We start from the raw sequence: 60,948 nt of genomic DNA on the forward strand, positions 1-60,948 counted from the left end.
TTTAACTTATAAATAAAGTGATTAGCTGCTGACTTAAAATGCTATCTCTAAGATGCAAAGGCCAGCAAAAGAACATGTTGAGGCCCTCACCATCTGTCTGGCAAGACATATGAAAGAATTAGTGAAAAAAAAATGCAGTTCTGAATTAATTACAGTGGAAATGCTTTTAATTACTCTCTACTTAGTGCACCTGGCAGACCAACCAACACATCCTCGCGGAACCAGTCGGCCCACAGCACTCTGCTTCCCTGGAGCATTGCGCTAGGGCCTGTGCTAGTTCCTCACAGCTTACAGGTCTGGGGGTCAGAAGTGCAAAAAATTGTGGAACAAATGTGCATGTAAATGTTCTTATTAAAAGCTTAACATAGGTGTGTTAAATTCCGATATTTCCACTTTCACCAACCTTTTAGAGAACCTAAGCAACCTCTCATCCGTTCTAGTAAAAGGGGTCCTATTAAATTTGATTCAGGGCCTCAGAGACAATATTGATCATTTACAGCTGAAGATATTTGGGAAGAAAGTTTAATCAAATGAGCGGGGCTTAAACTACACTTTGAAAGTGATGTAGGATCCAAATAGGTGATCGGGGGTCAAGGAAGGCACAAAGGCGTGAAACAGACAACGTACGGTGGCCCTCCCTACCCCTCCTTATCCACGGGTTCTGCATCTGAGGATTCAACCAGCGCTGATGGAAAATATTCAGAAAACAATGACGCTGTTGCTGATGTGTCCTGTGGGATTGGACCTATGATGGTTGCATCTGTACTGAACATGTACAGGCATTTGTTTTCTTGTCAACATTCCCTAAACAATACGGTGTAAGAAACATTTTCATAGCATTTACATTGTATTAGGTATTATCAGTAATCTAGAGATGGTGTAAAACATTCAAGAAGATGTGTGGAGGCTATATGCAAATACTATGCTATTTATATAAGGGACTTGAACATCCTGAAATGTTGGTATTTGCAGGGGGTACTGACACCAATCCCCTGAGGATACCAAGGGATGACTGTACTCACACGGTCGGGGGAGTAGGAATGATCATTTCAACCCCTTGATACTCGGAGTATGGATCTCATTCTAGCAGTGTCAGCAATACCGGGAGCTGGTGAGAAATTCGGACTATCAGTCCTCACTCCACACCCTCGGAGTCAGAATCTGCAATTTAACCAAATCCCCAGGTGATTTATTTGCACATCACCTGTGAGAAGGGCTGTTTTAGAGAGCTTGACTCTTCCGAAAATGCCCTGAGGAGTTATGATGCGCACCAAACGGAATGGTAACAGAGTTTATTAAGCACCTTCTCTGCGCCAGGCGAACTACCCAGTGCTTTGCAAACTCTGTCCTATTGGTTCTCAAATGTCCCGGGCGTGTAAAATAGATCTGGTCTTTGTTCTAAATCATCGAAATAACCTCCTCTGCTCTCTGTGAGCCCTTTGGTTGACGTTGGTGTAAAGAATCCATTAGTCTCTTAAAAACCTCAAATAGTCGCTTTCTGGATTTTAATATGTAAAATATTTTGACATAACATTTCTTTGCTCTCTTTGTCTCCTGGATTGCAAACTCACAGCTGGGGCGATCTCAGATGCTTTCATCATTTCGACGTACGAGAAAAGAGAGGCAACTCAGAAGCACTTCGCTTGGGGCAGGGGTAGAATAAAATAAAAAGGGCAAGAAATGCATGCGACGAAGTGGAATTTGGGAACGATGCACCAGATTGGGCCAAATCTTGGAGCATTTGGCGTGCATTCTGGGTACTCCTGCAGTGCTGCGTGCCTTGGCCGTTTATGCAGAGAGGGAGGGCTTTCTCAAGGGGCCACTGAGGCAGTGTTTTCTTGCCTTGCCCAGACTGGAAAAGATGAAGTTCTTGTACCTTCCTGTGCCTCCGTGAGCTCCATGCTCAGCCCGCACTGAACAGAAGGAATAGCAGCAGCAACCCAGATGTTGGGCGCTAGGGAGAGCCATGAACATGTGCTCACTGGTTTGGTTTTCAGGGAACCTTCTGTTCTGACAGATTCAGTGGGTCTCCACCCAGCTGTTCTCTTCAGACAGAGGGTCCCTAAAACTGCCCCAAGTGGACAGGGGAAGGCTGAGTCCTAGCTCTCACTGTCACTGGGCCGAGCCCCAGCACGAAATCGAATTGTGCTGTGGCGCTCAGGGGACAGATGGGTTGGGTTACGCGGGGCATTCCTATCTCTGAGACTTTCACAGAGCACATGTTGTATTCCAGAAGCAGAAATCTGCGCGTGGGAAGAGGTGGGTCAGCCCTGGAGAACAGGAAGTGAGGATCGTGGGTCTCTGAAAAGGGCTGGAAGCTACAAAAGCAGGCTGTGCTGTGCTCGCTTCGGCAGCACAGACACTAAAACTGAAACAGTACGGAGCAGATTAGCATGGCCCTTGTGCAGGGATGACACTCAAATTCGTGAAGCCTTTCATATATATATTTAAAAAATCAGGCTGTGCTTACTTCCCAAGCACGATTCCTCATGCCGGCTCCCAATGCAGCCTTAAAAGTACCTGAAATCCAAGAAAAATTCCTGAGCCAAGGCCGGTGTGGCTCAGTTGGATGAGCATCGGCCCACGCACCGACAGGTTGCTGGTTTGATTCCTGGTCAGGAAACATGCCAGGGTTTTGGGACTCAATCCCAGTACGGGGAGTGGATCAATGTTTCTCTCTCTCTCTCCCTTCTTCTCTCTCTCTAAAATCAATAAAAACATATTTTTTAAAGCCCTGGCCGGTGTTTCTCAGTGGTTAGAGCATTGGCCTGCACACCAATCGGTCATGGGTTCGATTTCCGATCAAGGGCACATACCTGGGTTGCAGGTTTGATCTCTAGTGCAGGAGGCAACCAATCGATGTGTCTCTCACATCAATGTTTCCTTCTTTCTCTTTCTCTCCCCCACCTTCCCTCCCTCCCACTCTCTCTAAATATCAATGGGAAAAAAATGTCCTTGGGTGGGGATTAACAAAAAAACCCCAGTGTGCTTCAGTGGTTAAGCGTCGACCTATGAACCAGGAGGTCACGGTTCAATTCCCAGCCAGGGCACATGTCTGGGTTGCAGGCTCTATACCCAGAGTGGGGCGTGCATCTCTCATCATGATGTTTTTATCTCTCTCTCTTCTCTCTCTCTCTCTCTCTCTCTCCCTCCTCTCTGAAATCAATACAAATATATATTTTTTTAAAAAGAGAAATTTCTGCAAAGCAGAGAATCTTTCCTGCTTTTATTCTCTACCACTGGAGTCTTTGAAGAGAGTGTAGTATGTATCTAAGCAGTGTATTTAAAAACACTTTAAAAGTTCTACAGCTGTATTAACACTTAGCATTGTTTTTACATTATTTCAACATTTACCTAGATGATATCATAGGACAGGCAGACTTTGGAGATACTGCTGGTTTGGTTTCAGACCACCACAATAAAGCAAATATTGCAATAAACTGAGTTCCATGAATTTTATTTATTTTCTTCAATAACTTTTTTTTTGCATTCACTAATTGTTTGGTACAAGAGGCCTAGCTTTAGGCCTATTTTAGTTTTTTTAAAAAAATTTATTGATTGATTTTAGAGAGAAAGAAGAAGGGGGAGAGAGAGAGGAGAGAGAGAGAGAAACATTGATTTGTTGTTCCACTTATTTATGCATTCATTGGTTGCTTCTTGTATGTGCCCTGACCAGGGATCGAACCTGCAACCTTGGGACATCTGGGGGCCACATCCATGGGGTCACATTCCTCACACCCAGCTCTGCCACAAATAACAGCATTACAGAAGTTCATCCCCGTTGCTAACCAATTTAGAAGATCATAAAACTGTAATACAAGTCTAATAGCATCCATCGCATCCCGAGGCTGGAAGACAGGTCACGTATTCACACATGTTTGAAGGACATAGCACCCTTTGCTATTTCTTCACTGCAATATGGATCCTCACAAAGAGGTGAGTCACTTATATTTCCCTCTTTTAAACCTCCTAGAAAAAAAAAGATCTTGAGTGATTTTTCCTGTGCAGTATCACTGGAAAAGCAGAGTCACCTCGTACACCCTGACGAATAGGCAATTGAACTGTGCAAAATTAAACACGTCTCACATGACGGTCATGGGTTCCCTCGGGAGAGCTGAATCACATACACAAAAGCAAACTCCCCTGGGAGAAGAACAGAAACATGGAAAATGAGAGGGAACCTTGTGGTGAGAGACCCAGCAGGAAGCGAGCTTGTAGGTCAGTCACAACCCGAATCCCTACGGTGCTAACAGAGTAGAATAATTGTGGTCCACCACAAAGTGTCTACTTAGCGCCCTCAGTGTGGTCTCTAAGGTGGCCCGTGGTCCTGAGGGGAAGCTGAGGGCCACAGGGATAATGACTCCTCCGAGGTCATGATGCTGACAAACTGGGAGCAGAGCCTTGGCCTTCCGACAGGAAAAACGTACTGTTACTCTCTGCAGATTGCTTTCTCTTCAGCACTGAATGCTATGTTGGTATCCCTACAAACAGAAAACAGCAAAAGCAGAGCTGTACTTTGCTACCTAGCTGCTCCATGTTTGAGGTCACCTGAGCCATGCTGTCAGCATGCTCTGTGCTGACACCTTCTCGGCCACACCTTCTCGGCCACAGCCCGCCTCACCCATGCTATGTAAACCGAGGGAGCCAGGTTTCCCTGCCGATTACGCCTCCTCCACAAGTCCCGGGAGCTGCTTCTAATTAGTGATGGGCAGGCATGGGAATATAAAAGTTCTCAACCGCCCTAGCCGGTTTGGCTCAGTGGATGGAGCGTCGGCCTGCGGACTCAAGGGTCCCAGGTTCGATTCCGGTCAAGGGCATGTACCTTGGTTGCGGGCACATACCCAGTAGGGAGTGTGCAGGAAGCAACTGATCGATGTTTCTCTCCCATTGATGTTTCTAACTTTCTATCTCTCTTCCTTCCTCTCTGTAAAAAATAAATAAAATATATTAAAAAAAAAAAAAGTTCTCAACCTTTTGTTCATTGGACAACTCTGAGATGGACTCTACCTCATCCCCAAGTCTCCTCTGCTTGGTGTCACCCCTTTTCTTGGTCCCCCTTTTATTCCTGCCCCACTTCCTTCTGATTTTTCCTGGGAACACTCCCTAATGACATCGTTTTCAATTGGGTTTTCCGTGTCTCAGAATCTCCTTCCAGGGAATGCAAATGAAAGACCAACTATGAGCCAGGCCAGTGTAGCTCAGTGGTTGAGCATCAACCTATGAACCAGGAGATCATGGTTCGATTCCCTGTCAGGGCACATGCCCTGGTTTTGGGCTCCATCCCCAGTAGGGGCCATGCAGGATGATCAGTGATTCTCATCACTGATGTTTCTATCTCCCTCTCCCTTCCTCTCTCTGAAATAAATAAAATCATATTAAAAAAATAAAAAGAAAAACCAACTCTGAAATAACACCCCCACCACCACCAATAACAAAAACCACCATTTCTTGAGCACGCGCTGCATAGACCTGGGTATCAGATAACCTTGGTTCAAATCCTGGATCCACTACTAAATTTGTGGCTTGATTTGAGAGATGTTATTGAGCCTCTCTTATCTAAGTTTCCTCCTGGGTAAAACATGGAAAAGAATCTCTTTCTCGGGGATATTAAGTGCCTGTGATTATGTGGGTATGGGTTGGGAGCTTGGTACTTAATTAGAGAAGAGGCCAGGTCAGGGCCTTGGTATGCATTGAGGCTGCAGTCAGATTATTTACCCCTGTGTCTATCACTGATACCTGTGACCACAGAGGGTAAAAATTTATTTCCAAACATGACTGATCAGTGAGGCAAGAGGAATGGCATTTTTTTTGTATCTTTCATGGGGCTTGACCATTGAAGGGTTTGCAAGCTCTTGTGGACACAACCAGGTAAGCTCCCAGAAGGGACGACGGGAGCTTTGTAGGGGACACAGTGGGAAGCAGAAGAAGCTAAAGGGAGCAAATGGAGGAGGTACAAGCTGGGGCATCAAGCCTGAAATGGGGAGGGAAAAGGGGGCCTGGTCCAGCGAGGTCCTGGGCAGCAGCTGACGATTCCAGAGGAGGATGGGTTGGGGTGGGAAGGCCTGGGGGCTTAGTAGGAGTAGGTGAAACTGGATGGGGACACAGCACAGGCAAACACCCAGGAAGGGCAGCTCCCAAAGAGATGTAATTCTTTACTGACTGCTAGGGAACTGTCAGAGACGAATGGCTAAAAACCCCACTACACACCCCGTGTGTGTAGGAAGAGCCTGCACTGGCCAGCTGCAATGCCTGGAGTTCCCACAATTCATCAATCCATTGGATGAAGACAAAATTTCTTAACCTGGTCCCAAGGCCAAGGACCTTGAATTCAGGGGTTCATCAACTTGAATGAAGAAAAAGTTATATCTTAATTGTCACCCTCAGCTAACTGGAATTTCAATTATGAGTGCATGGTTTGTTGAAATTAGGCTCTTCCCCAGGATCATGAGTAAAGCGTTTCACGGACCCATGCAGGGAAGATGGAGGTGTGGCAAGAGAATGTGTTTGTGATGCAAAATCAAAGGAGTCCCCCCCCCTGCCATGGAAAGTGTCCAACCCTGTCTTCATCAAGGCCAAGACAAAGGCCAGTGTCCAGAGTTTCTGTTTCATACTAAAGCTTAGTTCTTTGGATCCCATGTGGTCTGTGGGACCTGGTTGCAGCTAGGCCTACATGGTGGTGTGCATGAATGAACAGGTGAGTGCATTACCAGGTGGGAGAGACAGAGAGAGAGAGAGAGAAAGACAGCGTGCTCTTTGTTTCCTGGGATTTTAACCAGGAGCTTTTTTTTCAGAATAACCAATCAACTTCCCAAATTTTCTCTGGCTTCTGATGGGCCCAGACCCCTAGCAAGGATCCCTTTCTCAGTTAGACTGACTGGCCTCTGTGGTCAAGCACCTCCCCCTGTGCCATATTGACTTCTATCGTGCCTGTGCTAACCCCCCGTGTGTTTCCCCCCAATCCTGTAGGGGGGGCTGCTCCCTACATGGGGGAAGGGAGGGTTGTTAACTGTATCTTCCAGGTGAAGCAAACACGCTCAGTGTACCAGCCCATTCGGCTCAACAATGTCTGATTCCCTTTGCTTCCTTCTTATTAATATTTAACCTTGGTAACGAATGTAGTCCACAAACCTTAGAACTATCTAAGACTTTGTCAGCAGAGAAATCATACATAGTTTTGCGTAACATTACAGTTGCTGTGAATATTTCAAAATATCGTATACTCTTTCTGGTTTGAAATTGAGAAAAGCACTAGGCCTGCCTCTAGATCTTGTTTTCTAATCTATACTAATAAAGCCCTAGGTGGCCCTCGTGCGTGATGTCGTCACAACATGGTCGCCACAAGATGGCCACCACAAGATGGTGGGGATAAAACTTAAGTAGGGGGTCTTGCCCAGGTGAGAATGTTGGGGTGGATGTTGCCAAAAGAGAAGACTATTCTGAATTAGCTTGGCCAGTAGTGATAAGCATTTTTATGAGACACTCTCAGTGGGGCAGAGAGAGCTGTCTGTCACTAACTAGTGGGTCTGCTGCAGGAGACCCGTCATGACTGTGGTTCTAGGCAGGACTGTGCCATTCCTTTACAGAACTCTCTGAAGCCCAGCTGGTGTGGCTCAGTGGTTGAGCATCAACCTATGAACCAGGAGGTGATGGTTCGATTCCCAGTCAGGGCAGTGTGGGGTGTGTAGGAGGCAGCCAATCAACAATTCTCTCTCATCATGGATGTTTCAATTTCTCTCTCTCTCCATCTCCCTTCCTCTCTGAATTCAATAAAAATGTATTTTAGAAAAAAAAAAAAAAAGAATGCTGGGATGGAAGAAAATGCAGTAGCTTTCCAGGGAACAACTGGGCTGTTCTCCACATGCTAATTTGTGCCTGAATTCCCAAGAAATGGAGATTGCGATCTTGCAGGTTATAACCCAGCCTCCCACTGGGGCAGTTGGACCTTCCACCCACCAGAAATTTTAAATCGTGTGTCATCCACAACGTATGGTGCCCTATTTTTCAAAGCCCCAGGTCTGGGCTTTCCTTGAACCAGATAAATCTTTTTTAAAGTAGGTCTGTATTCTAACTACACTTCCTATCTCAGTTTTATAAAGAGTGAAATATTTACTTATTAAAAACACTATGTAAATGACAACATCCTAATCTTAGTGTAATTGAATGAAGTGCGTTTTTTGGTGTGTGTGTGTGTGTGTGTGTGTGTGTGTGTGTGTGTGTGTGTGTGAATCCTGATGAGTAAATCCACTGCATGTTTCAAAGAGAGAGTTACATTGCTAATCTCCCAGCCTTGGCTGCTGAGGAAGGGCTGTCAGATTTAGCAGGAGAGCCACATATGCATTTAACATTCCTAAGCAGCAACTGTCTCTTCGGTTGCTTCTCAGTCTGGGAAACAGCAAGAACAGTTCAGCACGATGGGGAAACTGTGTTGCTTATTTTAAAGCGAATGAAAATGTTTGAAGAGCCTCTGCCCACCGAGAAAGAGCCTTCTCTTTGGCCTCCCACATGACTTTGTGTCTCTGATCACATCGGAAAGAACCTTGAGTTTCCTAATGTTATCCGAGTTCTGCATTTGGGCCCCGGAACAAGGAAGTGAAGAGATACGTATGCAAGAGACACACGTAAGAGAAATGTAAAGAACAAGCAAATCACCTGACAATATATGTGATTTGGAACAAAGACATTGTGGATGAAAAAGGGGCCACATCCTAAACGTGACAAGCTCAGGGGAGGCCTGGATGGCCGGCCGGCCTTACAAACTCGGAGCCACATAGGATGTTCTGAACATAAAAATGCCAACTAAAAGCGAGTCATAGTGGGTAGTCACCTCCTATGCCTGTGGCTTCCTTGACAAAGGTCAGTCTTTACCTTAACTTAGCCTGTCTGTCTGTCTGTCTGTCTGTCTGTTTATTTATTTTTGCATCTAGGATAACATACCTTTGGAATCACAGGGTGATCCTCCTTTTCCCAGACCCCCTCAGGGCACAATCTCCCACCAGAGCAGAGACTACAGCACCCCTCATCGATATTTTGTTACCCAAATACCATCTCTGTGCGCAGTAAACATTCATTGCTAACTACCCTAGACCCATTATTGTAAAAGAAGTATTTGTCTCTGTTTTGCTTTTTATTTTAATTATTTTATTTTTTAAGTATATAGTGAGTATGATGTCAAGAACTCCCACTTCCATGATCTCAAATCTCAAAATTTATGAGGTGCGAATATTAATCTCATTTAATAGGTTAGGAACGTGGTATTTTTCCCAGGATCATAAAGCTAGTAAATAATGGAGCCAGAAAAAAGTTGTGTGTGTTTTTTTTTAAGATGCCACAGTAGATTTGGTGGTGTCATATAAACTGGATTTACTATTATAGGATTATTTTGTAAAGTTAAGAGGTCATCTCACATGCTAATATACATTATTAGCTATATTTAGATGGTTTCTAAGTAAATTGCTACTTTGGGGGCTTAATTCATGTCAGGGATTGTTTAGTCATAATCCAATTGTTTAATGATGCTTTAACTTTTAAAAGTGAAAAAGCTTTAAAAGTAAATGTGTGGCCCCGGCTGGCATGGCTCAGGTTTAGCATCGACCTAGGAATCAGGAGGTTGGCATTCGATTGCAGGTCGGGTGCAGGGCGCATGCCCAGGTTGCAGGCTCGATCCCCAGTGTGGGGCGTGCAGGAGGCAGCTGATCAATGATTCTCTCTCATCATTGATGTTTCTGTCTCTCCCTTCCTCTCTGAAATCAACAAAAAAATATTTTTAAAAAAGTAAATATGCGGCATGTGTGTTAACAGGTTGTGATTATTCACATGGTTTTTCAGCTTGTGCTCAGCTTCTGAGGCAGCTTTTTTCCTGGAGGCTCAGGGCTCTGTTTCAGTCTCTGAGGCCAACCTTGAGGGATGAGGGAGCAGAGACAGGGGACCCTCTAGCTCACCATGCCGAGATTCACGATCATCGCCCCGTGCCCAACAGACCAACTACTGTTTTGGTAACTTGGCTACTGCCCAAGGCCCCCAGAGAATCAGTTATGCCAAGAGTATTTTGTCAGATGTTAATTTCTATAATTTCTATTAGATACACTGTGTTCCCCTCCAAAAATAAAGTGATAGTATGATATTAATTGTACTTTCCAAAGTACATCCCGCTCTGTCTGAGGATCCCTACTTTGGAATCCAGGTCCCTTTTGCTGCTGTACAGTTCAGGACGGGAATCCCACTGCTGAACTCCAGGCCAAGAGCCAGGACCCACCCAAAGGCTCAGGGACCTCACTGAATGTCCGCCGGACCCTTCTGTCACTGAGCTATGCTGATGTGACTTATGGTATGTTACCATGCTCCTCATACACCCTCAGGAGCTCAATACCTGAGGGTCTATTCCTGCATCTTTCGAACACCAGGCTTACCAATTGGTCTAGACTTCTCTGTCACCTTGCAGATAGCTCTAACTTGTCCAACTCCCCAACCCTCTGCTTTCTCTCACCTTCACTTCGATGATTGCTTTACCCCCATGGGCCCATAGAGTGTGTTCCATCCCCTTAGGCAAAGTCTGAGTGATATGACCCAATTCTATGCAGATAACAGCTTGACCTCTGACCTCAAATACACTCTACACAATTGATAAAATAAACTATCACCCCATTTAGTTCAGTTCAATGTGTCTTTATCAAACAGGAACCTGTTTCAGGCCTGCAAGGAGCAGTTATGTGGGGAGTGGGTAAGGGAAGGGGGGTATTGTTAAAAATGTGAAGAATTGGGGATTTTATTCTGCTTGTAAGCTATCAAGTCAATCTGACATATTTTAATGGATACCGTATAAGAGACAATAAGCCTTTGGGACAGAGAGAAAGGATTTTATTATTCATGGCATGAGCATAGTAATCTGCATGAGCATAATCATGTTTACGTCAGCTCCCCTGGCCTCTGAGTCCTATAGGGTTGTGTGGACAGACCCAGCCGGACACCTGGATACATGGTGGTTTGCATTACAGGAGAGAAACCCTAAGCTGAGGGAACCAAATCTTTCAGACTAGATGGTATAAAAGCTCACCTAGACAAATACACCATACTAATATAAGGTAAAAGAATTGTGGAAACTGAGTATAGGGTTTATGGGAACTCTATTAACTTTACAACCTTTCTGTAAACCTAAAACTATTCTAAAATAAGTGTTTGTTTTAATAAATGCTTACCTAACCCTTGCTCTGGAGGGAAATACTATCTCTGTCTCCCAACGCTGTTATATAGACATCCTTGAAAAGCGAGTCCGGAACAATGGCAGAAATGCAAGAAACCCTATGAGGCATCGTTTCCCAGTTTCTACACTGTCTTGGCTTCAGGTGAATTTTCCCATAAACAAGCCACTCCACTGGCCACTGTGATTCACCTAACTGACAGGCTGGGACCACATCTGTTCAATTGTCTCATATAGATTTTGTTGAGGCCACTATGATCAGGCGTCCCAGCAGCCAGAGGCCATCCTGCAGCCATGGCCTCAGCTAAGTCTTCTGGGGTCTCAGACTCAATCCATAAACACATCCTAGAAACCATCACAGTCTAACTTAAGAAAAGTCCCAGGACTCTCTCCTGAAGTTTCTGTACTGATCTTTCCCCTGGGCCCAAGCCATGCATGTAGGCTCAGCAGGATGTACAGTATCAGCAATAATAGAATCCATATTATAGATGGCCTTGGCCCCTGAGGAAGGAGTGTGAAACAATTCTACCATGTTATAATATTTCTCTGGCCGATAAGTTGAGGCTGACGTGAATGCCTTCCAGGGTCGAGTTGGTGTCATCACTTCAACTAAACTCAGGGACAATTTTTGCGCTGCCTTTTCTAGTTGACCTCCATTGTAGCAACAACCGGTTGCTGATGGTGCATAAATGCTGCATAATCAAAGGAAGCTTCATTTTGGAGAAATCCCCAGAGTCATTCGAGGGCTATGTTCTTTACTAGTTGTGTTTCCTTAAATTCTTGAAAGTATCTTATGATCACTCCCTAAGGTTCAAGATACCATGCTTTTAAAAGCAAGTCAAGATAATGCCTGGCTTCCATGCAAGCAATGTCGTTTTGGGGGTGCACATGGTAACCGTGAAAAGAAAGTATTATTTACAACTGTCGGGGCCCCCAAGTCAGGACTACACCATTCAGTGGGCACAGGTTAACAAAACCACCAACATGGCCTCTCCGCCAGCTGTTACATCTTATGGTTTTCAGGCAGCTTTTGAACAACTGAGTTCAGTCCTTGTTTATGGAGGAGTTGCCCGAGGGCGGTCAGACTGCTGTTTGTCCACGTCACCCGGCGGGTGGCATTTATCCACCCCATGGAATGGCTGAGCAATGGCTATAGGAATGGGGCTGGGGAAGACGTGCAGAGGTGTTGACAGGTATTTTGTGGGGGAGGGTTAGGAGCTGGGGCCATCCCTTGCTATTCAGATAGACATCCTTGTAAGGTTAAAGGGAATGGCAATCAAACTGCAAATCATACTCAGAGCCATCTGGCAGGGGATGGTGGACCCAACAGTGAGTTAAACAGAAGGTGCTTGCAACAGTTTAGGAGAATCACTCTAAGATGTTTTCCTTCCTGAAAAAAGCCTCCAGGGATGATTCTGGAAGACAAAGACACTGAAGGTCCTTCCTCCCCGACTCTTGCTGAGGTCTAAGGTGTTCCTTTCCCAGGTGAGGGTTGTTCTCCTTTTACCCTCACAAAATCAGTCTGTCCCATTCCAGTAGCTATACCTTCACATTTCCCCCGTCATTCCCTACTCTCACCCAGACCTTTCATCTAGAAGAGTTATACATGAGGGACAAGGCATTTTTATAAATTACAGAGACTTATGTCTCCACTTCGGCCCACATGGGCCACTGTAGGGAGACTTGGCAAGTAATGTACGCAACCAAGTGGTCATTATCCGTGTGGTCCCTGTAATTATTGTTTGACAGAGGGTGGGACCTTCTGCCTACCCAGGACAAATACCAATACGAGTCATTACAAGGGGCAAACCTGAGGCTGGTTGCCGAAATGGTGAGGAAGTGCCTCTGTCTGAAGGAGAGACTTGAGTAGCATAGCAACCATGGCCCCATTTGGAGTCTTTGAGACAAGATGGCCTGCAACAACTCCCCCAGTTCTTCTGTATTCACAGGCAATAAAGCAGAGGGCAATTTATTGTTCAGCAGACCATACCATTTAGCCTACAGCTGATTCCAAGGGACCATACTGAAACGGAATTTTTGGACTGGAACCCGGATTCTTTGTTCGCCGGAGTCGAAGAATGAATCCACGGACAGAGGGTAGTATAGCAAAGGTGGAGATTTATTGAAGAACAAGTACAGACTCCCACGTCGGGAGGGGGAAAAGGGTCCCCCTGAGTTCCTTTTCCCTATGGCAGCGGTCAGCAAACTGCGGCTCTTTGGCCCCTTGAGTGTGGCTCTTCCACAGAAAACCATGTGCGATTGAAACTTCGTGGCCCATGCGCAGAAGTCGGTTTTCGGCTCTCAAAAGAAATTTCAATCGTTGTACTGTTGATATTTGGCTCTGTTGACTAATGAGTTTGCCGACCACTGCCCTATGGCTTATAAAGGCTGCAGATCCTGGTGCCTTGATATCCCCTCATATTGGTCACTATTCCCTTAGCCTGGTTACTAGAGTAACTCCTGAACTCAAAGGTCAAACACCACGTGGGACATGTGATGCCCTCCTCCCTCATTGTTCTCTTCTTTCTGGCTTTCTTCCTTCTTTATTTTGTAAATATAGACCTTTTTTGGCTACTTCCAGCTCCCTTGTCTTAATGTAAATGCAACTGTTGCTGCTCCCTGCACCTGGCTTCCTTGTGTGATGGAGATGTACCTTCTCCCAATCTGCAGCCCTGTGTTTTTCCATGGACCCCAATTCTAAAAATTCCCTAAGCCTCCCTATATTCCCCTAAAATTCCTGTTTCAATACAATTTGGCGCACTATCAATTTCTATGGACTTCCTGAAAATTCCATTATTGGCCCATGAGATCCTCATCCTTTCTCTTCCAGAAAGTCCTGTCTTTGATGTATTCCATCACTGTCACCCACACTTTCGAGAACTGAGGAAGGGCTAAGATTTTACCCTATAAATTAGCCTGGCATGTCACAGTGTCATGGATACTGACAGCTGACACAAGATCAGAGACGGGATTTTTACACACAGCACAGCAAGCAGTATGAGCACAGGCATATTTGTGTCAGTTCCCCGTGCCCCTAATTCCCACAATGGGACACAGATGGGCCCAGATGGATGATTGGTTATCAACAGGTTATCAACACAGTCATTACAGGAGAGTAACTCTGAGCTTAGAGAACCCAAATCTTTTACACTATACAGTAAGTGTGGCTATTCAGTTCTTCAGAGGGAATGTTATTTCTCTTTCAATGCTGTTTGCTATACAAACATCCTTGAAAAGATAGTTTGGAAAGAAGGGAGTTAGTATCTCTACTCACAAGATATACAGAAATGTGAAAGATCCATGAGTAATTATTTTCCTACAGTAGTCACATAAATAAAAAGATTCAATTGAAGTAGAGTAACCTCCATCTTGGGTAAAAACTGCTGTTTAAAATTTTAACCCTGATATTCTGGCTTCTGTAAACATTTGCTTGCTTAAATAATAGGGAAAAATAAGACTACTCCCATTCCAGAGAGGCCATAAACTATGTTCCAGACAGAGTTGTCAGTCCTGGCGCCAGGCCAGGCCTTGAGATATGGTCTCACGGCCTGTCCCAGCACACAGGAGTTTTTCTCAGAAGGTCCGGAAGTCTCATTCCAAATTTGGAAAACAAAGAGCTGAAAAACATATAAATAAGGGAGACTTCCACCAGATTGGGCCCCAGAATTTGAGAAGCAAGATTTCCTCTGGGCCTGCTAGTGCTAGCGAAATGAACAGGACTCCAAATAAATGTGGCTTATTGATTAAGGCGTCTTCTGATTTACAATATAACACAATAAAATAGTAATATTCAAAGGGTGCTTAAAATGGGTGTTCATTATTTTTGTTGATAATTTTTAAACACATTTTCCCTTCAGTAAATCAATTTTTTTGGAACGATGTTTGTAAATTGAGAAATTAGGTGTAACAATAAAATAGGAGATGAAAGAGATGTTTATAATTATTAAATACTAGGGCTTTTTTTTGCATGTTTTTTAGTTTTTTTGGTTAACTGGTTCATTATAACTATATTGAATAGTTATAATTGAATGCTAACTTACTGTGCTATTTTAGGACATTTGTGTAAATAAGATGAAAATTAAATAGATTTTGTTCATGGGCAACCACTTAGCACAGGACAGTAGTTGTTCAAACCCTTTCCCACGGTGTCATTTGAAATTGCATTGAGCAAATTTGACTAGTAATAAAGGTAGCAAGATCTTGAAATGAAGGTCGGAGGACAGAACTACTTTTAAAAAATACTTTTCTATGTCTATGAACATTTGCTGCTCCCCAGGTTTCATAACACTTCCAAGAAGATAATGACAAAGACGACAATTTCTATTAGTTTAGGGCCCAAGAATACAAGGGAACAGAAGAAAAGAACGGACAGGTTTAATTACCCAGATAACCTCTTCCCTTCCCCGCTGTCATAAAATGTTTGAAAATCTCGCCTGCGCTTTAGTTGTGAAATCTCTGGGGTTATCGAATGCTTACTCTGTACTATGTGCAATGCACATGTAAGACTCTGAGGAAAAGGCGGACTCTGTAAGGTCAGGAAGAATGTAAGTGAAGTGAGCTACATGCCATGAGCGCATGAGCCTTCAGGGTATGAAAGGAGGGTGCCTAAGAGACAGTGCAAGAAGAGGCTTTATGCTCCAGACGCAGCGGTTCTCAACCAGTGGGTCACGACCCCTTTTTGGGGGTCTTTCACAGGAGTCGCCTAAGACCATCGGAAAACACAGATATTTACATAACGATTCATAACAGGAGCAACATTACAGTTACGAAGTAGCAACGACAATAATTTTATGGTTGGGGGTGGGGTCCCCACCACATGAGGAACTGTATTAAAGGGTCGCGGCATTAGGGAGGTTGGGAACCACTGCTCCAGAGGTTGAGTAAGGGCACGGGAGTCAAGACAGCCTGGGGTCAGAACTCCGATCTGACACTTACCCCCTCCCCCGCCCCCGGGTCCGGTTACATAATCACCCGTGTCTCAGTTTGCTCGCATGTAGATGGGGTGCATCAGGATACCGGTCTCAAAGGGCTGCCCGCCCCGCAAAGGCTCTGCTTCCTCGCGCCCGTGCCTTTGACCCCCCCACCTTCCCTGGCTTCCCATTCTGAAGTGGTTTCAACTAGTTATGTCTACCACGCACCATACACGCGCATGAACTAGATGACATTGACTAGGCGACAGGCTCAAGGAGCGAATGGCTCCGGCACAGAATCCTAAAAATAAATAAATGAAAAAAAGAGCTCAATTCCTAGTGCACAGTAAACGCGCGGTGAACCTTTAGGGACTTGACGTCTGGTGGCCTGGAAGGAAAAGGTGAATCAGCCGAAATGAACTCGGAAGGCTGTGACTCCGAACCCGGGGCTGTCTGGACCCACCCCCGAGCGGAGAAGGCTGTGTCGAGGCTGGAGACAGGCACCGGCCCGCAGAAACCTGGAGGAGCGGGTTAGCGTTAGGAACGGTGGCGGGGACCCTCCCAGGGGGCGATCGGGACTCCGCCCGCACCCGGCGGAGCGGGAGACTCCACCCACCGCGGAGCAGCAGGGCCGCCCGCCCGCCCCGCTCCCGGCTCCCCCAGCCCTCCCAGCCCCGCCCCCTCCGGAGGCCCGGCAGGCGCTGCGGCTGCGCAGTAGAGCGCGCGGAGGCGGAGCGGCGCGCGCGCCGCGGTCAGCTGACCGCTCCGGCTGGCACGTGACTCGCTCCTGGGGCGCTGGGGTCCTGGAAGCCGTGAGGCCCGAGCTTAGGTCCGGGAGGGATGGAGCGCTGAGCCCTTAACGTCTGCCAGGCTTGTCCGCCTCCGCACCTGTTCCTGCCGCCACTTCCTCGTTGGACACCTGCCTGGGTCAGTGAGCGATGGCCGCCCGGGGTGGGCGTCCCGGCCAGGCCGGAGCTGGCGTTGCGGTCGCCGGCTGGGATGGATGGGGGCGGGCGCGGGGCCCGGGGCTGTGGCGTGGGAGCTGGCTTGGGTGGGCTGTGACTGGTTTCTCCGCACTGGTTCTTCGTAATCTTGGGCCCAGGTTCTGCCTCTTAAGAAGAGGAAGGAAGGGAAAAGAAAGGACGCTAGGGGGGTAACTCAATGGCAGAGGCAAAAAGGAGAAACACTGCGGGTCTGGGATATTTTTCCTTGGCGGAGGGAGGGGGTGTCACAGTGTATCCACGCCCCCTTGATGGAGGGGGGTGAGTGGCCCAGATGAGGACCCTGGGTGGTGTGTGTGAGGTCACAGCGAGCGAAAGAGCCTTCGCTGGGTGTAGGGGCGTGATGGTGTGTGTGTGTGTGTGTGTGTGTGTGTGTGTGTGTCAGTTTGAAGGGGTTGGGAGCCCCTCCCTTGTATGCAGGGGCCCCTCACCGAGGACTCGGGGTTCTTGTAGGCATGGGAAGAACAAGAATCCAGAGAATGCTAACCATTTATTAGAATGGGGGAAGGGTAGGCAAGAGACTCCCTTACTTATTCATTCAACTAATACATATTCAACTGTATACCAGGCAAGAGACCCTGGAAAGGAACTCGAGGGGAGAGTCACATAAGCCAATTTCAATCACCTTAGATACAGAGGCGTTCGGGGAAGCTCATGCTCTCTTCCGAGGAAAAATGGGGTATGTCCAGGGAAAAACACGTCAGTGAGCGCTCAGCACTTAGTGCTCTGGGAGTGGAGGAGTGGGGTGTGAGCAGGGCAGCCTGAGGAGTTCGCACCCGTGATGGGGAGATAAGTCACAGACATGACACGATGAAGTACTCTGAGATGATATGTAATTAGAAAAAGGAATGCTGAGTGCTTTGGAATTGTGGAGCAGGGACAGATGTATGAATGAACCGGCACTACCACGAAATATCCTGGAGAAAAGATAACTGGAGTTAGGTCTTGGCAAGCCCATGGAATTTGAACAGGTGGAGAGAAATGGGGAGAACTCTCTAGGCAGGGAAAGCCACAGGGTTTGAAGGCCTGAGGATGGGGGGAAAGGTGCTTCTAGCAGCGTCAAAAGTCCGGTTTGGTGGATTTGAATTGCGGAGAAGTGGGAAGTAAAGTTGGGGTCAGGTAATGAAGACTTTTCAATGATTTCTTTACGTATTCATTCAACTGATACATATTCAGCTGTATACCAGGCGCTGTGTTGGTCCTAGGATTTAGAAAACGCACAGGGTCTCTCATAGGGCTTACAGTCAAGCAGAGGGCATGCTTTTAATAAGTAACCATGTAAGTCTGAAATTTGCTTTGAAGGGATAACAGAGAGTGTGATGTGTAAGAGTTTATAAAGGACATAGCCTTTATAGAAGGTTCAAAGAAGGCATTTTGGAGGCTGTGACTTTTGAACTGACGTCCGAAAAGGATGTTAAGGTGTAAGTGGAAACATTCCAGGCTGAGGGAACAGCACATGTTAATGCCCTGAGGCGTGAGGAAGAAGAAAGCTTTTGAGAAGTTGTAGGAGGACTAGCATGGCTGAATCTGGAGGGAGCCGTGGAAGGCAGGCAGGTGGGGGAAGCCTGGGGTCGGGCCCAGCAAGGCTTTTATTCCTAAAAGCAGAGGGAAGCCAGCGAAGATCATAGGCAGTGAAGTGAGTCGACATGGGTTTGAAAAGAAAATTTTGTTGAGAATGTGGAGGAAGCAAAAGTGAATGAAGAGAGATCATCTCAGAAGGACATTGGAATTTCACCAAGAGATGGCAAAGCAGTTGAAACTTTCCCGCAGGAAGTGAAAAGCCTCTTGAAAGACTGGAAGGCAGGACACCTTCTCTCTTCCAAAAGGCAATTAAGGAGAATGCTATATAAACTTTTAGAGGGGCTAGAGATTCGGGGAAGGGAAAGAATGATTCTGTTTGCATCTTTCACTGAGGGTTATAACTACCCCTAAGCAGCCTTGAAGTACACGGGGGAGAGGGGGGGGGTTGGTGCCGGACGTGCTGGATCGTTTTGTGGTCGACTCCTTTGGCTTTCCAAATTGATCCTTTGGTAATGTTATCTTCCAGAATATCTCCTATGGAACAGTAGTTAGTCACGGGGAGGACTCGGTTACCTTTCCTGTTTATTCTCACAGGTCTTTGAGGGAAGTAGATGAAAATGCTATTCATTGTATAAATAGGAACCTATCTTGAACTTTGGAACTAAGAAACAGATGAAGTGATCTGTCCAAGTCTAGCGTAACTTCCACAGTAGCTGGTGTATTGTTCCTGCTGATTACCTACACGGTACTTAACCACAATACCATCTAGAGAGAAGGGTGAGTTTCTTGAACTGCACTGTTAATCTTTGGTTCAGAACTTTGGGTGAACTTTTTCTGGTAGGATAGCTACAAGGGATTGGCAGCTGGTTAAAAACTGTGTTCTGTAAGCTTGAGTAAAGCTATTCAGTTTACAGTTCAGTTGGAGGTGATAACGAACAGCCAGCTGAAAGTGCTCAGGTTGTCAATCAGGGTTATTTTGTCAATAAGCAAGTCTCAGATTGTGCTGAAGACAGCCTCAGGGGTTGTCTCAGAGTTCCTGGATCTTTTTCTCTTTTGGTTTGTCTTGCAGGGACTAGCCTAGATAAAATCTAAAGAAACAGTTCTTGGGGTCTGACTAAAGTAAATGCTGAGAGCTAGGTGGTTAGAGTAATTCTGCTTTTAAAACTGTGCCTGAAATGCTCATTTTTGTTTTTTGGCATATTAGGAGCCTCATATACATTCATTTTTATAACTAAAAAGAAACTTCTGGCTTCAGGAATCTCATTCTTTGATCCCCCCCCCCCCCCCAACTTGTGAAATAATCCATTGGCCAAAGAGCAAAACTGGAATACCAGAGTAAACTTTTTGCAAAAGGCTCTTCTTATAGTCCACCAGCCCCTAAACAGTCAGTCTTTTGAACTTAAGTCTGTTTAGGGGTAACTACGGTTTTATAACTAGGTTATCTCCTAGTTAAATTTTGTTCTTGTCTATATTCTGATCTGTCTGCAATAGTAAATCTCTTTCACCCTTTGGATGTGGATTTTTATACAATTTTAATTATAAACTAATTAATATTAAATTCCCATTTCAATGATGCTTTTAAGACATAGTAGAAACCATTAGCATAATGCCCTTGGAAAGATAGCTCAGGCAATGAATCAGGGCAATCTAAAATTTCCTATTGACTTTGGAACTAGAAATTTTAAACTATATTCTTGATAATGAAGCAAAATGATTTTCTAGTGGCAAATCTACTTCTTATGCTATATCATTGTGCAAATCTGCTGAAAGGAGGCAGGTGGGCAGTGGAGGAGAGGTGCTTTGGTTCCATCAGAGAATATAAAATGGAACATTAGCTGTGTATTTAAAATGAGATGCATGTGTATCCTTTATAATCCTACTAGCGTTCCCGTTGCAGGAAAAATCCTGCAATAGGATTTCCTGCTGCACTCTACCCCGCCTCCGCTCCGCCCTTGTCGCCCGCCCCGCCTTCTCCGCCAGCCCTCCTGCTTTTCCCTTTGCCCCCGGCCCTGACTTCGCTCCTCCCTTCTCCTCCGCCCCCCCACCCCCCCCCCGCTTGCTTGCTTCTTCGAAGCTTTACTCCCTTCTGCAGCTCTTGGCTTCTTTCAATGCTGTCTTGATATGCAAATTAGCCACCATCTTTGCTGGGTAATTTGCATACTCGTCCTGATTGGTTGGTGGGCGTGGCTTAGTTGTAGCGAAGGTGCGGTCAATTTGCATATTTGTCTATTATTAGATTAGATATAATAAAAGCCTAATATGCTAAGTGTCTGGTCGACCAGTTGGCCATTCAACCAATCAAAGCGTAATATGCTAATGATATGCTAAGGCTGCTCAACCACTCGCTATGATGTGCACTGACCACCAGGGGGCAGACGCTACAACCGGTAGGTTAGCTGCTGCTGGGGTCCGGCCGATCAGGACTGAATCAGATGCGCTGGACATGCCCTGGAGCCCTCCCGCAGTCCCTCTCCGGCTGGCCAACCTCCCATGTCCCTCCCCGGTCCCGATCATGCACCGGTGGAGTCCCTCAGCCTGGCCTGCGCCATCTCGCAATCTGGGACCCCTTGGGGGATGTTGGAGAGCCGGTTTTGGCCCAATCCCGCAGGCCAGGCCAAGCATTTTATTATGTCAATAATTTTATTATTGACATAATGAAGTGCTTATTATACAGTAGAGTACATATTCAATAAGTGATTGCCATTACCAGTAAAAAAGGGTAATGGCAGTATAGTACATATTCAATAAGTGATTGCCATTAACAGTAAAAAAGGGAAGTAACATGTGGGAGCCATGAGTGTAGACTCAGGGAACCCCCTGGCATGGAAGGCATTGTTTGCTCCCTGGGTCACTGCTGAGTTGCCAGAGGCAAAGAGGAAGTCTCTGGGAACTCAGAAGGTTCCGATGATGACTTCAGTAATAGGTGTACAGTGCCCTCCTTTGCCATGCCTACCAATTTATCCGGCCTTCCCAGAAATTATAATTCGTGCACCAGGCCTCTAGTTTGAAAATAAAATGCCAGATAGCCCTGAACAGTGGTTAGAGACCAGTCTGCTAAACAAAGGATCTCGGGTTTGATTCAGGTCAAGGACATGTGACTGGGTTGCAGGTTCAGTCCCGGGCCCCAGTTGGGATGGCTGTGGGAGGCAATCAATCAACCAATCAATGTGCCTCTCTCACATTGATGTGTCTCTCTCTCTCTCTCTCTCTCTCTCTCTCTCTCTCTCTCTCTCTCTCCCTGTTTCCTTCTCCCTCTCCCCCTCCCCTTTCTCCCTTCCCCCTTCCTTTCACTCTCTAAAAATCAATGGAAAAAATATCCTCTGGTGAGGATTAACAACAGCAAAAATGCCAGGTAAAAGCAAAAATGGTGATATGTAAAATGAGACTGATGTACCTTTAAGGTATTTTAAGGAAACTATCAATGAATATGAAGTTACTTGTAAATTAAGCTCAGTAACAGGTGGATTAACTTTACCATGAAAGATTTTTATTTTTATGAATCAGCCTATAGTTTAGTGTTTTTCTGTGGGTGCTATTGGCATTTGGACAGGCCCTTATTTAGCCCTTATCCACTCAATGCTGATAGTGACCCTCACATTGGGAAAACCTAAAACGATCCCATATATTTACTTCTAAACTCCTGGAGGAGAGAGGTACCATTTGGTTGCAAAACCCTATATGTGGTGCCATCATTTATTTGTTGGACAGATACCTGAGTGCTTGTTAGTGACAAGAAGTCTCCTAGATGTTGAGGATATAGAAGTTAAGAGTAGTATTTTAATAAACTAGCATGTAAAATGTATGTAGTTGCTAGCAGTGTGACCTTGGGCAAGTAATTTCATTTACTGTTCTCCTTTGCAAATGGGGATGGTGATAACATCTGTGGAAGAATTAAGCACAAAATTGCTTGACATAATGAAGTGCTTATTATACAGTAGAGTACATATTCAATAAGTGATTGCCATTACCAGTAAAAAAGGGAAGTAACATGTGGGAGCCATGAGTGTAGACTCAGGGAACCCCCTGGCATGGAAGGCATTGTTTGCTCCCTGGGTCACTGCTGAGTTGCCCGAGGCAGAGAGGAAGTCTCTGGGAACTCAGAAGGTTCCGATGATGACTTCAGTAATAGGTGTACAGTGCCCTCCTTTGCCATGCCTACCAATTTATCCGGCCTTCCCAGAAATTACAAGGAATTTTCTGCCATTTAAAATTGCCTGTATTCTGTCCTCCATAAATTAAATAAAATTGTGCATTTCTTGAGTAAAAAAAAGAGTTTAACCAGATTTTGTTTTGCCCTGTACACCATTTCATATATCATATTGCTTTCACTTTTTTAAAGTTTGTAAGCGTCCACAGACAGCATGCAAGAAGGCGGTTGATATATTTAAAATTTCTAAGCCCCAGAGCACAAAAATCATTTCTGTATTACAGGCCTAACAGCAGTGTGTGATTCTTAGTAATGGTGATAGGACTTTTAGCCATCTTATTAAATAATATTTCCTGTAACATTCACTAATCACTATATAACCACAGAAATGGCTGTTTTAGTACAGTGGTTCTGAAACCAGACCGACCATCTGAATTACCTGAAAATAGATTAAAAAAAAAAAGAGTTTTAAATCTCAACCAGTATAGATTCATGGTATAAAGGAACAGAAAAAGATCCTGGATGTCATAATCCAATCCTCTCGTACAAATGAAATTTATGCGGACAGTGATACAAAGAACTGAGATTAGATTCTGAGTCTTCATAGTCTCAGTGCAGTTCTCTGGCCTTTACAGTGTGTTCCCTGAAGTTCGCTGTGGGTTTTCTCTGGCTGTAGTTCCCGGTGAGAAAGGGAGGCTGTTACCAGCTTTGATCTCATGCTTCAGACATAGATAGCTACTGCTCACCAGCTTTGCCCTTCTCTTTGGTGTGATCACCGGAGTTCTTTGTTGCCATGCCATTTAATGAGTGGTCTCTAAACTTTTCAGTGTTTTCAAATGTGAGGTTAGAATACTTTTTAAAAAGTATTTTGTTTTTGTTTTTTTGTGTGTGTGTTTACATGTAATTTATTTAAAAATTAAGAAATAGAAATATACAGAAAGATTGTAAACATTTATAATCCACTTCCAGGAGGTAATATTTAACAGTCTTTAAAAAGTAATTTAATATTTATACCTATACCTATCCTTGTTTCCTTAAAGTTGGAAAAATTGGGCTAAAATGTGTGCACATAATTTGGCTCTCGATAAATATTGACAAACTACCTTTCAGAAATTGTCCTCCCTTTTTTTAAAAAAAATATTTTTATTGATTTCAAAGAGGAAGAGAGAAGGAGAGATAGAAACATTGATGATGAGAGAGAATCATTGATCTGCTGCCTCCTGCACACTCCCTACCACCTACTGGGGATCCAGCACAACCCGAGCATGTGCCCTTGACCGGAATCAAACTAGGACCCTTCAGCCCACCGGCCGATGCTCTATCCACTGAGCCAAACCAGCTAGGGCTGTCTGTCCTCCCTTTTTAATCACAACATTTTTTGGGGGGGTCTCATGTGACAAAATTTTAGATTAAGAATATATTAATGATGGCAGATTATATCTTTATTAACACTTTTAAATGAATTTATATTTTATCAATCATAATACCATGCCATACATTTGCACATTAATGACACATATGTGCATGTGCGGGACATTTGTTCAGGCTGCATCTGTTCTTCTTATATTTAATGAAAAACATTTTTCCTCCTTATTACCAAAGCAGTACATGTTCATTGGTGTGCTTCGTTCTTCACAAACACAGTATTGCTATAGTCTTTCAGCCTAGACTTGTTACATTTTTCATGTCCTGTTGTTGTTACTCCTGTTTTTTGTTAAATGTTAAAACATGGGGCTGAGAGAGGCTGGGAGGTTGTGGCCGAATCCTTACATAGAAACAAACAGAGCAAAACCCAAAACTCAAGAACAATTCATACAACAAAACTAGATAAGACTTTAATGTTTGACTATGATGAAATAACTGGTAACATATTTTCTTTCCATGAACAACTAGAAAACAACAAATATGTGAAAAACCCACTTCCAGATGTTGGGTAACAGGTAGTATAGGAACTGAGAGGAAACAGATGAAGCGAGCTCTGTAATCCCTCCATCTTTCTGCTTGGAGTCACTCTCTTGACCCTGGTTTAGGACGGGGAAACCAAGCAAAGCATGTTGTCATGCTGAGTTGAGGAGACTGGAGTTGGGGGAGGCTTGTCTGGCTGGAATTTGCAGGTCAGATTGGCAGAGAGGAGGGAGGTAGACAGAAACCTGTATAGGTATCTCTGCACAAGGCCCAGCAAAAACCCCTAGAGCGCTGTAAGCTGAATAATTTCCAGGGCTCCTGGGGCTGAGCGGCATTGGGATACTTTCTTGAATACCTGGGGCATTCAGTAGGATCCCCAGAAGCTCAGCTCTTGGTAGTAGAGCTAGAGTAGTCCTAGAGTGCCACCTTAGACACATTGAACAAAGTTTAAAACAAGTTTTGAATGGGTCATGCTGATTCTCAAGTGACTTGTCTACTTGTCAGAACAAAATACAACATTCTTTAAAAAGAAAGACAACAAGCCCTGGCCAGTGTGGCTCAGTGGTAGGAGCATCATCCATACACTGAAAGGTTGTGGGTTCAATTCCCGGTCAAACTTACCTGGGTTGTGGGTTTGACCTCATCAATGTTTCTCTCTCCCTCTCCCTCTCCCTGCCTTTCCCCCCTTGCCTTCTTTCTTAAAAAAAAAAAAAAAAAAAGACAAAATCCAGTGATCAACACTAATAACATTATAAATTAGTGATTTAACAGAAAACATGAACATAGTGAGGAAAGAAATGGAAAGTTTAAAAATATGGAACTTACAAGTGGCCCGGTGCATGAAATTCGTGCACATTAAAAGGGAATTAGAGGAAATATTTTAATACTGCTATTTGCCCTTTCTCTATAATAGAAGTGTCAGAGGTGAAAGAAAATTAGTAAAACGTATATGAAAATCTCCCTCCTGTCAGAGTCTGGGGTGCGCCCCGGGACCCAGAGTCAAGTCCCTGCCCACCCGTGTGCACCTCAAAATCGTGTGAGACCCAGACCTGGCCGGCCCCACCCCCGTCAAGCCCCGCAGGGTTGGGGGCACAGCCTCAGGTCCCCCGGCCCGGTGCCAGGGTCGGGGGCATGGCCTCAGGTCCCTCGGCCCAGCGCCTGGTGTGGGGCACAGCCTCAGGTCCCCCAGCCCTGGCGTGATGATCATTTGCATATTAGCTCTTTATTATATAGGATGGCCAGTGTGCGTCATGGCAGCTCCTGCGTTGAGCGTCTGATCCCTGGTGGTCAGTGTGCATCATAGCTACTGGTGAGACGGATGGACACTTAGCCTTTTATATATATTGATAAAGCTGAAAAATACATCTACTAAAGTGGGAAAAATTCACTTCATGAGGTGAATAGCAGATTATTCTAAAGAAAAGGTCAGCAAACGAAAAGATACAGCAAGAATGTCCAAACCGAAGCACAGAGAACAAAACAGCTAAAACATGAATAGAAGCTCATTGACCTATGGGACAATAGCAGGTAGTTTAACATGTAATTTCTATCTCAATAGAAGTGAAAGGGAAGCAGAAAAAATTTTGAAGAAAATAATGGATGAAATATTTCCAAATTTGATGAAAACTATAAACACAGACTCAAGAAGCTCAATGAAGTCCAAGCAAGATAAATCCTTGTGACCTTGGGGTAGGCACATTTTTCTTATGCTCAAAAAGTATATTCAGGGTTGGGCAAAGTAGGTTTACAGTTGTTCATATGGAGAACAATACAATAATACATAATAATACAATAATAAACTGTTTCAGGTACTCACAACTGTAAACTTCCTTTTGCCCCACTCTGTATTATAAAATAAAATATTGATATATTAGACATCAGAATTGAAAACTTCACAGAACTCAGTGTTGGTGAGCATATGGAACAACTAGAACTTGTATAGCTTGCTAATGGAATATAAAATGTTATAACTATTTTGGAAAACAGTTTGGCAGCTTCTTATAAAGTTAAATATATGCTAATCAGTCAACTCAGAAATTCCATTTTAAGATGTTTATCCGAAAGAAATGAAAAAATATTTTTACAAAAAACTTTGTAGAGGAATGTTCATAGCACCCTTGTTGTTAATGGCCCCAAACCAGTAACAATCCGAATTTCCATCAACAGATGAATAGATAAGCAAACTAGTACATTTATGTAATGGAATACTAAGCAATAAACAGAATGAACTGCTGATACACTCAGCATGGACAAAAGTCAGACATGCTGAGCAAAAGAAGCCAGGGACAAAAGAGTACATAACATACGCTTCTACGAATTTGCAATGAAATTCTAGATCAGGCAGACAGAAGTCACCTATAGTGTGACACAAAGCGGATTAGCATCTGCCCAGGGCTGGCATGGGGTAGGGACTGATTGGGACTGGGTATGAGGGAAGGCTTTGGGATAACAGAAATGTTCTTAAATTTGGTTTTAGTGCTGGTTATACAGATGTATGTGTTTGTCAATAACTCATGTAACTACTCTTATAATGAGTATATTTTATTGTATATAAATTATATTTCAGTAAAGTTGATTTTTGACACTTTTAAGTGAAGATACAATTATAAGCCAGGTACTTTATATTATCTCATTTAACCCTTACAATTATTTATTCATTCAAGAATATTCAACATAAACTATTTGAGGTTCTACATACCAGCTTTCTGTGCCAGGTACTGCAGATACAGTTGTGAACAAAATCTATCCGTGTTTCCACTTACCCTAATGGGCAGTTTATTTGAAAGAGAGACATTAATAAATGGTGTCCTTCGGGAAGGTGCTATGAGAGCATATAATATATTTATCTTTAGCATAATGTTCTTGTGACATATGACATGAATACATATTATGTGGTCTGTGCCTTGGTTTCTTCATTTGCAACTACTACCCATCTGATAGGGTTGTTTTAAAAATACTAAGTGACTTACTACATGTAAAGTGTTTTGACTGGTGCTAGTAGACAGGAAGTGCCCAGTAAGTATTGGCTGCTTTCTTGATGACATTTGACAGTTCTAGTTGTCGCCTAGACTGACTCAGGAAACACTGGAGTATGACCAGGTTTGGGGGCGAGATTATGAGTTTGATGGGAAATGTTGGGTTTTAGGTGCTTTTGAGACACCCCAGTGAAGGCATCCTGTAAGCAGTTGTGGAGACTTGCTAGGTACAGCTCTAGAAGCAGTGGAGGGGCCTGGGCTGGAGATACAAATTTGGGAGGATGTTCAGCATCTAGACTGAAATTGCCTTGAGTGTAGAGAGAAAAACTGTGTACGCACACATCCATACATACATATAACAGAGGGACTTAGACCTAGATCTGAGTCTTGAGGAACTCCCAACATTCAATTGGTATACCTTTTTAATAATTTCCTCTTTAGTTTAAATATGATTGGCCTGCATTTGTTCCTGTCTTCCAAAATACAAGCTGAAACAAAAGGAAATAATTAGGAATAAAAACAGAAGTCCAGGTGCTTGGTGAGATGATAACCAGTGGACACCAACAGTTTTCACTCTGTTTACATGCAGCTGAGAGAAGGGAAATGTATTTAGCAACAAGGATTTCATTTTCTGACCAAAAAAAGCTTATACATTCATCTGCAATGAAAACTTGTGTTTGGAACTGAGCTTAAATTGTTCTTAAATTTCAAGAAGAGTTTTTCTATGTGACTTGCATAGATGACAGGATAAAAGACAGAGAAAACAGGGATTTTGCAAAAGACTTATTGATGCTGTCCTCAGGGGCAGGTCTTACATTTGTCCTTAGGTATTTAAGTAGCTTGTCTTTCCCACCAGGCTCTTTTTATAGTTTGCTTTGACTAGGAGATAGAAGGACTAAAGCCAGGGCTTTGCCTCCTCGTCTCCAAACAGGCTCTAGAGAAAGCTTCAGTTAAAAAATGGAACTAGAGAACATTCTGTAATTTTCCTAAACATTTTTGGATTCCAGTTTCGTTTAGAATCATCGTGATAATCATTTTATTTGATCCTGATGAAAGCTCAGTTGAAGTAGGATAGAGCAGGTATTTATAGATGAGAAAATGGGATCCTTTTTCTAATTTCTTTTTTAAAAATTTTAAATATTTTTATTGATTTCATAGAGGAAGGGAGAGGGAGAGAGGAATATCAATTGAGAATAAATGAACCAGGAGGTTCTAATTTCTTAAAGTCCTCTGGAAACCTGTTGGATGAAAAAGATTTTCTAGAACTCTTAATGGTATGATAGTGACATCTCTAGTAGTAGCTCATATTATTACAGTCTTTTAAGAAGCTGCAATTTACATAATTTAACAGTATCATCAGGAAGAACTTAACAATTGACTTTATCACTTGCCATTTTTGGGGAGAAAGGGGGTATAAAAATATGTGATCAACTATACTTTGTTTAACAGAATCACTTGTATAAATAATTACAATAAAACCTCAATTTTCCAAAACTACTATCACTTAGAAGATCTGGATTATTAAATTTAAAGATGTATTGAATTCAACTGAGAATTAAAAAGGTCAAGGTAGTCCTATAATTGGTGTTGGGGCTAAAAAAGCTAGATTGGTTAAGTGCAAGAATATTAGATCCAGGAGACCAGAGATAAGGTGATAACCAAGGCCAAAGAGGACAAAGGAAAGTGAAAAGGTAGCAAGTATCGGAGCAGCTGATGTGAGGTGGCCTGGGTGTTGCAGCAGAGAAAAAGGAGATGACAGGAAAGCAGGTGATAGACCCATACCATTTCACTAGGAATTTACATTTTAAGTTAAATTAAAAAAAAATTTTTAGAGGAAGGGAATAGAGAGAAAAAAAGAAACATTGATCAGCATGCCCCCTACTGGAGATCGATCCCACAACCCAGGCATGTGCCCTGACCAGAAATCGAACTGGCAACCTTTTGGTGCATGGGATGATGCCCAACCCACTGACCAACACTGGCCAGGGTTCGAAAATACTTCCTAAAAAAAATCCTGAAACATCAGAAAGGTTTGTGTTCAATATATTACACTTGGTTATAAGAGTGTATAAACATTTTAGATAGCATATCTGCTAGGGTTAAAACCGAAAAGTTGCCCGGCCGACGTGGCTCAGTGGTTGAGCGTCGACCTGTGAACCAGGAGGTCACGGTTTGATTCCTGGTCAGGGCAATGCCCAGGTTGCAGGCTCGATCCTCAGTGGGGGACGTGTAGGAGGCAGCTGATCAGTGATTCTCTCTCATCATTGATGTTTCTCTCTGTCCCTCCCCCCCCCCCTTCCTCTCTGAAATCGATAAAAAAAAAATACTAAAAACAAACAAACAAAAACCAGAAAAGTTAAAATCAAAGAAAAGTTGTGCTTGGAGGATTAATTTGGTAACTAGATTATTCTCTGGCTATTCCATTTGAAATTTCACGAAACTTGTATTTTTTATAAATTTGCTAAGTATTGTTCTATTTAATTTATCATAAATTCTTAAAACATTTTAAATATTTAATTTTGAAATATTTCAAGTATACAGGAAAAGTTGAAATATTTTAGATTAATAGACATCCATGTACCCACTACCCAGTTTTAACAGGTATTACATTTTGTCGTATTTACTCCAAATATTTTTAAAAGAAATAATGTCTTATATAAACAACTAAAGAAGCCCCTTTTATGCATGCTTTTGTGCTTTCTGTAAGCATATAGTTATGAACAATGTATACCATTGTGTGGGAATTTATGTTGGTAATTGCTTTAGAGAACAGTTTGGCAATACCCAATAGAATTGACATTGGTCTTTGTCAATTATCTCATGATACATAACAAACCACCCCAAAATTTAGTGCCTGACACAGTGATTTCTTATTTCTCCTGGTTCTGTGGGTTGTCCCTGTGGTTCTTCGTCTTGTTTCATCTGTGCTCATTGATGGGCCTGCATTCAGCTGGGACACTGGCTGGGCTGAAAGCTTCAGGATGGCCTCCCGTGTTGGCCAGTTTGTGCTGGTTGTCAGCCACAGTGTTGTTCCTCTGCCATGTGGCCTCTTGTCTCACAGTGGGCCAGACTGGCCTCCTTCCATGGCGGTCTGAGGGCAGCCACCCAGTAAACATAAGTTGAAGTTTCAAGGTCTCTCGTGGCCTGGGCCCTGAACTTTATACAATAGTGTGGCTTCCATGTGTTTTGTTGGTCAAAGCAAGCCTTCATTTTTGAGAAAATTCTACCACATTATCATACTCTTCAATTCAGCTGTTTTACTCCTCTCTGTCCTGGAGAAACTCACAGAAACAGAGACATGCAGTACAAAGTTGTGCACTGCAGACTTGTTTATCACAGCCAAAAAGTAAAACAATAGAACTATCTTTCAGAGGAAAATGGATAATAAATTTTAGTTTGCTTATAAAATACCATATAGCATTTAAAATTAATGAACTACATCTATATGAATCACCATGAATAATTCTAAAAATAGGGTAAGTGAAAAAGTCAGGTTGGAAAAGAATATGGGTTGACTTATTATATCCTATATAATAAAAGGGTAACATGCAAATAAACTGAACAGTGGAACGACCGGTTGCTATGACATGCACTGACCACCAGGGGGGCAGACGCTCAACGCAGGAGCTGTCCCCTGGTGGTCAGTGCGTTCCCACATGGGGAGCACCGCTCAGCCAGAAGCCAGCTCAAGGCTGGCAAGTACAGTGGAGGTGGAGGGACATCCCAGCAGGGCTCCCAGACTGCGAGAGGGCACAGGCCGGGCTGAGGGACCCCCTGCTCCCCCCCCCCCCGGCCACACACACACACACACACACACACACACACACACACACACCCATGCATGAATCTCGTGCACTGGGCCTCTAGTGTTTACATAATAGCTTTGAAGTTTAACATTTGAAGTTTCTCATGTAGGCTAGTGAGGATTTTGGTTTTGCTTTTGTTTTAAATCGCAGCTTATCTCTGGATGGCCTCCTTAGAACTGGTGCTTTGAGTGGCTCCCATCCTTGGGCAGCCAGTGAAGTTGTACCGTTTTCTGGCCAGACCAAGTGCTTTGTCTGGTCTAGCCATCACTCACAGGTCTGAGTTTAGTTTGTTGGCCATTCGATTGTAGCCCTTTATGCAGCTTTATCAGTATTGCTGGAAAAGACATCTTAGAGTACAATTCTTGACTGTCTAAACTTATACCAGTTTACCTTCTCTGAGTTTCTTACCTGTAAGTGGGTAGGGTGATATGTATTTCATAGAGGTGTTGGGATGACTGGGATAATAATGCATAAAAACTTTAGACCAGTACTTAGTATAATGCAGATGCTCTACAAACTGAAGTTAAAAAAAAACAAAACACCCAAACATAGAGAATGGCATCTATGTTAAGTTAAGTTCACTTTCAATTGTATAATGACTAGGTAGGGTTACTTTAATTGCAGTGGGCTTCTGAAATTATGAAAGTTCATTATGATGAACTATAATTTACATTTTAAAGGTAATTTAAATTTATCAAGTTCTTTATAAAGTTCACTATCTGAGTTTGTTATCAAGACAACTTTGTAAGATAGTTATCTTCTATCTGAGATAGCCTCCAAGTTTCAGGACACGTTAAACCAGCAGTGGTAGTAGAAAGCTAATAGTGGTTCTAATGAAGGCATATTAAAGTAGAAATAATGATACTATTATATTTTAATTTTTATGAGTTCCTTTTGGTTTGTGTGCTTTATTACTTAGATTCTGAAAAAATTTGGCTCTGTACTTTTCATGTTTGTGTGTGTGTGTATGAGAGAGAGGGGGAGAGGGAGCTAGGGAAAGGGGGAGGAAGAAAGACTGTAGAAGAGGGTTGGTTGTGTCTTAATGGGACTGGAACTGCTGAAAAAGGAGATCCACCGCCTCTTTCTCACTCAGATCCAATAGTGTTGTATCCTCCACCCCTACCCTAAGGTCATATTTTTAAATGCAGGGCTGATTGTCAAGATTTTCTTTTTTCTTTTGCAAATGTATAAATGTTTTATGGCAGCTAAGTATATGCCAGGGATTTGAGGAGAATTCCTTAGGTTGAATATGGATTAAAATGAACCCCAATTTGGCTAACCATGTAGGATTTGCTAAGCCAGGTGTGACAAATATATTTGGTGGCTACTGTTGAAATGCATTGATTCAATTTATGTATATTAAACTAATTTTTTTGAATCCTCATCTGAGGATATGTTTTTATTGTTTTGCGAGAGAGGGAAAAGGAGAGGGAGAGAGAGAAACATCAACGTGAGAAACATGGATGAGTTGCCTCCCGTACGTCCGCCAACTGGGGATGGAACTTGCAATCTGGGTATGTGCCCCGACTGGGAATCCAACCCACCACCTTTCAGTGCACAGGACAACGCTCCAACCAAATGAGCCACACTGGCTAGGGTGGCATGTTTTTTTATTTTATTTCATGCTTTAAAAGTTTAAGAGAAACTTAAAAATATTTGACTCTCTGACTTTTGTGGAATGTAACTATTGGTGATTGGTATTTTGGGTAGTCTATCTTCTTAAATAATTCCCCTTTTAGGATGTTTTGTAATTTTTAAAAAAAGTAGATACTTAATGTATTAGGTCTTTATTATCTCTTTTATATTATCACTAGAGGCCTGATGCACGAAGATTCATGCAAGAATGGGCCTTCCTTCCCCTGGCTGCCAGCACCGCCTTTGCTCTGGCTGGAGCCGCCTTTGCACTCTGCCCTGGAGTCACCTTTCTGCCTTCCCACGCTGCCCAGAGGCCCTGAGTGGCTGGGGTGGTGCAGAACGCCTGCGTCTTCACCATGGTGACGATGCAAGCGTCCTGCACCGGCCACTCGGCGCCTGTGTATGCAAATTAACCCGCCATCTTTGTTGGGTTAATTTGCATACTCCTGATTGTCTGGTGGGCGTCGTGAAGGTACGGTCAATTAGCATGTTTCTCTTTTATTAGTGTAGATAAATAACATCACCTTTTACCATTTATATGGATTTACTTCCAAGTAAGTAATTTTGACTTTGGGATCATATGTCAGTGGTAGATTAGTTTTGAAATAGGTTATATGTATCACTTATCCTGTGACTCTGAAATACTTTAGAAGCAAACAATACTAAATTTTTTTTTTTGTTTTACTTTGTATTTCAGAGTCTCTGTTGATTTTGGAAGAAGTACCTGGTAACAAACATGACTGAGTTCTGGCTTATTTCGGCTCCTGGGGAGAAAACATGTCAACAAACATGGGAAAAATTGCATGCAGCAACTACAAAGAACAATAATCTTGCTGTTAGTTCAAAGTTCAACATTCCTGACTTAAAGGTAAAACTGCACTCTGCAGCACAGTGTATGAGTTCATCATGAAAGGGAGGGCAGTGTGTCTCTGCTTCCCTTTTGGTAGCAATGAGATATCCAGGTTCCTTCTCTAGCCATGGCATAATTTAAAACCTGTTCTTGTTCTTTCCAATCTTCAGATTTTAGATAATAAGTAAATTGAGATTTTAGAAGTGAGCTACCTAAACAAAATAACGTTTTTTTCTAAACTTTTATGCTTTTCTAAACTGTAATTTAAATTGTAATGAGAAATTTTATGAAAAGATTTGATATATATTTTGGGAGTTATGAATTCCTTCAAAACACTGGACATTTCTTCCAAAACATGCTCATTTACACACACACAGTTTTGCATATAAATTCAGTTACAGACCCTCTAATGCAGTCACGGACCTGTGCTTAAGAGCTGCTATTGTAAACCATGGCTTCAGTCGATCCACCGTCACTGGGCAGGACAAGCAGAGGCACAGGCCTGCCTTTGCAGAATTGTCATGTCTTAAACAGTGGTTATACCCCTGCATTAGAGGATTATCTTGTACATGTAATAGTTTTGAAATGTCTGGCAAACATTTTTTAACCACACTTGCACATTATGAAAGAAAAAAAGGAGAACTTAAGTTTGTGGGCCCTTCAAATTAAGATGTTGTACCATCTTGTAAAAAAAAAAAAAAGAGAAAGAGAGAGAAACCTAAGTAATAAAATGCTGTATTGCCCCTCTAGGTTGGCACACTGGATGTCTTGGTTGGTTTGTCGGATGAACTGGCTAAACTGGATGCATTTGTAGAAGGGTAATGTACTTATATGCACCACACGTGGATACTGTGCTTATTGGAATGGTTTTAGAAATGTTGACTCTTTTTTCAACTTTTAAAAATTTGCAATCGACTTTATGATGATACTAGAGACCTGGTGCACGGATTTGTGCTCTGGTGGGGTCCCTCAGCCTGACCTGCGCCCTCTCGCAATCCAGTACCCTTCGTGGGATGTCAGACTGCTGGTTTCGGCCCGATCCCTGCAGGCCAGGCTGAGGGACCCCACCAGTGCACCCTCTAGTATGCATGTAAGATTTTTGGTTAATCTCTTCCCACTCTTCCCTCTTCCCCCTTCCCTCTGAGATTCATCAGTCTGTTCCATGTTTCCATGCCTGTGCATTGAGCATCTGCCCCCTGGTGGTCAGTGCATGTCATAGCGAATGGTCGAATGGCCGCTTAGACTTTTTATATATATAATTTCCATACAATAACATACACCTGTTCGAAGTGTGATGTTATCATTTTTATTGCGATATACTTTACATATCATGCAATTCACCTATTTAAAATGTACAATGCATTGATTCTTAGTATATTCACAGAGTTGTGCAGCCATCACCATAATCAACCTTACTATATTTTTATCAACCATGAACATATGCACATTTTTGAATGTTCATAGCAATGGTTCTGTTTAAAAGAAACTTGTTAATTTATAGGGGAATAATAGTTTGTCTCCTCTGAAGGAATTCAGTGATGGGCAACCTTTTGAGCTTGGTGTGTCAAACTTCGCCAAAAAACTGAGCATAACTCAGGTAGTGTGTCACTTTGAGGAAAAAGCATTATTTCGCAAATGTTTCATCCTCAGGAGCAGCAAATGTTTCATCCTCGGCATGCGGCCGCGTGTCATCAGAAATGGCTACGCGTGTCAGTGCTGACACGCGTGTCATAGGTTCGCCATCACTGGAATAGGTGAATTTTGGAGACACAGCCAAGTGTATGTACAAATTTCAGGTTAAACATGTTGAAGATTTCTGGCATATTTTTTTCTGAAATTTTTCCACTTCCTTAGGTTGAGGTCATTCAAATTTAGCCCTTCTGTCAATTTTTCTGGCCCTCATTATTGGTTCTTGTGCAGGACTTTCTGAATTTGTCTTCCAGTTTACCCTCCCTGCCATTGAGCACACAGTCATCAGATTGTCCGAGCCCTGTTCTGACCGTGTTATCCCTCTCTCTGAAGTCTGACATCAGCGGCTATCTGTCTGCAGTCTGGCCCAGCCTACCTTCCCAGCATAACATCCCCTTGTCCTCAGCATGACATTCCAGGCAGTCTGGACTGCTCATCATTCTCTGATTGCCTGTTGCTTTTCTACCTCTCCTGGTCTTGACTCATGTGATGCCCTGTGGCAAGAGTATACTTTCTTCCTGTCTGATCACCCTTTCAAAACCATTCCTTTCCTTCGTTACCCAGTTCAGGAGCCATGTGCTTCTTGATTACAGTAGCTGGGAGTGATCCCTTTTTCCTTTATGCTTCTCTGTCTATAGCTTGGTAATCTTAGCTGGCACTTACCACAGATTGCTTTGCATTTAGTCATTTGTGTATTTTGGTAGCTCTCCAGTTCAACTTTAAGCAGTGTGAAGTTAGTGATTTTGTCTTGTATACTTTTGAATTTCCTCCAGGGCCTATCGGCACAACTGGATAAGGGAAAGAACACCAGACTGCAGAGTCAAGACACCACATTTCTAGTCACAAATCCGCCGCTAACTGGTTTTGTGATTAAGTCAACTTATTCTCTTTGTAATTCGATGTCTTTACTTATAAAATGAAGAAATTGACAGGGTGATATCTAGGTGCCTCAGAAGTTTTGGCACTAAGGTTTCTTGTATACGATTGCTTCTTGCAAATGTTGCTGAATCATTACTGTTGCTTGTATTCTGTTTCATCCTAAGTGAAAGCATATAATTGGTGAATGCTCACTAGCTCTCTGCCTCCTCCTTTATTCTTGGTCCTTGCAAATCCATTGCCCAATTTTTCAGTTTATAATATATGGCTATTTACAGACTGTTTCTCACTACTTTTTCAGATTAATAAATATGTTTCATGTAGTCTCTTTGAAACTCTATGGTTATTCAGTTGAGTTTTGCATAAAACAAAATTTTGGTCCGTTTTATCCTTAAAACATTATTTAAAGAAGTTAGGACCCACTTGTTTTATAGTATATAGATATGTGTAATGGGAACATATATAGTCAGTTTTATGTCTTTTTGTAATGTGTTCATTGTATGGCATGGAATTTGGGTCTTTCTCCTGAAAATTATTGATTTTCTTTTTTCTCCCAAGGGTGGTTAAGAAAGTGGCCCAATATATGGCTGACGTATTGGAGGATAGTAAAGATAAAGTTCAGGAGAACCTGCTGGCAAATGGAGGTAAGCTCATGTCTCGTGATTTGATGTTGACTTGTACTGAGTGAATGACTAAGCTACAAAACAAAACAGAGTTCGATGTGTGAAGTATTGGCTTTATAAAGGTGGCCTTGACATCATTGTTGTCATTTGTACTGCATTTGTTGTTTGTTATGAAATACCACTTTAGCGTTTGCTTTATTTTAAATTAGGCTGATCTTTAGTTTTATGTCATTACAATACAAAATAACTCTTTCCTTTCCTTCTATCCTGTATTGCCTACTATAAGGTCACTAATGTGACTTGGTTAAATTAACATTTGTTAAGTAGAGCCCCAGGGTGTCATGGGATGGTGAGCCACTGTTCAACAAAAGACCTCAAGGGAAAGTGAAATAGAGAAGTTCATTACTCACAGGTCCTGGAGGAGGTAGGGCCCATGGAGAGGTCAAGGCAGGGTACAGGCCAGAGCATCAGGACACATGCCTTTAATAGGGTCTGTGGGTAGAGTGCTTTGGGATTCCCGGGCTAAGTCCTCATTGGTCAATTGAGACCCAAAAGAGTAGGGTTTTGGTAACTTGGAGAGGGCCTTATCTAAAGGGTTCACAAGGGGAAGGCCCGGGGCAGTGGGGGATCAGGGAGAGTTTAATCAGGAACTTACACTTAGTTGTGACTCTGGAGGCTGTGATTTAGGGCTGTTACTGAGGGAGAGGGTAGTGTAATTTCTAGGCCCCTGCAGGCCACTTGGCCACACAAAAGGGATGCTGAGGCAGCATTGTGGAGCAGTGTGGTTAAGACTCTCAGAAGGAGCAGTATTTTGCCCGGCCAGTGTGACTCAATGGTTGATTGTTGACCTATGCACCAATAGGTTGCAGGTTCTTGAGTTCAATTCCTAGTCAGGGCACAAGCCCAGGTTGTGGGCCCGATCCCCAGTGGAGTGTGTGCAGGAGGCAGCTGATCAGTGATTCTAATCATTGATGTTTCTGTCTCTCTCCTTTCCTCTCAGAAATCAATAAAGATATATTTTTAAGAAAAATTTTTGAGTAAGTGTAAGAGATTCAATCAGATTGCAAGGTAAAATTTTGATTAATTGATGTTAATATAGTTCCACATTTATTTAATCAGAACATTTCAGAAATGATGACTTATCTTTACTGATTTTCCAAATGCCAATTTCAAATATCTGAATGTTTACTGTGTAGCAGACTACAAAAAATTCTATTGCTTCTCCTCAGTAATTAATTTATTTCCTTATTTCAGTTGACTTGGTTACTTATATAACAAGATTTCAGTGGGACATGGCTAAATATCCAATCAAGCAGTCTCTGAAAAATATTTCTGAAATAATTGCCAAGGTAAGATAAAAAATGGCACAGTAGGACACATCGATTTATAGTCGCTTCATTTATTTTATAAGCATTTAGCTATGGAAGTACTCTTTAGTTTTTTTTGTTTTTGTTTTTTTTTATTAAGATATTATATGTGTACATATCTTACCATTGCCCCCCCCACACACACCCCTCTTTAGGTTTTGACAAGGCAACTTAATTACAGGTGATTGATACAAACAGGGGCTACCCTAACTACAACTTTACTAAAAAAAAAAAAAAAAAGATGTTAATAAGAATAGCACTTTCATGTGTAGAGTATCCAAGCTGTGTAGTTTACTTATTTACATAGTTAATTTAAATATTGCATCAACAATGATAAAATAAGAAAAGAATCTTTAAATTCTGTAATTATTCCTTAGACACATTTTAAGGGTAACTGAGGTGTTGCAGAACAGGAAAGTGGAGTCTATTAAGGATTTATGAGGCATGTAGATGGCAATGGTCACTTAAGTATGTTTATGTGCAGTACTGATTTAGACGTTAAACTTTATGTGTTCTCTGACGCCTTCTGACAGTCATTATTGCTTCTCTACCCAGAAGGACGCCATGCTCACATACCACATGAATCTATGTACAGTTTCAGAGAGTTCACAGATCCTGAAGCCCATCCATGAACTCGCTGAGCTAAAAGCTCCTTTTATATCGCAAAGTCCTGGCGCTTGAGAAAAAAATGTAAAAGTCTTACCTGAAATTATAACGAGGCAAATAGACAAAGAGCTATTTGTCAACATTTTTATGACCTGGCTAGAGTGAAAAGTATGGTTTAAACTACTTGGACAGACTTTTCTTACCCCTCAATGACTTTATTTGTATAGTGTGCTCTATAGTTAAATGTAACTGAATAGATTATCAAGGATTTTAACTAAAGTCATAAAATTCAATGAACATGAGTAGTTTGATAATATAAAATGGTGTTCTTACTATGAGCCTTATTTTTTTTTATCCTTATCAAGGATTTAGTGTTCTTCTTCCTGATACTATCCTACCTAATAAAAGGGTAATATGTAAATTACCATCACTCCGCTACGCCCACGATTGGGCCAGCGGGAGGCGCAGGGGGCAGGACTCAGGGTGGCCGGAGTAGCCGATTGGGCCGGCGGGACGCTGAGCTTGCGTCGCCAGCGGCGGTGCGAGCTCAGCGTCTGCGCCATGGCTGTGCTGCGGCACAGAAGGGGCCTCTGGGGCAGCAAGCTCACGTCCCACCGCGAGCCATCAAAAGCGGGGGAGCTGGGTGCCTGTCTGCTCTGGCACCAGGCCTTTCAGAAACCTCCGGCTCGGTGGAGGCTTCTGAAAGGCCTGGTGCCGGAGCAGACAGGCACCTAGCTCCCCCGCGATTGAAAGCGAAAGCATGTAGGGGACCCTACACGTGCATGATTCAATCATGCACTGGGCCTCTAGTATTATATAGATGAGGAAACAGGCTCAGAGAAAGTGAAGGGACTTACCCAGTACACAAAGCTAATAATGCTAGAGCTGAGTTGAAACTAGTCTTTCAAATACTGTCAGGATTGCTGAGTGGTTGAAGGCCTCAGACTCAAGGTGCTCAAATGTGAAATCTACTGCTTTGCGTTTTCTCCCTAAAGTATTAGTAGCTTTAGTCATCTTTTTGAAAAATCAGCTTTTATAAAATTTGTAAGTAAATTTAACTACAATTCAGATTATATTGAGAAAACATTTTGTGTAATGATAGTAATAATAGAGTTGTGAACAATAAAACTTCAATTTAGTTCCTTTGGGAATTAATCCTTCAGCTGTATAAATTGAGGCCTTTTAATTAGTAATCTCTAAACCTGGTGGCCTAGATTCCATTTAGGTTTAAGAAGTAATACAGTAAATAATTAAAATACATGTGGACTAAAACACTAACTTTAGTAGAAAAGATTCATATGGAAATTACCATGGTTATTAAAAATAAATAGGTTATTTTATAAAATGACCTTATGAAGATGTGCTTTTAAAATAGAATATTTTTACATCAGGAACTAATTGTGTGTTTTTTAAAGTTAGTGTTTAAGTACAGCTACCGGTACTTTAATTGTATTAGTAGAGGTGGATTTAGGAAAATCTTGCCTATTTTATTTATTTTTTATTGATTTTATTTTTATTTTTTAATTAAATCTTTATTGTTGAAAGTATTATATGTGTCCCCTTTTTTCTCCCATTGACCCCTTATAAGCCACCCCTGCCCCCCACCCCCTATCCTAGGCCTCCACCACCCTGTTGTCTGTGTCCATGGGTTATGCATACATGCATACAAGTTCTTTGGTTCACTTCTCACCCACCCACCCACCCTCTCTCTGAGATTCGACAGTCTATTCCATGCTTCTTTGTCTCTGGGTCTATTTTATTTTTAAAGGGAGTGACTCAGATCGACAATGACCTGAAATCTCGAGCATCTGCATATAATAACCTGAAAGGGAATCTTCAGAATTTGGAACGAAAGAATGCGTAAGCATATCAAGTATTTGTGAATATTAAGAATTAGAGAAGCACTCTAGCATACACTGAATGAGATATTGTTGGGGTTTAGTAAAGTTCCAGCTGTTTCTATAATCATAGTGGTATTTTTTCACTTCATGGAGAAAAGTGTATCAATTGAGTCTAGTCAAAACAGATGTGAGGCTGATTTATTATACTTGTTTCATAAATAACACCTGTGAGTGCTGCTCAAGCGATCAGCCCTGGTGTATGCATTTAGTAGAGAAATGTCTAAAATTAATTGTTTTAAATCAAATCATAGTTTAATTGCACAATCTGCTTAAAAGAATTCTATAGAGGAATTCTTTTATAATCCAATATTCATTCCTTATTTGTTTTCCAAGTTTAGGTGTTTTACACATTAGGTTTTCTTAAAATCGAATACACTTCTTTTGGTTGATCTCCTTGTAGCATGACTACTACAAGTGTAGCTTTAAGCACTTAACTGTTGAAGTTAAGCATTTATATCCCAGAGGAAAAGTTGGTTGATACATATACTGTCAGTGGTGCAAACAGGCAAGACATTTTCATTGTGAAAGGATCAGTACTGGGACACTAAATGAAGACCGATTGGGAGAGTTGATTGCTGGGTTAACTAACCAAAATTGCCTGGTATCAAAGGATACCCAGGGAGAGGGAGGAAAACCCAGGTGTGCCTAGATGATATAATTTCATAATTATCATGAAATAGACTTTAGTGGATATCTAATGAATAACACTTTCCCAGTCAAGATATTATAAATGTAATCAACAAAAGACCCAAGTTTCAATAATGAAGGCAAACACGAAGGTAGACACTAGAGACAGATTTTGATAAATGTTGCCATTTCCTTCATTGCAGGGGTGAGGAATAGCTAAATTTTGATGACTTATAAAGTAAAAATGTTAACTAGACTAATGCCTCTCTTGAGATGTCTTTGTAGTGTATGTGAATATAATTAGCTTGCTGTTTCTTTACTTGTGTTATGGGAGCGCGTAATTATCAGCCTAATGATTTTTTTCTTCTTTCTCAGAGGAAGTTTGCTAACTAGAAGTCTCTCAGAAATTGTGAAGAAGGATGACTTTGTTCTTGATTCAGAGTATCTCATCACGTTACTAGTTGTAGTTCCCAAGTATGTTTTTTTATTAAAAAGGTTTTTTTACCTGTTAAAATACAAGAAAAATGTTTGTATCTGACATTTTAATTTGAAGTTTTCCATAAAATCCAAGTGTAAAGGAACTCTTACCTGTCATTCATTCTGTCAACTAGCATACCCATGTGGCACAGACAGTAGAATTTAAATTTAGTTCATAACTTGAGACTTCAATTATAAATTGAGATTCCATATCTAATTTAGCAGCTTAATAGAGTTGGCTCATTAAAAGTTAAGTAATGTTAAATTATTTGATTTAGAAAATAGATTTCAATTTTTCAAAATACAAAGCTCTTTATATGTGTTTTTTTGAAAATGTTTTATGATTGGCTAGGATGAATTAGACCACGTAAGAAGCAAAGGAAGGCCCTGGCCCATGCTTTGTTGGTTGGAGCGTCATTCCATGCTCTGGGAGGTCGTGGGTGTGATCTCTGGTCAGAGCACATACCTAGGTTGGGGGTTCAGTCCCCAGTTGGGGCACCTTTGGGAGGCAGTGTATTGATGTGCTTCTCTCACATCAGTGTTTCTTCCTTACTCCCTCCTTTCTTCCCTCTCTAAAATAAATAAATAAATAAAGAAGCAAAGGATGGAATATATCGGAGCTTAGAAAATTTTTTTTCTGTAAAGGGCCAGAGAGTAAATATTTTAGGCTTTGCAAGCCATATGTCTCTGTTATAACTATTCAACTCTGTCACACCAACTTGGTGGTTTTAACCGAAAGTTGCCATATACACAGTATGTACACAAATGGATGTGGCTATGGGTTTTTTTAATCCTCACCCAAGGAGTGAGGATATTTTTCCCATTGATTTTTAGAGAGAGTGAAAGGGAGAGGAGAGAGAGAGAGAGAGAGAAACAGAGAGAGAGAGAAACATCCACATGAGAGAGATGCATGAGAGAGACTCATCCATCCCACTCTCACCCCTACCTGGGCTGGGGATTGAACTTGTAACCGAGCTATGTGCCCTTGACCAGGAATTGAATCCAATACCCTTTGGTCCAAGGGCCGACACTTTAACCACTGGGCCAAACCAGCCAGGGCTGTGGCTGTGTTTTAATAAAACTTTATTTATAAAACAGGCACAGGCTGTGGGCATAGTTTGCTGGATTAGATAACTCTTTGAAATCTTTTTTGTTAATCCTCACCTGAGGACATGTTTTCCATTGCTTTTTAGAGAGTGGAAGGGAGAGAGGGAGAAAGAGAGAAACATGGATGTAAGAGAGACACATCAATTGGTTGCCTTCCGCACACACCTGCACCTGGACCAGGGCTGGGGATCAGACCTGCAACCCAGGTACCTGCCCTTGACTGGGAATCGAACTTGTGACCCTTCGGTGCCCAAGTGGGCACTCTAACCACTGAGCATCACTGGCCAAAGCTATTTCCCCCCCTTTACTGAAGACTGTATTATTCTTTGCTTATGGATAAGAGCTTAAAACTAAGAGTTTGGGTCCTGGCTGGTGTAGCTAAGCAGTTTGAGCATTGGCCTGAGCACTGAAGGGTGCCAGGTTCAATTCCCTGGTCAAGAGTTGCAGGTTCCAGAGCTCATGTGGGAGGCAACCAATCGGTGTGTCTCTCTCACATCGATGTCTCTCTCTCTCTCCCCTTCCCTCACTCCTTTCCCTTCTCTCAGAAAAGCAATGGAAAAAATATCCTCGAGTCAGGATTAACAACAGCAACAAAATTAAAATAAAAGGAAGGCTAATTACCTAGTTTAAAGAAACACACAACACAGAAACTAAGGGCTCCAGAAGTTGTATTTTGTGTGTGAGTTATGTAACTCATCCCTGCTGTACTGGAACACTGATTATTTATTATCAATTTCTGTGTATTTGTGTTTTTATAATATATAGGAAAATACCTTTGCCCAGATAAAAGATTGGTCTCATTTAACCTTTATTTGAAATTGGTGTTTAAAGCCAGAGGTTTTCATAGTTTTCTGTACACTGTAATTGAAACATAGGACATAAGCACCTTAAACAGAGAATTATTTTCTGTCCTGGTCTACAAACACTGAAGTTCTTTATTTTAAATTACAGACACAGTTGTCACTCCCCACACCCCCAAAAGCCAGTGTTCTTCAGAGAAGGGTGTTGCACAATGCGCTGTGGCAGCATAGTTTGCTGTCCCTTTATTTACTGAACACTTCCTGGTACTCTGTGCTTTCAGTAAATATAATTTCTTCCAGCCTTTCTTAATGGCCCTGAAAAGAAATGATCACGGTTTGTCATGCATGGCCTTTTTGTTTCTTTTTTAAAAATGAGGTAATAGACTTCAACCCTAAAGTTTGAAAGTAGTTGAAAATCTATACTTTGCCTTACTTCCTTTCTAAACTCAGTCCAGGGCTGTGTCTGCTTTGCAATAGTTCCTGGATGTAATGTAGTTCCCGTTTCACTCAGCAAGTGTGTTTGAAATTCACTCTCAGTAGGATACTTGAAGGTTTTATTAAAATAGGTTTGACGTATACTTACTGTAGCCACAGTTCCTGTTTGTCCCATCCTTTTTCTCTACCTGGGTATGGCAGGAGGTAGGACTTGTTTCCCCCAGTACTTACTGCACCTTTCCTGCAGGTTAAACCACAATGACTGGATGAAGCAGTATGAAACACTAGCCGAGATGGTCGTTCCCAGGTCTAGCAAGTAAGTCGGAATCTTTGTAAAACCTGTTTTTTTCCTAGAATTCCTTTTACAGTTTGGATGTTGGGTTAGGAAATACCTTTATGTCTTTCCTTTATGGTAAATTATATTTTAGAATCATCTTTTTCACCTTATCAAGGAGTTACATTAACTCCAGCTATCATACTTTTAGACCTGGGATTGCACAGTCTGGTTGACCCGCTCATGTTTACTGATATAGACATTTGAGGCCACAGAAGTGAGGTGGTTTGTCCAGAATCACACATCTGTTAATGCAGGGCTGGCACTAGAACCCAGGTCTTTTGCTACCTTCTAAAAATTCTTTTATTTATTTATTTATTTAGTTATTTATTTATTTATTTATTTATTTTTAAATATTTCTTTATTGATTTCAGAGAGGAAGGGAGAAGGAGAGAGAGATAGAAACATCATTGATGAGAGAGAATCACTGGTCAGCTGCCTCCTGCATGCCCCCTACTGGGGATCGAGCCCACAACCCAGGCATGTGCCCTTGGCCAGAATCGAACCTGGAACCCTTCAGTCTGCAGGCTGATGCTCTATCCACTGAGCCAAGCTGGCTAGGGCAAATTTTTTATTTTTTTAAAATATATTTTTAGTGCTTTTAGAGAGGAAGGGAGAGGAAGAGATAGAAACATCAATGATGAGAGAGAATCATTGACAGGCTGCCTCCTGCACAGCCCACACTGGGAATTGAACCCGCAACCTGAGCATTTGCCCTGACCAGGAATCAAACCATAACCTCCTGGTTCATAGGTCGACACTTAACCACTGAGCCATGCCAGCTGGGTCAGATGTTGATTTTTTGAGACCTAAACCACAAACCAGTGTTCATCATGAAATATTCTTTTGGAGGGAGCATGGTGAGGGAGGGGGGCTCTCCCTTTCACTCACACCAGCCCTTCCCTTGGTAAACTGAAGACTCATGTGTCTTGACACTAGTTTTCCACTAAAGCTCTTTATCCTGACAGATCACACCTCTTATACCTCTGTGCTCTGTAGGGCATTAAAGCCATAGGGGCTGACTTTGTCTGGGAGGCAAGGGAGGGAGGAAAAGAAGGACCCCATACATACAGTATGTCCCCCCAAGTTGTACATATGCCAAGCCTGGGTTCCAGGGGAGTAGTGTGTAGGCTAGTTAAGTAAGCCCTAATTTATTCTAAAGGAAGGACTGTAAAATACTACTTTAGAGCCCGGCTGGCGTGGCTCAGTGGTTGCGCATCGACCTATGAACCAGGAGGTCACTGGTTTGATTACCAGTCAGGGCACATGCCTGGCTTGTGGGCTCGATCCCCAGTGTGGGGTGTGCAAGGAGGCAGCCTATCAATGATTCTCTCATCATTGATGTTTCTCTCTCTATCCCTCTCCTTCTCTGAAATCAGTAAAAAAAGATAAAAACAAACAAAACACCAAATACATAAGTAATCTTACTTTAGAGATGTCCACCTTTTAAAAGTCACTATAGTAGTTTCAAGGGGAAAGTGTCAGGCAGTTACAGGTTAGCCCAGGCAATACCAGTCTTCTGAACGGCCTGCAAGTGCTCATGACCAGCTGAGAGTCCCAGCCCTTCCTCACCCAGTGAAGACGTCTGTTGTACTCTGTTTCTCAGCTCAGAAGTCATTTGGAATCACTGACTTGAAAACTTTCTGTCTAAATGTAGTCAAGAGCAGAGCAGCCGTGCAGCCCGCACCGGGACGAGGGTGGAAGGTCAGTGCCTGTGGGGAGACAGGCTGTAGTGGGTTAGTCTGGAATCCTGCCCGCTGTTTAGGAAAGGTCTCTGTGGCTCGATGCTGGGTGCTTTGGTTATCATAATAACTAACATTTTGGAGTAATGACGATGTGCTAGTCATTGTCCTAAGTGCTTTATTTTTAACTCAGTTATAAGTAGTAATGCTTGTGGCTTTTTGGCATGATACTTGGGAGGAGGAGTGAAGATGCAAGTGGAATTCTGAGGTAGAAGAATAGATTGAAAAATACTATCTCAAACCTGAAAGAAACATTCATTTAAAAATGCATGAAATCTAGACTCGTATGGTTCAGTGGTTGAGTGTCAACCTAGGAACCAGGAGGTCACGGTTCCATTCCCGGTCAGGGCACATGCCTGGTTTGGGGGCTTGATCCCCAGTAAGGGGGCAGAGGGGTACAGGAGGCAGCCAGTCAGTGATTCTCTCTCATCATTGATGTTTCTCTCTCCCCCTCTCCCTTCCTCTCTAAAATCAATAAAAATATATTTAAAAATGCATAAAATCTAGCTATTTGCAAAATATTCTACCTAAAGTCTTCAAGTATTGGACAGTTTGAACTATTGCCATTATTGTGTTTTATGTGCATGGATGTGTATAAACGCCATGTCAGTATGACAGCCAAGAAAGTGGAGGCCGGGCTGCTGTTCTGCTTCTTGTGTAAAATAAAAGCAGTTCAGAAAGAGGTACTTAGCATTTGTGCTTTCAGAATTACCACTTTCCTTTTTGTCTGTCTGCTTTTGCTTGTTAAGGTAATTTGAAAGGGTCAGGTCCCTGGTTCACCTCTGCCTCTGTTGTTAGAAACAAACTCATTGCTGCTTCATAGAGCTTTTAATTCAAGGAGCGAGAGCTCCAGATGGGGCACAGGAGCCTCGCTAGGAAGACCTAGAAAAGACCCACTAGCCACTGTGCAGAGGACTCTCTCTTGTTTCGGGACAGAATCACTTTTATGAAGAAAGTCAGGGAAGATGTCTTGACAGTGAAGCAGGCAGGTGGACGGGAAGCAGTCCAGATGGCAGGTCTTTTCAGTGACGTCCCTGAGAGCTGTGACTGGGTGGACGTGCCAACCTCTCTGGGATCTAAAGCAGGGGTGGGGAACCTTTTTCAGCCAAGGCCCATTTGGATATTTATAACATCATTCACGGCCATACAAAATTATCAACTTAAAGATTAGCCTGCTATACTAGTATTTGGTCAAACATTTAATTAACCCCCCTCTAATGTCTTGGCAGGGCCAGGCCAAATGATTCCCACTGGCCAGGTGTTCCCTACCCCTGTTCTAAAGCCTAACATGGCCCGACCGGCATGGCTCAGTGGTTGAGCATGGACCTATGAACCAGGAGGTCACGGTTTGATTCCAGGTCAGGGCACATGCTCAGGTTGCGGGTTCAATCCTCAGTGAGGGCGTGCAAGACAGCCGATCAATGATTCTCTCTGCCTCCCTTCCTCTCTGAAATCAGTAAAATTAAAAAAAATTAAAATTGAAAAAAGCCTAACATGGAACCCTGAGATGCATAAAAGTGTGTTTTTTCAGAGGTTATTTAGACGTCTGTGTTAGTTTTTGATCTAGAGTGTGCTGGGGGAAAAGGAAAGAACTGAGGTGGGAGGTTCGGGCAGTACAGAGGGTGGGCCAGGCCCCAGGGGGTTGGGCTGGCCTGGAGAGAGAATTAGGTTTCCAGAAGAGAAGAGGATGCAGCAAGGAAGCGAGGAGACTCTGGAAACAGCCCAGCTGCTGTCGGCCAGCCTGGCACTGATGTGGATTGAACAGCATGGTTCTTAGAGTGTGGGTGCTCTCCTCGAGTTACTGTTTAGTACCGTTTAGGATGCAGTAGATGTAATACAGGGCTGTTATGGTGAGTAAAAACGTCCAGGACTCAGTGTCCTCAGTGTGTGAGGCAATACAGATGGATAGCACTGAGATGGTTTGGGAGGGCTCCTCGTCCTCCTCCTCCAATGTTTCTGAATTCCGTCTTCACTATTAAAGAGAACAAATGAACCTAAGTTTTACTGGGACGTTGTCTTCTTCCCACAGCGTGCTCTCAGAGGACCAGGACAGCTACCTGTGTAACGTCACCTTGTTTAGGAAGGCCGTTGATGACTTCAGACACAAAGCCAGGGAAAACAAGTAAGATGATTCCTTCTTCTGTTTGTTTTCTTATCTTGTTGAATCACCTGTACACCGGTGTGGACAATTTTGTTTCCCCCCTCCCCACGTTTAGATTCATTGTTCGTGATTTCCAGTATAATGAAGAGGAGATGAAAGCAGATAAAGAAGAGATGAACAGGCTTTCTACTGACAAGAAGAAGCAATTTGTATGTATTCTTAACATTTAGCATTAGCCATGTTAAGCAGAAGAAAATCTGATGTTGCTTTTATTTGTTTTAAAAGGAAGCAAAACTCTTATTTTGCTTTTAAGACATTTGATTTTAAGTATTTTTTCTATTAAATAATCAGAATGAATTTTCGCTAAAGCTGAGATTTGTGAGTAGTTGTCTTAAAATACATACCTAAAATTAATTACTCCTTTTAGTCCATATCAGATATTAATTTTAAATGCAGCGTTTTGGTTAGAACCTCTGTGGTGGAAGTGTTATATAAGTAGTAGCTTTCTCTTTCCAGTAGTAAGACTTTTTCTTTTTTTGAGGCAAATTTTTTTAATGCCGCAATGTTTTACTGAAGCAATTTATTGAAACTATTGGAGAATTATTATGTTCTAGGCAAAATGGGAACAGGAATGGATTTGGTGTCCACTTTCTTGCCATCTTCAAATATCGGACTATTGTGAAGACCAAAAGATTGTGTGGAAGGGGAGACGTGACTAGTGAAAAGGTGTTTCTCTTGTAATGAAAGAGAAAAGAAAAGCAAGTTTCACTTTATAAACCATATTATCTTAGTTGGGAGAAAACTAACCCTAACCAAGTAATATCTAATAAAGCCAATGGGTTCATCTAATTCCTACTTGCCATTTTCAAGACCAGATTTGTGGTAATTTTTTTCCTCTTTTATAGGGACCACTTGTGCGGTGGCTGAAAGTGAATTTCAGTGAAGCATTTATTGCGTGGATTCATGTGAAAGCATTGAGGGTTTTTGTAGAGTCTGTTTTAAGGTAAAGAAAGTTAATTGAGAAACTTGGATCTGAAGAGCTTATAGAAGCCTTTATATTGGACCCCTTTATTATAACACACAATCCAGTAATAGGAAATTGACTTGTAGAAACCAAAGGGCCAATCGTGAGGAGAGGCTGTCCGTGTCACCCAGCTTATTGCATGTGTGTGAGTCATGTGCCTTAACACCGGGTTTAGGACAAGAGCTCCCTGCTGCTGTACTCTCAGGTTCTCTTCTCATGTATTTAAGCTAAATGTAGATCATACAATATTAGCCAATATTTGTTTAAAAGAGATTTTTCAGATATTTACATGTTATACACAGTATACTAATGACTTATTTGAAATCATTGTTTCATTTAACCTATAATATTTAATATCCTAATATATAAAAACCCTGGGTCCGCCACAACCAGAGGCTCAACCAACCAGAAGTCAGTCCTGCAGTCAGCACTGGGTTGCCGTGGCAACCCAGCACTGACTGCTGAGGGGGCTGCGAAGCAGGCCCAGAAAGAGGCCTGAAGAGAGAAGCAGGGTCTGATCCCTAGCCTCTGTGGCAGCTGTTGATCAGCACTTGCCTCTCTCTTTCTCTTCGGGCCGGGCCAGCAGCCACACCTCCATTTCTCTCCAGGCCTCTACCAGGGCTGCTGATCAGCCCCGCCTTTCTGATCAGGCCCCGTTGATAGGCCCAGAGACTCTGACTGGCATAGAAATCAACCAATTAGAACTAAATCTGGGTAAAGTGTGAGGAGCCAATGGCTGCGTAGGAGGTGGAGCTTTTGATGCTGACTGGCATAGAAACTGACCAATCAGAACCAAATCTGGGTCAACTGTGAGGAGCCAATGGCTGCCTAGGAGGCGGGACTTTTGATGCTGACTGGCATAGAAACCGGCCAGTCAGAACCAAATTGGCCAGCAGAGGAGGGCAGTTGGGGGCGAGATCAGGCCAGCAGGGGAGGATAGTTAGGGGCAATCAGGCCGGCAGGGAAGGGCAGTTGGGGGTGAAATCAGTCCAGCAGGGGAGGGCAGTTGGGCGGGGACCAGGCTTTCAGGGGAGGGCAGTTGGGGGCAAGATCAGGCCGGCAGGGGAGGGCAATTGGGGGTGAGATCAGGCCGGCAGGGGAGGGCAGTTGGGGGCGAGATCAGGCCGGCAGGGGAGCAGTTAGGTGTTAATCAGGCTGGCAGGGGAGCGGTTAGAGGGTGATCAGGCTGGCAGGCAGGCGAGCGGTTAGGAGCCAGCAGTCGCGGATTGAGAGGGATGTCCGGATTGAGAGGGATGTCCGACTGTCAGCAGTCAGACATCCCCTGAGGGGTCCCAGATTGGAGAGGGTTCAGGCTGGGCTGAGAGACACCCCCTCCAGTGCATGAATTTCGTGTACTGGGCCTCTAGTTTTGACATAAAATCTAAATCATCTTGTGATCCTCTGTACATGTTACTCATATTAGAAATTGTTACAGACTTACCTGCAGCTATGCTATTTTAAGATTACTTTGAATTTTCAAAGTAGAAGTGGGTAATCTCATATTGTTTATCTTGTAAGTATTTACTAAGTTTACACATTATCACGATTTTATTCATAGGTTCCCTTAAAAATTGAAGAGTCATTAAAGTAATTTCTAATAGATAATTGGCTTTCATTTTAGAGAAAAATACCTAGTGGACAATGAGGACCAGAGGAGGCTTGAGTTTCTATGTATATTAGTTGAACTTGTAAAATGAGGTACCATCTCCCCATTAGCTGTGGTTAAAGGAGAGTATGAAAATATTTGCTTTCACAATAAAGTCTGTGTGTGTGCTTGTGTTACATACTATTTTTTTGCTTCCTTATAAGGTATGGCTTGCCAGTGAACTTTCAAGCAATGCTACTTCAGCCCAATAAGAAAACAATGAAGAAACTAAGAGAAGTATTATATGAATTGTATAAACATCTAGATAGCAGTGCAGCAGCTATCATTGATGTAAGTACTCATTAGATAGCCTTGGAGAATAAGAACTGGAATGAATTTCAGAAAAAATTGGAAAAGATAGACAGAAAAGGGATAGTGAATATCATGATACCCATTTTTTAAAAGTTATTTCTAAGTACTTTTGAGATTCTCAGTTAATTGTTTGATAAACATAGCCAGTAATTTACCTTGTTTATCCTGTTTCATGCTTGTTAGAGCTGGGATTTCTAAAAGCCAGTCATTATCTTTCTTTAAACCAGATGTTCATAGTTGCAGAAATACAGAACTAACCAGTGATACTAGTTATTTACAAAAATTATAAATTTCAGAGAAGAAAATAAGTAGTAGTTATTTTAACTTTATTTGGTAGAAGTAATGAGTTAATAGATGAGCATTGTAAAGCAAATTGTTTTTCTAAAATAGTATGTGTTCATATCGTTCAAACAGAAAATAAAGCATATGTGTTTTTTGTCAATTGTTTAAAATTGTAGTGGGCTTTTATATTTTTTATTTCAAATATCTTGATTTTTTTCCTCTTTAGGATGGTAAATCTCACATGTGTACTAGTTAGAACCTATGAAAAATCAGGGTGTTTTTTTATAGACGCAAGTGCAAGAAATGACCTTCTGCATTTTCATGGAATTGTCAATAAAATAGAAGGTCTAAATATTTGCTACATAATTTCCTAACAGTAAATTCTTATAATACGCATATGTAATATATGATTCCTTTAAAACAAAGCTTCGCTTGTTTTTATCCAATACTTTATTTTCTTTTATCCTGTAAATTCAATACTCCAAGCCTGAGATTTAAAAGTAGTTTTTTACAGTGCACATAAAAAGGGATGGTAGGGTCAGGTAAGCACACACAGGCTTTGGAGTCAGAGCAGGCTTGAAGTTTGGCCTTACTGCGCTGCCTTTCCGAGGGCAAGTCAACTTCCTGAGGTGGTTTCCTCATTTGCAAAATGGAGGTGATAATGCCTACCTCAAATTAAATTAGCAGAAATGCAAAACCTTAGTCCAGAGGAGGTGTTTAATAGAAGGTACATGGTAATACTTGACTTCTTCGCTTGCTTTTTCTATAAGTACATAATCGAGCCATTTGTCTGATTTCCATAGGCGCCTATGGATATCCCCGGCTTAAACCTGAGCCAGCAGGAATACTACCCCTATGTCTATTACAAGATCGACTGCAACTTGCTGGAATTCAAGTGAACAGAGCTCCTCCCACAGCCCTTCCTTGTGTGGGTGTATGCTCACAGGAATAGGCTGAAGGATGGCAATGCTTTTAACCCTATCACCCTGGCTTGCTTCTGACCCCTCTTCCTAGGTGAATTCTCCCATCGTGGTCCATTTCCAAACATTTTCTTTGAAAAGAAAAATGTATGTCTTGTTTCTTTTTATTGATCAGGTCTGTAAATGTGTACTGAAAAAATCAGAGTCTATTTATAAATAGAATAGTTTATTTAAAGAGGTCTTTCCTCATCCATGTTGTGATATGCGTAATTCCATTTGTTACTGTTGTGCACAAAAGCCTTGTTTACAAGGGAATGGTGTAAACATTTATACCATTTTGCTCACTATATTTAGTAGACATAACTGTTAAATAGTTACTGAATCGTGATGTAAAGAAATGTGACAATATTCAGGTATGTGCTTTCTCAATGTTTCAAATGAAATCTCTGAGCTTTGTTGACATCCACAGGAGAGAATAAAATGACCTGTGCAAAGGTGTATGTGGTGTGCGTCCCTTCAGGTTACAGTTCAGCTTCAGAGTGAATGAATGGGATCATAGCTCACTTGCTGTGCCGCTTTCAGGATGGGCATTTACATTTGGACACTAGACTCATGGTTCTCAAATCATTAGGAAGTAGTAGGGCCAATTTTGAATAAAGTATAGCCAAACTATGCAGCTTTAGTCACTTGTTTTGTCTAAGTGTTTTACACATTTTAAAGATCGATAATGATAAAAGCCTTTCTTTTGACATTTATGACCTAGTCTGAAGATAGAAGCATTGCTAGCCTTAGTGCACGACTTAGTTTAGCATCGTTAGAGCTTTTAAACGAGGGTTTTGTGGCAGAGCTGCCCTTCCTGTGCCCTCGCCGCCTAGTTAAGTGGGAGAAAGAAGTTTACATTTCATTTTAAGGGCATTTATAAACGATCCTATTTTCTCTAGAAAATTAGTCTCCAAGACGCTTGTATTTCAAAAGTAATTGTTAACTTCAGACTATACAGACTTCTAAAAGTAAAACATGAGAGATGATGCCTGCTCCCTCCACTGCCCTCCCTGCCCTCCCCACCTTCCCACCCCCAGCCAATTGCTTCTTCCCAAGGAAGTTTATGTATGTATTCTTCCAGGCCTTTTTGATCTCCACAGCATATGTCACACACACACACACACACACACACACACACACACACACACACAGTTTATTTTTAAATAAAAATAAGAGCGCACTGCACATATTCTGTCACCTTTTTTCTTACTAGTGTACCCCAGATATCCTTGTGTGTCCATGTATCTAGAGCTACCTCATTCTTTTAACCAGCTGCGTGGTTTTCCATCATGTGTTTGTGCCATAATACAGCTGACGGGATGGATAGCAGCTTGTTTTGGTTTCTGCTTGTACAAACACTGCTTTAGTAAACATCTGGCACAGATGTCTTTGTTTCCTTCTATTAGTATTTCTGTAAGAGATCCTGGAATCAAATTGGAAAGTGTGTATGCTTACATTTTGACACATACTGCCAAGTCATCCATTAATGTTAATTGTAAACTTGTTTGGAATGCAGATTTTATTTTCAATTTTCCTTCGGATAAGAGGAAGCTGAAAAGCTTTGCTTTTGATATAAAATTCTGGTTCTGTTTCTTATGAGTATTCTTTGAGTCTTAGGATCTGTAAAAGGAGTATAATCTCTATCATGGGCAATGTGTTTTGCTGATTAAATGATTTGTAGGCCTACACAATATTTAAGGTTTGGTTTAGACTTTAATACTATTATGATACGAGGAGGTAGAATTGTATCAAGTTTAAAATCCCAGCGTAGGTCTGGAAATACGGGACTTCCGCTATGACTTTTCTCAGGGACGCCGTCCAGCAGAGTGGCTGAGTGTAGCTCTGGAGCCAGAGCCCAGCTCTGCCGCTGAACAGCTCTGTGGTCTCCACGCTCGGTCCCTCCTTCACGGCCTAGAGATTCCCCACTCACAGGGCTGCTGTGCTGAGGAGGCAAGTTCCCATCCGCACATAGGGAACGTAGGAAGGTGCCTGGTAAGTGCTTGAAACATGTACTTACAATCCTGGAGGAGTGCTGGTCGCTCCTCGTTCACTGGTGTGTGATCTGGAATTTCATGGCCGGGGACACTGTGGAGCCTGAAGACCAGAAGGAAGTAATTGTGGGGGCGGGCAAGATGAATAACAGAGCTTGTGTCTGTAACATAACATTAAAGCAGTTTGAGTGTCTCGAGCTCAGTCGTGGTGGATTATTGACGTTACTGGCAGCTCCCTTTCCTGGGAAGGGGCTGTTTCATCACTGGCCTTGCTTTGTGTGACGAATCTACTGGTTCTCTAGAGCTGAGACCCTTCAGCTGGTGCGCACACTCGCCACCTCATCCCTGCCCTGTTCATGGTGCGAGGACTGCTGGTCCCCATTCTACACTGCAGGGGCTGGGGGTCAAAGAAGTTAAGGGATTTCTTTGTTAAAACTCACAAGATTTGAGTTGGAATCAGAACTTGAACCTCGGAGTTCTGACTGCTGAGATCTTCGCTTGGCACCATGTCTCCTGCCTTCCACTAGGTACTTACTGTGTAAGTGAGCCAAACGCATTCCATAACCGGAGTTCAAGTTAGTGATGTGGAACGGACATGGGGCCCAGCCAGTGTGGCTCAGTGGTCAAGCATCGACCTATGAACCAGGAGGTCATGGTTCGATCCCTGGTCAGGGCACATGCCTGGGTTGTGGGCTTGATCCCCAGTAGGTGGCATGCAGGAGGCAGCCAATCGATGATGTTCCTCTCATCGATGTTTTCTATCTATTCCTCTGCATTTCTCTCTCTAAAAAAAAATAAATAAATCAATAAAAACCTATTTTTTTAAAAAGAAAAGGCATTGGGCCAGGTCTTTCGAGCGTTGGCCTGTGGACCGAAGGGTCATGGGTTCGATTCTTGGTCAAGGGCACATACCGAACCAAGATGGCGGCATAGTTAAACAACTAATCTGCTGCCTCACACAACAATTTCAAAAACACAACTAAAAGACAAAAACGTCTACCACCCAGAACCACGGGAAAGCTGGCTCAGTGGAAGATTTACAGCTGAGAAGAGAAAGGAGCACAATCGCTGAAAAGCTGAGGTACGGAGGCACGTGAATCGGGCCGGCGGCGGGCGGCTGGGTGCGCGGCTTTTTTTCAACCCGCAGGGAGACAAGCTCCCGATCACTCTGAAATCCAGTTTCTGGGGACACTCGGGGGACCCAGACGCCTACAGGGAGAAGCTGGACTCTCGGCCATCGGGTCGGAAAGTGAGAGTGACTTTTTTGCAGAGGTGCGCCCAGCAATCATTGTTTACTGCGCTGGTGCGCGGGGCGCAGGGACTTGGAAACGGGAAAGGCAAAGACGGCTGACGGCAGCCATTGCTGTTGGCCACGCCCCAGCCTAGTGACGCCCTGAGACCCCGCCCCGCCCTGAGGCTCCGCCCCGCACATTCTACAAACCCGCCCAGGCTCCACACAGCGGCTTTTGCATATAAATGGCCTGTTCTGTGGCAGCTTAACCAACTACAGCTCCAGACTGCTCCAAAACCGCCCAAGCAAAGGAGGCGAAAACTAGCCCTTGCTGTAGCTCCTGCTGGGGAACACATAGTACACAAGGGTACACCAAGAGTGTCCACCTCAAGTAACTGGGAGGCTGACCCGTTGAACCAATAGGACACCTAGTAGACAAAACTACCCTACCAACTCAGGGAAGCAGAGAATATGAGAAGGCAAGGAAACAGATCACAAACCAAAGAAATGGAGGAGAATAAGCGACTGGACATAGAGTTCAAAACCACGGTTATAAGGTTTTTCAAGAATTTCATGGAAAAGGCCGATAAATTCAATGAGACCCTTGAGGATATGAAAAAGGACCAACTAGAAATTAAACATACGCTGACTGAGATAAAAAATATTATACAGAGACCCAAAAGCAGACTAGAGGATTGCAAGAATCAACTCAAAGATTTGGAATACAAAGAGGCCAAGGACACTCCTCCAGAGAAGCATGAAGAGAAGAGAATTCAGAAAGTTGAAGATAGTGTAAGAAGTCTCTGGGACAACTTCAAGTGAACCAACATCAGAATTATGGGGGTACCAGAAGAAGAGAGAGAGCAAGATGCTGAAAACCTATTTGAAGAAATAATGAACGAAAACTTCCCCTACCTGATGAAAGAAATAGACTTACGAGTCCAGGAAGCGCACAGAACCCCAAACAAAAGGAATCCAAAGAGGACCACACCAAGACACATCATAATTAAAATGCCAAGAGCAAAAGACAAAGAGAGAATCTTACGAGCAGCAAGAGAAAAACAGTTAGTTACCTACAAGGGAGCTCCCATACGATTATCAGCTAATTTCTCAACAGAAACCATGCAGGCCAGACGGGAGTGGCAAGAAATATTCAAAGTGATGAATAGCAGGAACCTACAACCAAGACTACTCTACCCAGCAAAGTTATCATTCAGAATTGAAGGGCAGATAAAGAGCTTCACAGATAAGAAAAAGCTAAAGGAGTTCATCACCACCAAACCAGCATTATATGAAATGCTGAAAGGTATTCTTTAAAAAGAGGAAAAAGAAGAAGAAAGATAAAAATTATGAACAACAAATACATATATATCAACAAGTGAATCTAAAAGTCAAGTGAATTAAAAATCTGAGGAAGAGAATAAACTGGTGAACTTAATAGAATCAGAGGCATAGAATGGGAGTGGATTGATAATTCTCAGGGGGAAAGGGGTGTCTGTGCGGGGAATATGGGAAGAGACTGGACAAAAATCATACACCTATGGATAAGGACAGCGTGGGGGGAGGTAAGAGAAGAGGGGAGGTAGGAACTGGGTGGTGGGGAGATATGTGGGGAAAAAGGGGAAACAATTGTAATCTGAACAATAAAGATTCATTAAAAAAAAAAAAAAAAAAAAAAGGGCAAATACCTCAGTTGCAGGTTCAATCCCCAGCCCCGGTCAGGGCGTGTGCAGGAGGCAGCTAATTGATGTGTTTCTCTCACATCAGTGTTTCTTTCTCTCCCCCTTCCTCCCACTCTCTCTAAAGAAAATCAATGGAAAAATATCCTTGGGCGAGGATTAAAAAGAAGAGCTTGGGTGTGGATCATGAGATACTAAGTTGTGCTGGTGTTTGGCAGGAACCCGGGAGCCCAGAACATTTCGTCATTGATGGACAAGGAAGTCTAGGTGTTGCATACTAATTTCAGTAGCCTAACTTACTCAGCCGGGAAGATTTCCCTGCCTCTGATAGTACTTCCTGGAGTTGCTCTGAAGCAGACACTGTGGTCTGGTGGAACATAATCCATATGGATTTTTGAATGAGCACAAATCAAGTAGTACCTTTAGAGTAATGTCTATATAACAAAAGCCTAAGTGACCCTTACAGTGGAACGACCAGAACGACCGGTCGCTATGATGCGCACTGACCACCAGGGGGCAGATGCGCATGCAGGAGTTGCCCCCTGGTGGTCAGTGTGCTCCGACAGGGGGAGCGCCACTCAGCCAGAAGCCCGGCTCACAGCTGGTGAGCGCAGAGGCATTAAAAAGAGGGGGGGAGAGAGAGGAATGTTAATGATGAGAGAGAATCCTTGATCAGCTGCCTCCTGCATGCCCCACACCGGGGATCTAACCCACAACCTGGGCGTGTGCCCTGACTGGAAATCGAACCATGACCTCCGGGTTCATAGGTCGATGCTCAACCATTGAACTGTGCCAGTCAGGCAGCAATCTACATTTTTAACCTACACCCAGGAGCCGAGCGGCCAGCCAATTACAATCAGACTGCCTTTTAAAGATTCTTCTGTGAACCCCCAATAGAGCCCTTGAATTAGGATTTGTGAGCCTCTTGCGGTTCCTTCCAAATTGTGATTCTTCTCCACTTCACACAGATCATACTCATTAGGATCATTCTGGGCAATCAGTTTTCCTGCCCTGTCCCCTGAAGAAGCATTATGTATCCTTCATCAATAGAACCAGCAAGTTCTGCCTCCATGTAGGTGTCCTCTACCCTTTCAGGACCTTAGTATGTCAGACTGAAGTTTGCAAACACTGTCTAATACGACCGAGGTCACATTTTTTTATCTTTGAATTCTAAACCCACTTTGGGTGTGATTTATCACTGCTTGTAAAGTTTAAAACAACAACCAAAACACAGACTTTCAAAGAATGGTGTGCATGAGGAAACTAAAAGGAGATACTAAGATAAAAGTGAAAAAAGGAGTTGAATGCAGCAAAGAGTATTGCCAGTTTTAGACTCCCGCAAAAAAAAAGTTTTGTAAATTGTATGTACAACACTACCTGAACTTGAAAGTAGCGTTTGTTTAACCAGAGGATGAACAGAAATGATCAGAATATTAAATCCCAAGAGCAGCTTTCGTGTACTTCACCATTTCCTGGTATGTAGGACTTTACTGGAGAGTTCTGTGACAGGTCGTCCTTCATTTATCTTTTTCACCAATACAGCTGGCCAGATTTCATATTTAACTAGGTACATATTTGGGTCTATTTTCCAAGTAATTATTCCTCAGTATAGGTTTTAATGTTACTGGAAGCATAAAGTAACATGTTTTAAAATAAGGATAAAATAAGAATTGACTTTCGTACACAGGTACCGATTTTACCGCAAGAGGGCACTGTGGTACCACTGAAAAGCAAACAGTTTTTTTGTTTGTTTTCCCCCTCCCCTCCTCATGGTTTGGTTATGAAATACTGTCGATGTAGAGAAACCCATTCTGATTTGGAATATTTTGTTAGAAGTGTTTGTTGACACAAAGTTCTCAGGAAATAGTAGGCGATGCATTCATTCTGTGACTTAATCCAGCCTGTGTGTGTGTGTGTGTGTGTGTGTCTGTGTGTCTGTGTATAGAACCCAAACACCTTTCAGATGACTTGTGCCAACCAGTGACAAAATTTCCACCTAAGGTTAGATGAAAAAAGTAAAGATGTGTGTCCACATGCCTATCTCTGTGTGTGCATACATATTTAATAAGCACATATTCACCAAATAGTTCTGAGCACAGACTAGGAACCAGGCCTTGCTTGAGGTCCTGGGAATGTGCTGCTGAGCAGTAAGAAGGCACAGTGGCTAGTGGCTCCTGCCTTGGACAGGGCAGGTGTCTGGTCACCTAGGAGTCAGGAGCCCCATAACTTGAGTTTCCAATGCGCCCCATGTCCTTTGGCTTTATTTGTTCCTCTAACTGGAAGAGCCAGCCCGGCTCCAATTCACCTTGCTCTCCAGGTTTAATTTCCCCACGAGCCTGAGACACGAGGCGAGGAGAGGGTTGCTTTCTGAATCCCTGTTGATGTGCCTCGGACGGCTGCACAGACCGCTTTCTTTCTCTCTGATCACAGAAGACAACGGCACGTACTCTGTGCCTTTGTGTATAGGAGGGTAAACCGGGTGTGATACTGCAAGACCCAAAGCTGTTTCTGATGGAAATATTGACTCAGCGGGACTGAACACACAGCTGCGTGGTTCTGATGGGAGCGTGGTTTCTGCTGTCAGTGCTCACCGAGCGCGCGTCCCGTGCGGGCGTTTGCTGCGCCAGGCTCTGTAGGGAGGCAGCAAGGAGCCGCTCAGCACAGGATCTTGAACCTTGGTTGTCTCTGTTGACTGTTAGGAATTTAAGAGGTTCATAAAATAGTGAGCAGTTCCGGTCTCTAGCAAGAAGTCTAGTGACGTCCCGGGGCCCGTGGGAAAGAGGCAGGTTGTATACAGAGGGGTAGCACCTTGTCCCGGGTTGTTTTCATCAGCGACATGTCGGCAGGGATCTCACCTCTCTCTCCAGGTCAGTGGCACCGCTGGGCACTGCGGGACAACGGCCGAGGGAGCAGGGCGTGTGGCCAGTGCTCTAGCTTCTCCCCTTTAGCTGCTCTTGGCTCATTGGCTGTCTCTCACCCTTTGCATTCAGGCCCTCAGGCACCCAGGGGCCCTTCTTCCCTCCTCCACTCCCAGCCCTCCTTCCCCCCAATCTATTGGCAGCCTCCACCGGGCCTCCTTGTCCCCCTCCCTGCTCACCTTCCCTTCACCCTGTTGCTGATGGAAACAGGATTCTTTCACGGTTTCGTGGGAAACGCATTTCAAGGATGCATGCCTAGGAGGAGGGGCGGTATT

The 60,948-nt window shown here is 42.8% G+C and overlaps 1 protein-coding gene and 1 non-coding gene across 5 annotated transcripts; both read left to right on the forward strand.

The window, feature by feature from the left end:
• The first annotated feature begins 2,338 nt into the window (after nucleotides 1-2,338).
• Nucleotides 2,339-2,445, forward strand: LOC114234136 (U6 spliceosomal RNA). Its single transcript, XR_003620336.2, has one exon. It is a non-coding gene; the product is annotated as a U6 spliceosomal RNA (small nuclear RNA).
• Nucleotides 2,446-16,829: 14,384 nt separating this feature from the next.
• On the forward strand, nucleotides 16,830-53,310 carry ATP6V1C1 (ATPase H+ transporting V1 subunit C1). Of its 4 annotated transcripts, XM_008148484.3 has the most exons (13): nucleotides 16,835-17,031; nucleotides 33,792-33,962; nucleotides 34,695-34,762; nucleotides 37,068-37,153; nucleotides 38,387-38,481; nucleotides 40,874-40,965; nucleotides 42,009-42,107; nucleotides 44,700-44,768; nucleotides 48,558-48,650; nucleotides 48,745-48,838; nucleotides 49,535-49,632; nucleotides 51,463-51,589; nucleotides 52,696-53,310. In XM_008148484.3, exons 2-13 carry the CDS (start codon nucleotides 33,831-33,833, stop codon nucleotides 52,789-52,791), a joined length of 1,149 nt encoding a protein of 382 aa, XP_008146706.1. In that variant the 5' UTR covers nucleotides 16,835-17,031; nucleotides 33,792-33,830; the 3' UTR covers nucleotides 52,792-53,310. The 4 variants fall into 4 exon arrangements, with proteins under 4 accessions (XP_054564457.1, XP_008146706.1, XP_028011807.1 ...); XM_054708482.1 differs by lacking the exons at nucleotides 51,463-51,589; nucleotides 52,696-53,310 and adding an exon at nucleotides 49,244-49,387 and having other exon boundaries at nucleotides 16,830-17,031; nucleotides 49,535-49,592; XM_054708483.1 differs by lacking the exons at nucleotides 16,835-17,031; nucleotides 33,792-33,962 and adding an exon at nucleotides 35,595-35,723 and having other exon boundaries at nucleotides 34,703-34,762.
• The last annotated feature ends 7,638 nt before the right edge of the window (nucleotides 53,311-60,948 follow it).

The sequence above is a fragment of the Eptesicus fuscus genome, chromosome 19 (genome assembly GCF_027574615.1).
Source record: "Eptesicus fuscus isolate TK198812 chromosome 19, DD_ASM_mEF_20220401, whole genome shotgun sequence".
Classification (NCBI taxonomy): Eukaryota; Metazoa; Chordata; class Mammalia; order Chiroptera; family Vespertilionidae; genus Eptesicus; species Eptesicus fuscus.

Coding starts and splice junctions, on each gene's coding strand:
- ATP6V1C1 (XM_008148484.3), top strand. CDS start 33,831: ATGACTGAGTTCTGGCTTATTTCGGCTCCTGGGGAGAAAACATGTCAA. Junction 34,763..37,067: donor CTGGATGCATTTGTAGAAGG/GTAATGTACTTA, acceptor TTTTCTCCCAAG/GGTGGTTAAGAAAGTGGCCC. Junction 40,966..42,008: donor AATTTGGAACGAAAGAATGC/GTAAGCATATCA, acceptor CTTCTTTCTCAG/AGGAAGTTTGCTAACTAGAA.